This window comes from Entelurus aequoreus, linkage group LG22 (genome assembly GCF_033978785.1).
Source record: "Entelurus aequoreus isolate RoL-2023_Sb linkage group LG22, RoL_Eaeq_v1.1, whole genome shotgun sequence".
In the NCBI taxonomy this organism is placed as follows: domain Eukaryota; kingdom Metazoa; phylum Chordata; class Actinopteri; order Syngnathiformes; family Syngnathidae; genus Entelurus; species Entelurus aequoreus.
In genome coordinates, this window is record NC_084752.1 from 20484750 (window position 1) to 20556838 (window position 72089).

The 72089-nt window shown below is 39.8% G+C and overlaps 1 protein-coding gene across 1 annotated transcript; it reads right to left on the reverse strand.

Annotated features, from left to right (window-relative positions):
• Positions 1-3445: 3445 nt before the first annotated feature.
• LOC133639892 (somatostatin receptor type 5) lies at positions 3446-58715 on the reverse strand. The gene is made up of 5 exons (XM_062033577.1): positions 58209-58715; positions 14953-15093; positions 14610-14882; positions 14374-14520; positions 3446-6000 (listed from the first exon to the last, which is right to left on the reverse strand). The coding sequence occupies exons 1-5, from the start codon at positions 58713-58715 to the stop codon at positions 5818-5820; spliced, it is 1251 nt and encodes a 416-aa protein (XP_061889561.1). The 3' UTR covers positions 3446-5817.
• Between the last annotated feature and the right edge of the window lie 13374 nt (positions 58716-72089).

Genomic DNA, 72089 nt, shown 5'->3' on the forward strand with positions numbered 1-72089 from the left:
TGTTATAAATCCATTACAAGACGACAGCCTGCCGTTTCCTTTAACTTGGACACAGACATCTATACCTTTGGCCATTCTAAGCCAGTCAATTCCAGGAGTTATCTCACCCTCCGTTTTACTAATGTTTTGTAATGTTGTAAAAATATGTAGAATAAAATATTACATTTCAGTCAAGGAAGATTTGCGTCAGCCTGCGAAACATAGTCATTTTGATAGTAGGCTAATATAGATAATATAGACATTTACATCATGTTGTCTTCATTATAAGACTTTTCATTTTTTGCTGCTCCAGACAGATTTATTTATTTATTTTTTGGTCCAATATAGCTTTTTCAACATTTTGGGTTTCCGACCACCCCACTGGACACTTAACGTGCTCACAGAGAAGTGAGAACCCATCGTTCATTCTCTCCGCATTCACACGTTGGTGATGATAAGCTACATTTGTAGCCACAGCTGCTCTGGGGTAGATTGGCTGCCAATTTGCGCCGACAGCCCCTTGGATCACCACCAAACATTCGTAGACATCATACACCAATGTGAGCGGCACTGGGAGTAAAAGGGTGAGGGGACTTTGATATCAGACGCGGGGATCGAACAGCATGGAACATCTAAGTTGCTGGCACGGCCGCTCTATCCACCGTGCCACATAAAAAAAAGTTTTTAAAAAATTAGATTTTTGTACAAACAAAATATTGAACCATTTATTTCCCATGAAATCCTTTTAATCCAAAACATGCATCAAATTAAATTCACGTTGGCAAATTCCAATCCAAGTAGTATAAAAATGGTTTCACACAAATAATAAAGTGTAAAAAGTGTGGTGTGAAAGGGGTGTTGGCGGGCCTCCAAATAAAATGTTGCTTAGGGCCCCAATTTAGGCCCTTTTTTTATCTATATTATTTGAACTAGCTTCACAGTGTATTGGCTGAATGAGCAGGTATCGGACGCCCCGGTCTCCTTGGACGTATCCTCGCTCATCCATGTGGACTGGATACTGGCCGAGAGTTAGTTGTAGGCCGAGGGTGGAGTCGGCTCTCTTGGTTGCTTTGTTGGGTCTGCTCCTGTCTCTGGCCATGCTCCCCCCACCCCAGCAGACGATGGCGTGGAACACCGCAGAGGCCACCACAGTGTATACGTTTTTGTTTTGTTTGTTGTTGTTTTACTTTAGTAGCTGTATGTAGAAGTGGCTGGTTGCATCAGCTCTGCTCTTTTAATGTATTTTATGTCCTTCGTGATATTTGATGTTTCCCTCTTACACAGCTGCTTATGTGTGCTATGGCTATGAGTTTTTTCCCCCAGTTTTTTTCTCCTTGTCCTCAGTCTGGACCCCCTCTCCAGGGGCCCAGGTTTAGACTGAATATTGTTTTTTCTCACCCCCCACCCCCTCCCCAGCGTTTACCTGTTTCTCACCTTTTCTGAAAGTTGGCAGACTCGTCAGCGATCCTGTTCTGTCTCCCTGTAATGTTTGTCTGCTCTTGAATGGGATTGTGCTGAAACTCTTAATTTCCCCTCTGAGATTATTAAAGTATTTCTGATTCTGATTCTGATTCTGATTCTGATGAACAAACAGCACAGCCCTCACTGCTTTTTCCACACAGTGCCTGCCACTTGATAAATGCCAGATAACTCGTACAAAACACGCATTTCAAAACTGAAGGCCGACTGTTAGAAATATGGGGTGGCACACTCGATGACAGGGGGTGCCGCCCCGTGCTCCCACAGAAGTTCCGCCACTGCTGAGAATACATGAAACTGATAAATGAGAATATTTCTAAGAAGGGGTTTTTTTACAGTTTATTTGTAGCTGTTTTAATGTGCTCACCGTCTTAGATACGACAGCTCGGGTAAGAGGGATCGAGAGTACGTATCCCCTTTAGGAGGAGACATGCCTAGACAAAGGCTTCTTCCAGGCGATCTTCCCACGGGACTGTCAGCTCCAGAAGCACAGCTTGTTTGGTGGACTCAGACACAAGGACAATGTCTGGTCGCAGGGTGGTGACTGCGATATGGCTGGGGAACTTCAGCTGGTTTTCAAGGTCCACCAACAACTGCCAGTCTTTTGCAGACGTCAGGATGCCTGCTGACGTTCTTCTAACAGGAGTTGGCGTGTCCCCAGCTCTGACAAAGGCGATGGTTTTCTTGAAGGGGTGGAACTGTTTTGCCCATGCCTGTCCTGCCCTAATGGCTTCCCATGCAGTTCCCCTTTACGATACAAAAAAGTTAGACCTCTACCAGCAAAACAGCAGTTGTTATGGTGGAATCACTATTTTTGGCATTCCATTCTCTTTTTTTTTTAAAGGTCAAGGAAGCATTAATTACTGGATGAGAGATGAATTGTTTTCAAAAACAATCTGAACTGTCCATTTGAAATTGATTTGCAATGACTTGATGAATGAGAATATCTCTAGAATTGTTTGTAGAGCTTATTTGTAGCTTTTTTTTATGTGCTCACAGTCTTAGATGGGACAGTTTGAGTGTGAGACCCGAAAGTATTTATACTCTATAAGAGGCAGTGGCGGGCCGTGCGTTTCTCACCTAGGCCTTCGGTGATGTCCTACTTAGTCCGACTCCACCTCTCAAAGTACTGTAATTTACTCACTTGGTACTCCCAAGTGGGTATCCAATCACAGGACGCGTAAATGTCAGGGCCAGCTAGAAGGCCCTACTGACAACAACTTGTGATCTGATTGGTTATGGCAATTGTCTATCAACTGTATGTGTCCGTTCACTTACAGTGCACAGACGCCTGCATTGTTGATTCTGAAGGCCCCAGGCAGATTTGGTACAGCATGGCAACATAAGCTAGCTGAATTCTGATTGGATACAAACTAAAACTAAAAACAACAGCACTGGAAGGAGCATAATATGACATGAAGAGAATATGAATACTTTTAGATATTTAGGGAAAGTAAATTAAAAAAAACTTTTATCTTTAATTATGATCATGATTTCTGGTTATGTTAGGCCAACAGAGAAGGCCTTGCTGGCCCTGACGGCACACCACTGATAAGAGGGGACATGCTCAGACGCAGAAGTTTTTGCACCATCGTGGTGCAAATTGTCCCTTCTTAAGATACAAAAAGGTGACTCCTCTGCCAACACATCAACAAGTGTTAGGGTGGAATCACCCTTGTTAGTGTTCCACCTTGTTTTATCAAAGGTCAAAGAAGCATGAACTAATGAATGAAAAGCAAAATGTCTTCTAGGATAATCTGAACTGTCCAGTTGAGTTCGATTATACAACCTGATGTATGAGAATATTTATTTGATTGTTTTTTTAGAGCTCATTTGTAGCTTTTTGAATGTTTCCTGTATGTGTGACAACATCAAACTGAAGCCTTTGCCTTATGATTGCAGCCATTTATTTCAAAGAAACGGCACTGAACAATACAAACATATATATTTTGTACTTCGAACTGTGCAAACATACTACAATCAAGTTAACTAATGAATTTCACAGGCACTGGTTACAACCGTTTGAAATAACATCTGTATAGAAAACATACATTAGGTGAAATATTACTTATTTGAACAATAACCTTGTGCTATATTAATAAGCCACGGTGCTTCACAGTAGACAAACATCCCACATTTCACATATACACTGGCAAATTGACACTTCAGTCTTCTGAAGAGCAGAGCATTACACGCTAATTAGGGGAGTTGTTGAAGACTTATCAAACCTTCATGTTTCGTACAAATGAGCAGAAAGCAAGATAATGAAAAGAGGTTCCACAAAGATAATTAGCCTTCAAAATTTAACAGAAACTAGTAAATTTGCAAGAAGCAAAGTATGCATGTTCCTTTTGTCTATGTAGGATCAGAGTGGCTAAAAGGCACTTATGTCAGTGGAATGTATTGAGGAAAATCCATGCAGGTTCATACTGTATGTAGGCTGACCATACGTCCTCTTTTCCCCGGACATGTCCTCTTTTGCGGGGGTGTCCGGGGTGTCCGGGCGGGGTTTCTTAAATGCCTCAAATGTCCGGCATTTTGAATTAGGGTTGCGTGTATTTTCAATGTACGTCCAGGGTTAAGTTAAGAAAGGGTTGAAAAAAAAAAACCTGAAGGTGCGCGCATGTAGCAACATTCGTGAGGGAGGGGCAGAGACACAGAGCGAAAGAGCTAGTGAGTGGAGACAGACATGAGAACAAGAAATGCTGAAACGTAAATGCAACTTCACGGATGATTAGCGGGAAAAGTATTCATGTTTTCGTCCTGGCCGTGACACATGGGAAGCAGAATGCACTGTGTGCAAAGCAGGAACGTATGTATCTGTGGCAAATAAAGGGGCCAACGATCTACAAGCCCATATGGACACTACAAAGCACAAAACAGCTGTGCAGGGCGAGAGCTCGTCTGCTGTTTTTTGTTTAAATTTAATTAACTTGTTTTGAGGCATTATTTATGTTTACATTATATACAAGAGGTTATTTTGAATATTTCTACCTCTGCACTTTTTTTTCCAAAAGTGTGAATGTTACAGAATATAAGTGTGACTTATTTTGTTATACTGTCAAGCAGTGTTGGCGTTAACGCACTTTTTGTGTCTTTTTAACGCATTGAAATCAGAAAGGACGCAGATTATTAATTTTTTTTAAAACATTTTTACCATTTGTGGCCCACAGCTAATGTTTTAAAGGCCCACGGCGCATTCTAAAAATACTATTAAAATAAACAAAAACATAACTAAAGTGAAATAAAAAAGCTTAAAGGTGAAATGTAATTTAGAAAAAGTTGCAATGTTGACTAATAAAACAAAGCTGTTTTTTTTTTTCTTTCAAACGGTCATTGCTCAAAACATAATATTGAATCAAAATCAATGTTATTATGAATTATTGACCTATCAAAAGTTCCGATTACTTCACATCAAATATTCCACTTTAAAAAATATTTTTGGTGGAAGATTTTGCATATTTTGTGTGTTTGCCATAAAAAATATAGTTTTGTTTGACAAAAAAGGGTGGAAAACAAACAAACAAAAAAAACAACATAAAAAAAACTAAAACATTTTGAAATGAGGAATAGAACTGAAGTTGATGTAGACTCCGGAGATTTAAGCGTTAAATATAAAATGTATGTATGCCCTGGCACACTATTATCATCATTTCATGACCCAAGTAAAACACTTTTTACACTTTTATACTGAAATAAATACACCTACAACTTATTAAATAAAAACATAGAAAAAACTACCAGCAGCGGTAAAGTTTAGATCCATGAAGGAAGAAGAAAGTGAATGAATGTTTATAACTGAATACATTTATATATGTATACACATTTGTTTTCTTTTGTATTATCTTTTTTAATGAATTAAGTAACGTTTATGACAACCTTTTTCCAAAACACAATATAGAATGTGAGATACAACAGAACAATGCATACGTTTATCATTTGTTTTCAAAACGCTTACAAAAAAGTGGGACCCCAAAAATTTACTGTGGGACCCCATTTTTATGACTTGATGGGTTCCCTGGGACCTCATTTTGAAAATTCCTACCGCCAACACTGCTGTCAACAGAGGAGAAAAAATGCTTTATTTAAATAAATATATCATTTATAAAGCAAGTTAGAGTATCATTGGCAAATTTTCACCTAGTCCCGGCCTTGGCGTGCTGCCCGCCTCTTTTTGGGATTTCAGAATATGGTCAGCCTACTGTATGTGTAACAGATGGAACTATGCATGAGGTTGTTTGATTCCAAACACATTTGCATTACTTGTGCTCCATACGTGAGTGTAACTTATTTGTGTTTCATACAACACATGCTTTCATCCTCCACAGAAAATGGTGGCAACTCCGCATGAAGGATTATTTAAGAAGCAGCAGGAGATTGAGTTTGGGTGATGATGGCGGGGACTTCAGCCTGGGTTGTCAGATGGGTTTCAGTAACTGTTGTGGTTGCCCTCGGGGGTCCCAGGAAAACAGAGGAAGACTGGCAACAGTTCAAGTCAGGGGCTGTGGGACGAGCTGGAGGGTCTGGAGGCTGAGGAGAGATCTTTAACAAGGAGAAAGGCATCCTGTGATTGCCATTTTGATGATGATGATGATGATTATGATATTTTTCACTTCTAAAGTACCAGTAAAGTGGAAAAACAAGTTGCCTCTATATTGACGCTATTATCATTTATCAGTCGCGGTCAAAAGTTTACATAAACTTGTAAAGAACATAATGTCATGGCTGTCTGACATCACATGGACAAAGATAAGACCTTCTGGAGGAAAGTTCTGTGGTCAGATGAAATAAAAAATTGAGCTGTTTAGCCACAATACCCAGCAATACGTTTGGAGGAGAAAAGGTGAGGCCTTTAATCCCAGGAACACCATCCCTACTGTCAAGCATGGTGGTGGTAGTATTATGCTCTGGGCCTGTTTTGCTGCCAATGGAACTGGTGCTTTACAGAGAGTAAATGGGACAATGAAAAAGGAGGATTACCTCCAAATTCTTCAGGACAACCTAAAATCATCAGCCCGGAGGTTGGGTCTTGGGCGCAGTTGGGTGTTCCAACAGGACAATGACCCCAAACACACGTCAAAAGTGGTAAATCAGGCTAGAATTAAGGTTTTACAACGGCCTTCCCAAAGTCCTGACTTAAACGTGTGGACAATGCTGAAGAAACAAGTCCATGTCAGAAAACCAACACATTTAGCTGAACTGCACCAATTTTGTCAAGAGGAGTGGTCAAAAATTCAACCAGAAGCTTGTGGATTGCTACCAAAAGCGCCTTATTGCAGTGAAACTTGCCAAGGGACATGTAACCAAATATTAACATTGCTGTATGTATACTTTTCAGCCAGCAGATTTGTGTCTCGTCTCCCCGGATTCCCCCCTTTCTTCTTGCTGCCTTCCTGGATCTCGACCTCCCGCCTGGACATGGACTCTGACGCCCCGCTCCTGCCCTAGACCTCTTGCTTGCCCACGGATCTACGAACCTGCTTTGCTCCTTCTGGACCTCCGCACCTTCCTCAACACGCACCTTCAACAACTCTTGGTAACATTCAGCTAAACCCAACACATAGTCACACCATACGTATTTGGATTACTTGCACACGTCATTCTATTATATTAATAAACATGCCTAAGGCTAAGCGGTGTCCCTGTCTCAGTGTCGTCTCCTTCTCCACCGCATGTAATAATTTAATTTAGTAATATCAAGGATCACACTGCAAAAAGTCAGTGTTCAAAAACGAGAAAAAAAAATACAAAAATTAGGGGTATTTTATTTGAACTAAGCAAAATTATCTGCCAATAGAACAAGAAAATTTGGCTTGTCAAGACTTTCCAAAACAAGTAAAATTAGCTAACCTCAATGAACCCAAAAATACCTTAAAGTAAGTATATTCTCACTAATACCAAGTGCACTTTTCTTGGTAGAAAAAAAAGAGACCTTTTTGCTCAATAAGTTAAAAAATATTCTTAAATGAAGTAAATGCTAGTGCCATTATCTTGACATAATGATATGCGCTTGGCATCACATTTCTTGAAACCAGCAAACTTATGCTAAAAACTAATTCATTGTTCTTAACGGAAAGGCAACAAGGCAAGCGCTTGTTACTCTCGGGGTCTTCTAGCCGCTCAGGCAAATCATATGGTCTAAAAATGAATTTCTCCATCGATAACATGACATCATCGCGCCAAGTGCGTGCTCTTTCAGTCAATTAGTGCGCATATATACAGCCCGGTCCCCGGCCAAAAATGTTTTAATTATAATTTTGAGGAATTTATCTGAATGTGCATCAAATCAAATCAAAACAAATCAACTTTATGCATAAAGCACATTTAAAATTTACCACAGGGGTAGCCAAAGTGCTGTACAATGGGCAGGTTAAAAGATAATACGAAAACCGAGCAAACACAACACAACACAAACAGAACACGATAAAAAATAAATAAATAAAATAAATAAAACATAAAAACATAAAAACAGGTTCACAGCAGGTGTATTATGGGGCGCCATTGCAGGATGGATATCACTCAGTGTTAAAAGCCATGGAATAAAAGTATGTTTTTAAGAGAGATTTAAAAACAGGAAGAGAGGAGGTTTGTCTAACACTAAGAGGTAGGTCGTTCCAGAGCTTGGGAGCAGCAGCGGCGAAAGCTCTGTCACCTCTAAGCTTCAGCCTTGTGTCAGGGACCGTCATGAACTATTTCTGTTCAAAATTGTTTGAAATGTCTCATGTTAAATGTTTAAATATTAACTGTCAGTTTACTCTACTGTGCCAACTGTACTACTATATGAGTACATATTTTCTATTGTTTCATTGAAAATAAAACAGCAAAGTCCATTTGGTTGTCATCTGTTTTAATTATGAGACACAATTGTGTCAAAATCATGATTTTTTTTTTCATGCTTGAAATAAGAAATTATTACTTTAAAAAAGTAGTTTTATACTTGTGAGTGTTGATGACACAGCTTTGCAACAGTTGCTATTCTAGTTACAAGCATGTTTTACTCAATCATCATCATCATCAGCCGTTGTCAGTCCACTGCTGGACGAAAGCCTCAGCATGTTTCTGCCATAGTGAACGATCTCTAGCTGCTCCCTGCCACTGCACTGTTCCCCAATATTTGTCTATTTCATCTCGCCATCTCACTCTTTGTCTTCCTCTATTTCTGCTCCCATCCATGGGTCTCCATGATGTCATTAGGGAAGTCCATCTATTATCTGTTCTCCTACTGATATGTCCAGCCCACTTCCACTTACTTAATTTGATAGTTCTCATAATGTCTTGGACTTGCGTTTGTTTTCTCACCCATTCATTTGTTTTTCTGTCTTTATATGTGATTCCGAGCATAATTCTTTCCATGTTGTGTTGTGCTGCTGCTATTTTCTTTTCCATTTTATTTGACAATGCCCAGGTTTCAGCTCCATATGTCATGGTTGGTAACACGCATTGATTAAAGACCTTTCTTTTCAGGCTTAACGGTATTTCTCCTCTCATGATGTTGCTCAGTTTTCCATATTGGCACCAGCCCAATCTGATTCTCCTCCCTATCTCCTATTCTTGACTCTTTTCTTTCAGGCTAAATCTCTGCCCCAGATAGATATATTCATTAACTTCATCAATTTATTTTCCATTTACAGTCACAGGTCCATGAGGTACCATGGAATTTGCCATAACTTTTGTTTTCTTCATATTCATTTTCAATCCACAACATTTGCTGGCATTTGCAAGGTCTTTAAGCATATCTTCCACTTCACTGATTTGCTCTCCCAAGACAACAATGTCATCTGCAAACCTCAGATGACTAAATTTGTCTCCGTTGATATCAACTCTTTTATCCTCCCACTCTAGAGAGCGAAATATGCCTTCCAAACAAGCTGTAAACAGTTTAGGCGAAATTGTATCGCCTTGTCGGACACCCTTCTTTATGTGGATTTTCTCGCTTGGTTTGTGCATCGTAACTGTGGTAGTGCAGTTTGTGTAGATGTACTTGAGTAAGTTGATGTAATTATGATGAATTCCTTGATCTTGCAGAGCTTTTAGAACCGACTGTGTCTCCATCGAAACAAATGCCTTTTCATCGTCTATGAAGGCCATACAAAGTGGTTTGTTGTATTTTTGGCATTTTTCTTTGATCTGATTCAATGTATGAATATGGTCCATTATAGAAAAAACACTCATAAACCCTGCTTGTTCTCTGGGTTGGTGGCTATTAAGTGTATTTTCCATTCGATTTGCCAGGATTCTTGTAAACAACTTGTATATGTTTGAAAGAAGGCTAATAGGTCTGTAGTTCTTGAGGTCCCTCTTGTCCCCTTTCTGTTTTACTCAATATAGGTCATCAAATCTCAGCAACAAGCTGTAATATCTTACTGAGATCATTTAGGACCAAAACACTTAAGACAAGTAAAAGACTCTAACAAACAATCTGCTTAGTGAGAAGAATTATCTTATCAGACAGAAAATAAGCAAATATCACCCTTATTTGAGGTATTTAATCTTACTTAGATTTCAGTTTTTGCAGTGCATCCATCGGTGGAGTTCCCACACATATCGATCAAACTCGCTTATGCTCCTGACGTCATTCTACATGACAAAACAAATGAAAACTTGGAAAAGCACTTAGGTCTACAACTTCTTTGTGTGTCGTTGGGTCAAGGAAATTTGTATCAAGACTCTCCCGGATAAATATGCATCCTTTTTGCTCGGGTAAGGTTGCATTTCGGGATTTAACTTTGCGTCTTGCGAGGACGCGTCATCGTAAACAAACTACGATGATATAGCACCCGACAGCTCGACGCCGTTGACTGCATAACCATTTAACAATCTAACAATAACTGAATCATCACCATGTTTGATTTTTGTCTCATTATCATATGTACTCTGACACATTTGTGTACAAAATAAGAAGTACCTTTGCTGACAGAGTATCATTGACTCTGACTTTCTGGTTTCTGTTTGTTAGAAATTAAAATACAAATAATATCATGGTAATACTTTAAGGGGAAATACTAAACGAGTAAAGTACATAAAAAATATACCAAACAAACCTTTAACAAAGTGGTCACTGCAAACTTGTGCGTTCTTCGACTCTGCTCCCTTGTACTGTAGTGCGTCTTTTTTGTCATCGTCTTTAGTAAAATCTTGCACTCTTCCGCCCTTTTTGATTGCCTCTCAAGGAACTCTGAAGAAATGTTTATCCCTTACGCCAGGGGTGTCAAACGAACAGGTTTTATCCGCCCCGCGGGATGAGTTTGCTAAGTATAAAAATGAGAAGACATTTTTGAATTAAAGAAACTGCTGTTCTAAATGTGTCCACTGGATATCGCAATAGCAATTCTTTGTATCTGTGTAGATCGGGGGTCGGCAACCCGCGGCTCTAGAGCCGCATGCGGCTCTTTAGCGCCGCCCTAGTGGCTCTCTGGAGATTTTTCAAAAATGTATGAAGAATGGAAAAAGATGAGGGGGAAAAAAAATCAATTTTTTTGTTTCAGAATGTTTTCTGTGGGAGGACAAACATGACATAAACCTCGCTAATTGTTATAAATCACACTGTTTATATTAAACATGCTTCACTGATTCGAGTATTTGGCGAGCGCCGTTTTGTCCTACTAATTTTGGCGGTCCTTGAACTCGCCGTATAGTTTGTTTCCATGTATAACTTTCTCCGACTTTCTAGGACGTGTTTTATGCCACTTTTTCTATCTCATTTTGTCCACCACACTTTTAACGTTGGGCATGAGTGCACAAAGGTGAGTTCTGTTGATGTTATTGACTTGTGTGGAGTGCTAATCAGACATATTTGGTCACTGCGTGACTGCAAGCTAATCGATGCTAACATGCTATTTAGGCTAGCTATATGTACATATTGCATATGCCTCATTTGTAGCTATATTTGAGCTCATTTAGTTTCCTTTAAGCCCTCTTAATTACATTTATATCTCATGACACATGTAATATGGCTTTTAATTTTTTGCGGCTCCAGACAGATTTGTTTTTGTATTTTTGGTCCAATATGGCTCTTTCAACATTTTGGGTTGCCGACCCCTGGTGTAGATGATGCTACATATGTAAATAAATAAATAAACCGCATGATGTTAGTGCACCAGTCGAGGAAAATGAGCAAACCACATAAATAACATGCTGTAATTTGATTTTGATATAATTTTTTTATCTTGATAGATTGAAAATGAACACCATTGAGTTGACTGATGAACATTATCACATAATTTATTTAGAAAGTATAAATAACGACAAATAAAGATAGAATACTATTAACCGCAACATGTAAGTGTTAAAAAAAAACAACAACATTATGATTTGTACATTTTCAGAATATGCTTGTTCTATTTTTAAACAAAGAAAACAATCTGTAGTTGTCTTTATTTTTAAGTTATCGTGTCGTGATTTTACCAGTGCGGCCCACTTGGGAGTCGATTTTTCTCCATGTGTCCCCCGATCTTAAATGAGTTTGACACTCCTGCCTTACACGATTTGAATGGTTTGTACAGCAGAAAACAACGCAAGCGTAGGTCATTTTTTTCCGAGAAAGGCTAAATGGGCATAGTACCTATTGAGAAGAGACACTGCTTGACCACTACGCATATTTAATGAGCCGGACTTGAGCCGAACGCGACGTCATTAAAATCCAAGCAATAGGGGCGTTCTTTGCATATACACGAAGACAGACACGCTAAATGGATTGCACTCTAATTTGCTCATTAAATGGACGCAATCCTCTGCGCACGACCTTAGTAGATCAGCTTTTAAGTTTGCACGTGTTCTAATACATGCAATCAGGCCCTACAGTAGGAAAGAAAATTATATGACCGCATTCGTCGCGGTTTACCTGACACATTAAAAGTGACAAATTTGAGGCGGGCACTATCCACTTTAGCCACCAGATAGCAGTCGAGTGTTAAATACCTTTAAATATGTTTTGTGGCAATTTCAACTTTCACTGCAGGCGAAGTGGCGCTTTCCATCATTTTCAGCAGACTGCATTGCAAAACAATTGACCCTGTAAAATGTGAGTACTGTACACATTTATTTTATTACGTTTTGTATTTCGAGTTTTTATAGGTTGCTATATAAGTTTTATGAATATTTTTTCACAATGGGTAGCTCTTTTTTCTGGGTTGAGCACCAGGCCCCCAAAAATGTCTGCGCACCTGCCTGTTGGTGGTATTTCGTGAAATTTTTGTATTGTAAAATATTTGGTAACACTTTAGTATGGGGAACATTCATCCATCCCTTTTGGGGTTGCGGGGGGTGCTGGAGCCTATCTCAGCTGCATTCGGGCGGAAGGCGGGGTATATCCTGGACAAGTCGCCACTTCATCGCAGGGCCAACACAGATAGACAGACAACATTCACACTCACATTCACACACTAGGGCCAATTTAGTGTTGCCAATCAACCTATCCACAGGTGCATGTTTTTGGAGGTGGGAGGAAGCCGGAGTACTCGGAGGGAACCCACGCAGTCACGGGGAGAACATGCAAACTCCACACAGAAAGATCCCGAGCCCGGGATTGAACTCAGGACTACTCAGGACCTTCGTGAGGCACATGCACTAACCCCTGGTCCACCGTGCTGGGGAACATATGAACCATTAATTAGTTGCTTATTAACATAGGGTTAGGGTTAGGGCAGTGGTTCTTAACCTGGGTTCGATCGAACCCTAGGGGTTCGGTGAGTCGGGCTCAGGGGTTCGGCGGAGGTCAAAACACACCCGACTCATCGTGTAAATACAAACTTCTCCTTATCGGCGTATTACGGATACGACAACAGCAGAAGTCACACTGATTTGCAGGTGTGTAATTTGTTGTGAGTTTATGCACTGTGTTGGTTTTGTTGTTTGAACAAGGTGATGTTCATGCACGGTTCATTTTGTGCACCAGTAAAAAAAACATGGTAACACTTTAGTATGGGGAACATATTCACCATTAATTAGTTGCTTATTAACATGCAAATTAGTAACATATTGGCTCTTAACGAGTCATTATTAAGTACTTATTAATGCCTTATTCGGCATGGCCTTATAATAACCCTAACCCTCTAACCCTGGCCCTAACCCCTTAACCGTAACCAAATAACTCTAATTTAAGTCTTTGTTACTTAGAATATGTTCCCCATACTAAAGTGTTACCAAAAACATATAACTTTGTCTTGAATTTGACATTTTTTTATTTTTCACTAAAGAAGGGTTCGGTGAATGCGCATAGGAAACTGGTAGGGTTCGGTACCTCCAACCAGGTTAAGAACCACTGGGTTAGGGTTAGTTTTAGGGTCAGGCTCAGGGTCAGGGTTAGGGTTGGGATTAGGGTTAGGGTTGAGGTTGGGGTTAGGGAAGACTCTTAGTTAATGGCTTACTGTTTGTATAATAAGGCCATGCAGAATAAGGAATTAATAAGTGCTTAATAATGACTAATTAACAGCCAATATGTTACTAATTTGCATGTTAACAAGCAACTAATTACTGGTTCATATGTTCCCCACACTAAAGTGTTACCAAATATTTGAAGGGGCAGCAAGGTGGAACAGGGGTTGGTGCGTGTGCCTCGCAGTACGAAGGTCCTGGGTTCGATCCTAGGATCGGGATCTTTCTGTGTGGAGTTTGCATGTTCTCCCCGTGACTCCGTGGGTTCCCTCCGGGTACTCCGGCTTTCTCCCACCTCCAAAAACATGCACCTGGGGATAGGTTGATTGGCAACACTAAATTGGCCCTAGTGTGTGAATGTTGTCTGTCTATCTGTGTTGGCCCTGCGATGAGGTGGCGACTTGTCCAGGGTGTACCCCGCCTTCCGCCCGAATGCAGCTGAGACTGTGACTCTGAACGGGACAAGCGGTAGGAAATGGATGGATGGATGGAAAATATTTGCACCTGGCTCAATAAAGTTTGGGAAACACTGCACTAAAGTACCTGGCTGCTCTGAGGACGTTGGGACACCCGAGTATGAGGAGAGTGAGGGGCGCAGTCAGTTGGCTTTGACCTCGCAACGCGGCGAGCACTTGGGTCACCGTCCTCCACATCGTTGGCTTTGCGCCTCCCCTTCTTCACGCACAGCACCTCCACAGTCACAGAAGACGAGTGTTAATACCACGACTGTTTATCTACCTGATCAGATCGGATTCTTCACGCAAACTGCCTTCCATTACTCTTCTGAAGCTCTGCTTGAAGTTGTCCGACAGGAAGCCGTAGAGCAGCGGGTTGGCGCAGGAGTTGGCGTAGGACAGGATGACCGCAAAGAAGTAAATCCCCGCCGTGGCGCTGGACTCTGGGATGATGACCACCAGGTTGACGATGTTGATGATGAAGAAGGGCAGCCAGCACAGCACAAACACCACCACGATGACCACCACCATCCGAGTGACCTTGCGCTCGGAGCGCCGCCGCGAGGTAAAGCCCGCCCGCACTCCTGACGACTTCACCTGGGGGGGAAAAAGAAATAGCGACGATGGGGATTACGAAACAGAAGCAGTCGTACACTCACTCGCAAACCTTGACGACGATCAACAGGTAGCAGAGGCAGATGATGAGCAGAGGTCCGAAGAAGCCGATGGTGGTGGTGTAGAGGATGAAGGCTGTTGACCACACGTCTGCCGGCTCCGGCCAGATCATGTTGCACGAGTTAAATGTGTCCTAAAGGAACATATATTTGTAGGAACCAATTAAGTCAAAGAGTCACAGGTAAGAGGTGTTATCCTACAAGGCAGTGGTTGTCAAACTTCCCCCCCCCCCCAGTACCACGTCCAAAAATCTCGGCTCTCAAGTACCACCATAATGACCAACATTAAAAGACAGTAGCGTAGTAGGCCTAGGTATTCATTAAAAACAAGTCAGAGGTTTTATTTAATAAGTATATTTAATATTTTTTGGCCAATGTAACATTTTAAACAGTTTGAACAGTAACACTGTGTTTGAATATATGAAAATAAAACACTGTACTTTTAATCAAGTGATTCTTTGGCGTACCACTAGGTCGGGGGTCAGCAACCCGCAGCTCTCGATCCGCATGCGGCTATTTAATCCTGCCCTAGTGGCTCCCTGGTGCATTTTAAAAAAGGATTGGAAATGGAAAAAGATGGGCGGAATTTTTTTTGTTTTGTTTTAGTAATGTTTTTTGTTTGAGGACAAACATGACACAAGCCTTCCCAATTGTTAGAAAGCCCACTGTTTAATATGTGTGTGTGTATGCTTCACTGATGAGACTATTTGGTGAACATCGTTTTGTCCTACTAATTTTGGCGGTTCTTGAACTCACCATAGTGTGGACTGTGACGCAACAGTTTGTGTACATGTAGACTAGACTTAGAGACTTAGACTAGACAGACTTCCTATTATTATCCATCAAATTTGATATTTACAGTTTAGATAAGAACAACATGTTGTTGCATTAGCTCGTTGTAGTGCAGGATAAAAGTAAAATGTAAAATCTTGCACTCCTTCTTTGTCTCATTTTGTCCACCAAATGTTTTATGCTGTGCGTGAATGCACAAAGGTGAGCTTTGTTGATGTTATTGACTTGTTGGAGCGCTAATCAGGCTTGCCAAAGATTGTAATAAATCTATTAAAAGAAGACAGCCTGCCATTTCCTTTACCTTGGACACACACATTTATACCTTTGGCCATTAAAAGCCAGTAATTTCCAGGAGTTATCTCACCTTCTGAGTAGCCTCTGATTTACTAATGGTTTCTAATGTTGTAAAAATCTGTAGAATAAATATTAAATTTCAAGATTTCTGTCAACAAAGATTCGCTTCAGCCTGCGACACATAGTAATTTTGATAGTAGGCTAATATAGCTAATATAGACACTTAAGTGTGTTGCCTTAATTATAAGACTTATATAGGACTTTTCATTTTTTGCGGCTCCAGACAGATTTGTTTTTAGTATTTTTGGTCCAATATGGCTCTTTCAACGTTTTGGGTTGCCGACCCCTGCACTAGAGGGAGCCCACATACCACTAATGGTACACGTACCACAGTTTAAGAATCACTGCTACAGGGGAAAATAATAAAAGGTTAATTTAGTATTATTTATCTTGAAAGTTTTTTTCCTTGCACTAAAACCAAGACTTTAAGTACATGGCTAAATTGAGACCCTTAGCAGAATTTTATATGGCGGTGCCCCCCCCCCCCCCCGACCATTGCAAAATTCCTTTACACATGTGTAATAAAGGGGAACTGTACATTTTATTGGAATTTTGCCTATAATTCACAAAGTGGGACAAGAACACTTATGTCATAGTTTCTTTTCGTGCATTCTAAACATTAAAAAAAACGTTTGCAAGATGCGGCTAACATTGTAGCTAATGGGAGTTAACTAGATTGGCTATAAAGCACTCGATTCGTTGGATCTATGTTATGCGCATGCGCAGAGGCTACTTTTTTTTTTTTTGTTGTTGTTATTTTTTATTCATTTTTATAAACCTTTATTTATAAACTGCATCATTTACAAACAGCTGAGAAACAATAATCAAAATAAGTATGGTGCCAGTATGCTGTTTTTTTTCCTAATAAAATACTGGAAAGGATAGAAATGTAGTTTGTCTCTTTTATCCGATTATCAATCGATTAATCGAAGTAATAATCAATAGATTAATGATTAATCGATTATCAAATTAGTTGTTAATTGCAGCCCTAATATACTTACACACATAAACACACACAAACTTATTTTGACCTATAAAATGACATAACTATTTACAGCAATACACATATAAGGGGTCTCTGGAATTTTGAGCCGATTCAAAATGCATTTCGCATGCTTGGCAAACAAACGGCTCGTCTTCTTTTTTTCTCTTTTGGGAAGAGGTCTCTGGACACAGTTTCTGTGATACCATGTCAGACTGGTACCACAGCCAATCTGAAAAACACAAAAGTCAGCAAAAATAATGAAATTAATTATTTTCATGTAGCACTTTTTCTCTAGTGTCTCAAAACGTGTTACATTGAGAAACTTATTGTGCATTCCCTATGGTGGTTAGCTACATTTACATTGTATCAGACTCAGTAGGACATGTAACATCCAAGTAATTACCAATGACAGAGGTTGGTCAAGTCATCTACAAATGCATGCAATAATAACAGTTTGTTTTAAATGACTGTCATGTATTGTTTATGTAATTGTAAATAGTAATTCAGTGAATATATGATTCATTCGGTGTGTTCTTAAACCATGTACTGCAAAATGTGTTTTTCAGTCCCTCAAAAACCATTGCACGTGCATAGTATGATATTAGGAACTGGAAGAGATACCTGTATTTGTTGTCGTGTAGTGTTAAATTTCCCAAAAGACACACGACAATTTGTTATCTTCTGGTGTTAACCGCCAGTTCAGAACCATCGAATGTCATTAGCGCATCAGCCCGCATGTACTCGGCAAACTGTAAATAAAAAGTAAGGGAGAAAAAGTGTATTATGAAACTGTCATGTGTGATTACAACACTTAAAACCTCGAAGAACTGCAACAATATTTATTTTAATCCAAAGAAGGAAAACAGAGTGTTTGTGCAGAGGCTAACACTTTATCTTGCTTACATAAATGTATTTTATATTTTAGACAGTGTTGTGTAGTTTTCAAACAACCTTGGTTTAATGTCTTTCTGCTGACGATAAACTGGTTACAAGAGCTCACTTCGTCCTAGGCTGCCCACTAGACAGCATTGAGGAGGTGGCCAAAAAAAAGATGTTGACCAAGTTGTCATCCATACTGTGCAATCCCTCTCACCCCATGCACGACTCTTACTTTTGTTACCGTACAGTCTGTAGAAATCTCACCCTCTGAGAAGCCTCCGTTTTACCAATATTTTCCAATGTTGTAAAAAATGTGTAGAATAAATATTAAATTCCAACACCATTTCAACACCTTCATTATAAGGCTTTTCATTTTTTGCGGCTCCAGACAGATTTTTTTTGCATTTTTTTGTCCAACGTGGCTTTTTCAACATTTTTGGTTGCCTAGGTATTCATTAAAAACAAGTCAGATGTTTTATTTAATAAGTATATTTAGTATTTTTGGCTAATGTAACATTTTACAAAGTTTGAACAATAACGCTGTGTTTGAATGTAGGTACATAAAACACTGTACTTTTAATCAAGTGATTCCACTAGATGGCGCCCGCATACCACTAGTGGCACACGTACCACAGTTTAAGAATCAATGCTACAGGGGAAAATAATAAAAGGTTCATTTAGTTTTATTTATATTAAATGTTTTTTATTTACACTAAAACCAAGACTTTAAGTACTTGGCTAAATTGAGGCCCTTAGCAGAATTGTATATGGAGGTGCCCCCCCCCCCATTGCAAAATTCCTTTACACATCTGTATTAAAGGGGAACTGTACATTTTATTGGAATTTTGCCTATAATTCACAATGTGGGATAAGAACACATATGTCATCGTTTCTTTTCGTGCATTCTAAACATTAAAAAAACGTTCGCAAGATGCGGCTAACATTGTAGCTAATGGGAGTCAACTAGATTGGCTATAAAGCACTCGAATATGACCTTCAAAAACCTCCATCAAGGTTTCATAGACATGCTGTTATGTATGTAATGTAGTAATATGCACATTCACGATAGCGTGTAATATTTACCGTGTTTTTCTCCTTTTATTCATTACCGGAACCTCTTTCCTGGGCGCATTGTTTTCACACTTGTACTTGAACTTGATGACCAAGTTCAATCAATCAATCAATCAATGTTTATTTATATAGCCCAAAATCACAAGTGTCTCAAAGGGCTGCATGGCGATGTCAATTTGACATCCATAATGTGCAATCCCTCTCCCCCATGCACCACTCTTACTTTTGATACTGTACAGTCTGCACTGCAACCACACCATTTCCCCATTGAGCCATAAAGTCTAATCTTTCCTATCCTATTCACAATTGTCTTTTGTCTATACCTCTAAAAGCGAGTTCTTAGTTTAAGTAAATTGAAAGTTTCTTCATATCAAAAAACCCTTCCAAACATTTGCAAAATATACTGTACCTTTAACACAAAAACACCACAGGAAGTAGTATTCTGTTGCAGAGGGTGTGACAATGTGCTGCAAGCCCATCGTGAGACATTCAGGCCTCTCTGTCTCATGAGGGACCTGAATTCAATGACATCGTCATATTTTATATGCAGTTTCTTTTTGATTCCCTCCCATTTATTCAGTAACTGAAATCTTTTTTTTAATTAACACATACCCACTTTGTAATTATTGGGCATTTCAGCAGTGCATGCATTAATTATGCATGTATATCACTTGAAGGTCTTTGTCTCATTGTTATGTTATGTTATAAAAATGATACCCTTGAAATGTCCTTGCAGTGCTGGACCATCGTTTGTCTTTCCCCAAGTGGGTTGAACAAAAGGCTCCTGCTCTCTCCTGGTAGGATTATCTGAATAAATTTACACATCCAAAACAATGATTTTAGTGATGTTATTCATGGCCAGTCGCGATCAAAAGTTCACATACACTTGTAAAGAACATAATGTCATGGCTGTCTTGAGTTTCCAATAATTTTTACAATTCTTATTTTTTTGCGATAGAGTGATTGGAGCACATACTTGTTGCTCACAAAAAACATTCATGAAGTTTGGTTCTTTTATGAATTTATTATGGGTCTACTGAAAATGTGACCAAATCTGCTGGGTCAAAAGTATACATACAGCAATGTTAATATTTGGTTACATGTCCCTTGGCAAGTTTCACTGCAATAAGGCGCTTTTGGTAGCCATCCACAAGCTTCTGGCAAGCTTCTGGTTGAATTTTTGACCACTCCTCTTGACAAAATTGGTCCAGTTCAGATAAATGTGTTGGTTTTCTGACATGGACTTGTTTCTTCAGCATTGTCCACATGTTTAAGTCAGGACTTTGGGAAGACCATTCTAAAACCTTAATTCTAGCCTGATTTAGCCATTCCTTTACCACTTTTGACGTGTGTTTGGGGTCATTGTCCTGTTGGAACACCCAACTGCGCCCAAGACCCAACCTCCAGGCTGATGATTTTGTCCTGAAGAATTTGGAGGTAATCCTCCTTTTTCATTGTCCCATTTACTCTCCGTAAATGGGACAAAACAGGCCCAGAGCATAATACTACCACCAACATGCTTGGGTTCCTGGGATTAAAGGCCTCGCCTTTTCTCCTCCAAACATATTGCTGGGCATTTCTTTCTTTTCTTTCTTTCTTTAGTTTATTTCGAACATGAACACACTTACAGTATAATACATCACACAATTTCATATCATTTCATTTTACATCATGCCCGAAAAGGAGTAGGAAGAAGCAAAGCTCATTTAACCCTACCCCTTTCCCACTTCAAAGCGTTTACAATTATATAGAATCATTTACTGACCTTTTTATATAATAAAATAATATCTATGAATTAGTATATATAACAGTTTTATAATATGTAATTAATTAATTCAGTCATAACATACTGAGACGAAGAATATCTTATTTTCAATAAGGTTGGAAGTATTTCTCATAATTCTTCTTCTTTGTACTTTGTAAGCACTATTATTTTGAACAACCTCTTAAACTGGATCATATCAGTACAATTTAACTTCTTTACTTAATCCATTCCATAATTTGATTCCACATACTGATATGCTAAAAGTTTTAAGTGTTGTACGTGCATATAAATGTTTTAAATTATTTTTTCCTCTAAGGTTATATTTCTCCTCTTTAGTTGAGAAGAATTGTTGTACATTCTTTGGTAGCAGGTTATAGATTGCTTTGTACATCATTTTAGCTGTTTGCAATTTTACCAAATCACCGAACTTTAATATGTTTGACTTAATAAATAAAGGGTTTGTATGTTCTCTATATCCAACATTATGTATTATTCTAACTGATCTTTTTTGTAACACGGTTAGCGAATGTAGCGCACATTTGTAGATATTTCCCCATATTTCTGCACAGTAACTCAGATATGGTAACACTATTGAACAGTAGAGAATATGAAGTGATTTTTGGCCCAGGACGTGTTTTGTTTTATTCATTATTGAAATGTTTTTTGCCACCTTATGTTGTATGTTTTGTATATGAGATTTCCAGTTCATTTGATCATCTATTAATACTCCCAAAAATCTGGTTCTTTTTACCTTTTCGATGTCTACTCCGTCTATTTGTATTCGTGTATGATGCTCTTTTCTACTAATACCAAAAAGTATTATTTTAGTTTTACTGAGATTCAAAGATAGTCTGTTTTTGTCAAACCATCTTTTTAATGTGTTCATTTTTTCTGTTATTGTGGTCAAACAGCTCATTTTTTGTTCATAAAGAACCAAACTTCATGAATGTTTTTTGTGTGCAACAGGTATGTGCTTCAATCACTCTATCACAAAAAAATAAGAGTTGTAGAAATGATTGGAAACTCAAGACAGCCATGACATTATGTTCTTTACAAGTGTATGTAAACTTTTGATCACGACTGTATGTGGCCTTCCGCAAAATGCTTTGTTGATAACTCCCTAAATCATTTTGCGGGTACAAACATTCTACATATTTGGCATAATTAGTGAGAGCATTTTAGGGAATCCTACAGTGAATATCATAGTATTTTGTAGAGGGATCAAAAAAAAGGTATTACCGCAAGAATCCATTGGCGTCCTCAATTTTTCATGGGTTGAGCTGAAACATAACAATAAAACAGATTAAACAAGCTCACTGATATATTTTGAACAAATGATAATAGTATGAGAGAAAATGTTTTACCTTTGTTTTTGGCTTATGGTTTTCCCAAATTGATGTCATTTCAAAAGTGTCGACCATTAATGCCTTCTCACTGTTTGTTAATTTTTTTTTTTACTAGGACAGTCAAATATGCATTAATAACCTGCCACAAAGAGAACACTGGGTTAAAAATTGTTTAGCAATGTGTAATATTGAGGACGTCTATCTCATGTACAATAAAAAACATCAATCAATATGAGTGATATTTGCAACAAATATAATGTTTAAGTCTCACCTCACTTTCCAGCTCCCACTGTGGAGCAAGATTGTGTATGTCTTTACAGAAGATCTTGTACTTTCCAATTTTTACTGAAAGCACATAAACCGTCTTCCCACACCATGCATATGTCACCTCTATGAACGAAAAAACAATTTCGGAGACAATATTCCTTATTTGTCTGTGTGGCCTTCAATATGTTAAACATTTTTCTGTTCCTGTTTTTGACTAATTGTTTGTTGTTGTGCTAAATGAGTATTTTCAACCTTAAGATTTTACAGGATATGTAAGAGGATTCTATTTAACTAACATGATATAATGACACCACCTTCAGCCCAATTAAAACCAATTTTAGCCCACCTTACGGAGTCACTTCTTTTAATCAGTCAAGTCTTCAGGATTTAAAATTCAAAAGTTATAAAGTTTGACTGAACTACTCTCTTTACATTTGGAGCTCATATGGCATTATAAATAACAGTGAGACTTAATTCCTTTATAATTAAATATGTCAATAATGTTTTAATTGGTCATACATACTCTTCAATTTACAAAACCCAAAACCAGTGAAGTTGGCACGTTGTGTAAATCGTAAATAAAAACAGAATACAATGCTTTGCAAATCCTTTTCAACCTATATTCAATTGAATAGACTGCAAAGACAAGATACTTAACGTTCAAACTGGAAATCCTTGTTATTTTTTGCAAATATTAGCTCATTTGGAATTTGATGCCTGCAACATGTTTAAAAAAAGCTGGCACAAGTGGCAAAAAGAGACTGAGAAAGTTGAGGAATGCTCATCAAACACTTATTTGGAACATGCCACAGGTGAACAGGCTAATTGGGAACAGGTGGGTGCCATGATTGGGTATAAAAACAGCTTCCATGAAATGCTCAGTCATTCACAAACAAGGATAGGGCGAGGGTCATCACTTTGTCAACAAATGCATTAGCAAATTGTCAAACAGTTTAAGAACAACATTTCTCAACCAGCTATTGCAAGGAATTTAGGGATTTAACCATCTAGGGTCTCTAATATCATCAAAAGGTTCAGAGAATCTGGAGAAATCACTGCACTTAAGCGATGATATTACGGTCCTTTGATCCCATAGGCAGCACTGCATCAAAAAGCAACATCAGTGTGTAAAGGATATCACCCGGGCTCAGGAACACTTCAGAAAACCACTGTTAGTAACTACAGTTTGTTGCTACATCTGTAAGTGCAAGTTAAAACTGTACTATGCAAAGTGAAAGCTATTTATCAATAACACCCAGAAACGCCGCCGGCTTCGCTGGGCCCAAGCTCATCTAAAATGGACTGATGCAAAGTGTAAAAGTGTTCTGTGGTCTGACGAGTCCACATTTCAAATTGTTTTTGGAAACTGTGGATGTCGTGTGCTCCGGGCCAAAGAAGAAAATAACCATCCGGATTGTTATAGGCAGAAAGTTGAAAAGCCAGCATCTGTGATGGTATGGGGGTGTATTAGTGCCCAAGGCATGGGTAACTTACACATCTGTGAAGGCGCCATTAATGCTGAAAGGTACATACAGGTTTTGGAGCAACATGAAGTATGTTGTCATCCAAGCAACGTTTTCATGGATGCCCCTGCTTATTTCAGCAAGACAATGCCAAGCCACGTGTTACAACAGCGTGGCTTAATAGTAGCCTGTAGTCCAGACCTGTCTCCCATTGAAAATGTGTGGCACAATATGAAGCCTAAAATACCACAACCTGTTGAACAACTTAAGCTGTACATCAAGCAAGGATGGGAAAGAATTCCACCTGAAAAGCTTCAAAAATGTATATCCTCAGTTCCCAAACATTTACTGAGTGTTGTTAAAAGGAAAGGCCATGTAACACACTGGTAAAAATGCCAATGTGCCAATTTGTTTGCAATGTGTTGCTGCCATAAAATTATAAGTTAATGATTATTTTCCAAAAAAAAAGTTTCTCAGTTTGAACATCAAACATCTTGTCTTTGCAGTATATTAAATTGAATATAAGTATAACATCCTATAATTCAAATGTAATATGGTTCAGCGACAGAGATGGCTGTTTTAGTGCCTTTAGAGTTTAACACTACAGAGTGTGTGCGCTAACTCTTGCTGTGTGGGTCAGTGTACAGATATAATTCTGTGCTGTAGAGAATTACTCTTCTATCTCTTATCTCACACAAGATCAACAATTGACAACAATTCTTCTCAACAGAAGAGGAGGAATATAACCTTAGAGGAAAATCTCATTTAAAACATGTGTATGTTCGTGCGACACTTAAAACCTTTAGCATATCTTTATGTGGAATTAAATTATGGAATGGATTAACCAAAGAAATCAAACAAAGCACCAATGTGATTCACTTTAAGAGACTGTTCAAACTACAAGTGTTCACAAAGTACACAGAACAAGAATTATGATGAACATCTTTTTTTTTTTTTCTTCAGGCAAATCCAATCCAATCCACTTTGTTTATGTAGCACCATTAAACAACACAAATGTTTCCAAAGTGCTGCACAAAAATATTAAAAACACGATTCAAATACTATCCTTAGCTCCACCAATAACTGAATAAAAACAAAATAAATGAATATAAAACCAATATAAAAATAAATATGATTAAAAACGATTTTAAAGGGTAAAACCAATTAAAACAATGAATAGAAATAAAAATGTAAAAACACAGAGGACCACACAACTCACATAGTGTTAAAAGCCAGAGAATAAAAGTGGTTATTTCAAAGATTATTTATGCATTTAATATATGTTTGCTTACTATGGTATATCATTTATTTATTATTTATTTGTTCACTGTTCACTGTTCTGTTACAGAGAACAAGGAAATTGGATAAAATTGCTATGACATGAAAAGGGGTGGAATTAATTAAGCTCTGCTTCTTCCTACTCCTTTTCAGACATGCTGTGATGAAACAACTGGAAATGAATTACATTGCATCGTATTGAATATTGAATTTAGAGAATAATAATTGTATTTTTATTATGGATTATAGGAAATATATCATGTGTGTTAAAGAGAAGAAACCTGGGACGCTTTAAAAATAGTTTGTGTCTTCACTCTCCTTAAACATTGCCTTTGTTTTCCAGGGGTCAGACAATGAACACAACCTTTGTGTCTACTGAACGCACACGCCTGTGAGACCTGTAACAAAGGCGAAGTTGGCTGGATGGATGCAGAGGTGGTATTAAGTCTGCGTGGGATTCGGGATTCTTGTTCTTTGCATGTAATAAGATGATCTTTATTCATTTTTGGAATTACAGCTCCCTGACTTTCCACCAGGTTTACACTTTTCCCCTCAATTGTCCCAATTGTGTAGGGTCCAAGATAATTAGGGTCCAGCTTGCCACCTTTTCTCTGCTGGCTCGGCCTACTCAGTCTCCACACTTTCATAGCAACAATGAATGTGGGTGTAGGTCGACTGACTGCCCTGGACTTTTTGTTTGTGGATTATGTGCTGGAGAACCTGGTCAAACTTCAGCACCGATTCTGTCACCTCCTCGATAGACAGGTTGTCTTCCAGCTATAAAATAAATGTGACATCCAATTACAAGTAAATCCAATTTTAATGTTGCGTCTTGATAAATCTATGTTCTTACGATTTACAGTGATTGATATTTGTGCAATTCACTGTGTACTCAGCAGGTACATCAGATGGATACCTTGCCTCTCTGCCAAACATGAGAAAAGAGGGGGAATGTTTGGTAGTAATCTGCCGTTTGGTTCGCAGGCCAAACATGAGAGCGTCCAAATGTTTGTCGCACTCTTCTGGCCTCTGCTGGACCAGCTTTGGCAGTGAGTGCTCTTTAAAGAAGACGCAGAAATATTACTGGAAATGTCATTGAATACTGCCTTCGTATATTTTTGACACTGCGCGTCTACAAACTGCAAACAAATTACACCTTTATATCGTCCCGTTCATCTTTTATACCAAGCCATTGGGTTGCGGATGATAAGGAGCACAAAGACTTCTCTACATATTAAAGGCCTACTGAAACCCACTACTACCGACCACACAGTCTGATAGTTTATATATCAATGATGAAATCTTAACATTTCAACACATGCCAATACGGCCGGGTTAACTTATAAAGCACAATTTTAAATTTCCCGCTAAACTTCCGGTTGAAAACGTCTATGTATGATGACGTCAATCGTTGAAACGGAAGTATTCGGACACATTGTATCCAATACAAAAAGCTCGGTTTTCATCGCAAAATTCCACAGTATTCTGGACATCTGTGTTGGTGAATCTTTTGCAATTTGTTTAATGAACAATGAAGACTGCAAAGAAGAAAGTTGTAGGTGGGATCGGTGTATTAGCGGCTGGCTGCAGCAACACAACCAGGAGGACTTTGACTTGGATAGCAGACGCGCGATCCGACGCTAGCCGCCGACCGCACGGATGATCGGGTGAAGTCCTTCGTCGCACCGTCGATCGCTGGAACGCAGGTGAGCACGGTTGTTGATGAGCAGATGAGGGCTGGCTGGCGTAGGTGGAGCGCTTATGTTTTTATCATAGCTCTGTGAGGTCCTGTTGCTAAGTTAGCTTCAATGGCATCGTTAGCAACAGCATTGTTAAGCTTTGCCAGGCTGAGAATTATTAACCGTGTAGTTACATGTACGTGGTTTAATAGTATTGTTGATCTTCTGTGTATCCTTCCAGTCAGGGATTTATTTATTTTGTTTCTATCCGCATTTGAGCCAGATGCTATCACGTTAGCTCAGTAGCTAAAGAGCTTCACCGATGTATTGTCGTGGAGATAAAAGTCACAGTGAATGTCCATTTCGCATTCTGGACTCTCATTTTCAAGAGGATATAGTATCCGAGGTGGTTTAAAATACAAATCCGTGATCCACAATAGAAAAAGGAGAAAGTGTGGAATCCAATGAACCCTTGTACCTAAGTTACGGTCAGAGCGAAAAAAGATACGTCCTGCACTGCCTCTCTAGTCCGTCACTCTCACTTTCCTCATCCACGAATCTTTCATCCTCGCTCAAATTAATGGGGTAATCGTCGCTTTCTCGGTCCGAATCTCTCTCGCTCCATTGAAAACAATGGTAGAATATGAGGAGTCCTTCCTCTGGTGACGTCACGCTACTTCCGGTACAGGCAAGGCTTTTTTTTATCAGCGACCAAAAGTTGCGACCTTTATTGTCGTTTTTCTCTACTAAATCCTTTCATCAAAAATATGGCAATATCGCAAAATGATCAAGTATGACACATAGAATGGATCTGCTATCCCCTTTTAAATAAAAAAAAATAATTTCAGTAGGCCTTTAATTAGAATACATTTTTGCCAGCAGCAAAGTGGTCGTTTGGGTAGATTTTAACTTTGTAAGAGTATTTCAACAAGTAAACAGTACAGTAGGTACTTGATTTTGATATATGTGATACTCATAAGAGCATTCTAGTACATTATGCAGAGATGAGATGTGCCAATATCAAAATATTACGTTGAATCACTTTTTGTCAGGCAATATGACGTCTAATGAAAATGTAAATTCAATGAATACATCCAAACACTTTATAAATATTTATAATGTGGACAAAGACACAACAGTTACAATCGCATGTAGCATCTAAACAAGAAAGAGGCTTTAGCACATCACGTAGGACTAACAACAGTCCTTTAAATCTTATAATACCACAAAAAAGAACAAGGCAAAGGCTTAAATAATGTCAAACACATAGCGTTACAATAACCACTAAGATAACGAGTTTGTCTCACACGTTGTAATCAACTGTGGACAGACGAGGCCCACAATGCAAGTTAGCGAGCGATGTGCGCTTCTGCGAAGGTAATCAGCTTTTGGCAGGGAATCAAATTTTGGCACAACACCTGTTTTTAATTAGGTCGGTTTATGAGGACCGTGAAGATTCCGGACTAATGATGCGGTTATTGCTATTTTTTGTTCCAGCTGAACGACGTAATTATGACACGCTGTCACATTCAGTTCAGCTGCCACTGCTACACATTAAAATCAGCCTTGAAATAATGACAAATAAGAAGCAACGCCACACAAAAGTTTGTAACACAACAAATGTGTCCTCAAAGTTACGCACGTTGTGTCAGTTTGAAGTGAACGCACTTTACTCACGGCCTGTCACAACCGCGTTTTATCAACTGTCCTCTAGCGATCCATTAATCCACAGGCCAATATCAATTCACTCAAAAAAAAAACCCATTTAGGTACAAACCCCAAAACCAGTGAAGTTGGCACGTTGTGTAAACCGTTAATAAAAACAAAATACAATGATTTGCACATCCTTTTCAACATATATTCAATTGAATAGACTGCAAAGACAAGATATTTAACGTTCGAACTGGAAAACTTTGTTATTTTTTGCAAATATTAGCTCATTTGGAATTTGATACCTGCAACATGTTTCAAAAATGCTAGCACAAGTATCAAAAAAGACTAAGAAAGTTGAGGAATGCTCATCAAACACTTATTTGGAACATGCCACAGGTGAACAGGCTAATTGGGAACAGGTGGGTGCCATGATTGGGTATAAAAGCAGCTTTCATGATGGGGCGAGGGTCACCACTTTGTGAACAAATGCACGAGCAAATTGTCCAACAGTTTAAGAACAACATTTCTCAACGAGCTATTGCAAGGAATTTAGGGATTTCACCATCTACGGTCCGTAATATCATCAAAAGGTTCAGAGAATCTGGAGAAATCGTAAGCGATGATATTACGGACCTTCGACCCCTCAGGCGGCACTGCATCAAAAAGCGACATCAGTGACTGTAAAGTATATCAGGAACACTTCAGAAAACCACTGTCAGTAACTACAACTACAGCTATGCAGGGCGTAAGCCATTTATCAACAACACCCAGAAACGCCGCCGGCTTCGCTGGGCCCGAGCTCATCTAAGATGGACTGATGCAAAGTGGAAAAGTGTTCTGTGGTCTGACGAGTCCACATTTCAAATTGTTTTTGGAAACTGTGGACGTCGTGTCAGCTTTGTGTAATTGTAATGAATAGAAACACAGTGATGGATCTGTGTGGTCTTTACAGGAAGACGACATAACTGCTTTTCACCTTGCACTGCACACGTTGTTGACTTTTTTAAGATTTAAAACAAACAGGTGTTGATAAAAGACTTCCCTGCTCTCAGATGTTACTGTACATCATGTTGAAGGTGTTCAACCTCTTGTGCTAATATAAATGCCAATTAAAATGCATTTTTTCACATCTTTATTTCCACAAATTGCATAAAGCACCGATAATGGTACCGATAAATACCGGTATCGATAAGGAATATCGATAAGGGTATGGTACTTATAACGATATACAGTACATTCTAGTCATGACGCAAATGGGAAAAAAGCTGGTAAGAGGGAATGGCAAACCTTTGCCATCGTGTGTTGTCAGCAGGGCCTTGTGAGGGTTCCAGGTTCCTTTCCCCCTTCCGCCATCCTAGTGTTCGCCGTTGTGTCATTGAGCAAAACACTTTACCCACCTGCTCTCAGTGCCATCCACACTGGTTTAAATGTAGCTTAAAGATGTAAATAATGGTTTTCACTATGTCAAGCACTTTGAGTCTCTAGAGCAGGAGTGTCAGACACGCGTTATTTTGCGGCCCGCACCTTAATATGAAAATTTTATGTTAGTACGGCCCGCAGGTTTTATATGAATGGCGCTTGACATCGTCATACTTGCCATCCCTCCCGATTTTTCCGGGAGACTCCCGAATTTCAGGGCAACCATTCTCTCGAATGTCTTCACCCAAACAACAATATTAAGGGCGTGCCGTGATGGCACTGCCTTTAGCGCCCTCTACAACCTGTACAAACAGAGTGCCAGCCCAGTCACATGTTGTATGAGGCTTCTGCAGACACACGTAAGTGACTGCAAGACATACTTGATCAACAGCCATACAGGTCACACTGAGGGTGGCCGTATAAACAACTTTATCACTGTTACAAATATGCGCCACGCTGTGAACCCACCCCAAACAAGAATGACAAACACATTTCGGGAGAACATCCGCACCGTAGGCCCTGCGATGAGGTGGCGACTTGTCCAGGGTGTACCCCGCCTTCCGCCCGATTGTAGCTGAGATAGGCTCCAGCGCCCCCCGCGACCCCGAAGGGAATAAACGGTAGAAAATGGATGGATGGATGGATGGATCCGCACCGTAACACAACATAAACACAACAGAACAAATACCCAGAATCCCATGCAGCCCTAACTCTTCCGGGCTGCAATATACACTCCCCCCCCCCGCTACCACCAAACCCACCCCAACCATGCCCCCCCACACATCACCCCCGTGCGTCGGTTGAGGTGGGCGGGTTTGGGGGGGGCCAGGTTTGGTGGTAGCGGGGGGGTGTATATTGCAGCCCAGAAGAGTTAGGGCTGCAAGGTGTTCTGGGTATTTGTTCTGTTGTGTTTATGTTGTGTTACAGTGCGGATGTTCTCCCGAAATGTGTTTGTCATTCTTGTTTGGTGTGGGTTCACAGTGTGGCGCATACTTGTAACAGTGTTAAAGTTGTTTATACGGCCACCTTCAGTGTGACCTGTATGGTTGTTGATCAAGTATGTCTTGCAGTCACTTACGTGTGTCTGCAGAAGCCTCATACAACATGTGACTGTGCCGGCACGCTGTTTGTATGGTGAAAAAGCGGATGCGACGACAGGTTGTAGAGGACGTTAAAGGCAGTGCTTTCACGGCACGCCCTTAATAATGTTGTCCGGGTGAAAATCGGGAGAATGGTTGCCCCGGGAGATTGTCGGGAGGGGCACTGAAATTCGGGAGACTCCCGGAAAAATCAGGAGGGTTGGCAAGTATGTTTCTAGGGCGGGATAGCCATTCAAAGAAGGTGAATTCATTAAAAAGTGCATATTATTATAATATTTTCTTGCGGCCCAGCCTCACCCAGTTTCTGCAACCAGTGGCCCCCAGGTAAATTGAGTTTGAGACCCCTGCTCTAGAGAAAAGAGCGCTATATTATACAAAACACTGCAATAATTCACATTCACTTCACCATATGAATAACATTACCTTTACCTTGAGAAACACAATGAATGAACAATCCACTTTCTTTTATTAATATGCTGAAGTTTAGCATGTTCAACAGTGTTAACATCATTAAAAAGTTTAAAAACTTGACTTCATATTCAACTCCGACATGGATGTGAACCCCAGACCTTCAGGTTTTACATGGCAAGTACGAGTGACTCATGCCAACCGAAGTCTAAGGGGGGAGTGTGTCCCCATATTCTTATCAGTGACAGAAGAGAGCGTGGCCAGGAATACGTTTGGGGTAACATTTCATCTGAATAATTTACATTTAACATGCGCTTCTTCACGCTAAACGGGGCCCCCACGGATCGCGGAGCCCGACACGCAGCGCGTGTTTTGCATTTAGAGCGGTGCGTGCTTGATCTCTGTCAGAACTTGACTGACACGACAACGGTATTATGCCGACATCACTTTCATTCAGGTGAAACCAACATTAACTTACGTCGGTATTCATCCATCCATCCATTTCCTACCGCGTGTCCCTTTCGGGTTCGCTGGAGCCTATCTCAGCTGCATTCGGGCGGAAGGCGGGGTACACCCTGGACAAGTCGCCACCTCATCGCAAGGCTACGTCGGTATCATTTAATGTAATTTCGGATCGGATAATGTTCAAAGTAAAAGTGGACTTCATTGTGTTACATTGTTGGAGCGGGCTTGTGCATGTGCATGACCAAAGATCATATACTGAGAAGATGATCTATCTGGAGATGTACAGCACACACGATGTCCTACACAAAGTATATTTGCAATCAGTCCTACCATTTTTTTTTTCTCGCTTAAAAAATATTCAGGGCATGACCTCGCTGTCCTCGATGGTAGTTACGGCCATGGTTGTCAGTGCCATTGGTCAAAGATGCAGCAAGGTAGGGTTGTGCGGTATACCGGTATTAGCATAGTACCGCGATACTAATAAATCATATTTGGTACAATAACGCCTTTGAAAAGTACCAGTAAATTTTTTGTGGTCCCCTTTATTTAGAAAAGTACCGAAACTGGACTTTCACTATTATGTTAGATCCACTATGGACTGGACTTTCACAATATTATGCTAGACCCACTCGACATCCCCTAGAGGGGGGCGGGTGGGGGTCACCCACATCTGCGGTCCTCTCCAAGGTTTCTCATAGTCATTCACATTGACATCCCACTGGGTTGTGAGTTTTTCCTTGCCCTTATGTGGGATCTGAACCGAAGATGTCGTTGTGGCTCGTGCAGCCCTTTGAGACACTTGTGATTTAGGGCTATATAAATAAACATTGATTGATTGAAAAGGATTGAAAAGTATCGAAAAAAATTTTGTACCGGTACCAAAATATTGGTATCGGGACAACACTACGTGGGGACGACGTGGCGCAGTTGGGAGAGTGCCCGTGCCAGCAACCTGAGGGTTCCTGGTTCGATCCCCACCTTCTACCAACCTAGTCACGTCCGTTGTGTCCTTGAGCAAGACACTTCACCCTTGCTCCTGATGGCTCGTGGTTAGAGCCTTGCATGGCAGCTCCCGCCATCAGTGTGTGAATGTGTGTGTGAATGGGTGAATGTGGAAATAGTGTGAAAGCGCTTTGAGTACCTTGAAGGTAGAAAAGCGCTATACAAGTATAACCCATTTACCACTTACTACAGCAAGGACACAATTAATCTTTTGTACACCAGACTTGACTGAAGTTCTATTGTAATCAAGGACGAGCTGCACAACTTTCAGCCAAAGAACAAATGCATAATGTATCCTGGCTAATATTTGTAATAAAGAAAGGAACGTCTTTTTCATTAGCCCAATAAAGCATTGATTTTTTTTGAACATATGTGTTATTGCATGATACCTGGTTACAGTAAGAGCACATTTGATGATAAACCTTGCTGCAAAATTACTATGGCGAATAAGTCCACCAATAGCATCCAAAGTTATTATTAAAATATTTTTGTGAACATACCTCAGTTAGGATAGTGATTATTTTATGACTAAACACCACTGCAGAACCTAATAGACACAGTGACAACAAACTGAAGCAATCTTCACACACTCCAAAAAGTAATTGGCTTGAGAATGATGTACATGAGGCCAGCCTGTTATTTGGGAGAAGGATGTACCGTAATTTCCGGACTATAAGCCGCACCTGACTATAAGCCGCACCAGCTAAATTTAGGGGAACATACAGATTGCTCCATATATAAGCCGCACCCGACTATAAGCCGCAGGGTTTTGATGTGTAATTACCGTAGTATATAGGGGTTCCTGCTACCACGGAGGGGATTGTCGGGACAGAGATGACTGTTTGGGAACGCAAAGCGTCCCATTTATTAACAATAAATCTTTCAATCATTCAATCAAACTTTCACATCTTTGACATGGCGAACAGCATTCGTGCAGAGTACAAATAATACAACGGTGCAAAGTAATACAAAGTGCTCACCTGTACGTTATCAAAATAACCAGCCTACCGGTATATGAAAAGTCAGTCTTTAATCATTGTGTCATCGTCTTCCTCCTGTGTACTAAAACCACCGAAATCCTCTTCGTCGGTGTCGGAGAAGAACAGGCCGTAAATAAGCCGCACCCTTGTATAAGCCGCAGGGACCAGAACGAGGGGAAAAAGTAGCGGCTTATAGTCCGGAAATTACGGTAGTGTGTATGCTATAATGGGTCACACAGTTATTGTAATACCTAAAAATGAATGGAGTCCACATTTGTAGTAGGCAGTTTTCAATGACATCATTTTACATATTCGACTCAACCGTTACTCTCATTAGCCTTTTGACCTTGACGACTGTACTTTTAGAGCAGCCTCTTTGCTGGGATTTGAGGTGCTGATGCTGCCAGGCAGAAAAGGGACTTCACCACGAGATGAGTGGTGTTTGTGTTTGATTGTGGGATCCAAACATCTGAGTTTCATCTCCTCCATCAGTTCAGCTCTAAATATTTTAGTTAAGATAAACTGGTGTGGCGATCTGGTGCCATGCTTTTATTCGACACCAACAACAACCGATTACTGACAATGGCTACTTTCGGAGTTCCTGTCACGTCATCGACCTGAATGGCAGCCTAGAGTAACAGCTTCCTCGTGAATTTTTTTTATTTTGTCCCGTTAGACCGTGAAACACCAGATTCTCAGATATTGCTTGAACAAACAAGAGGGGCAAGAATGGGGAAAACCAGAGGAAACACCGTTGCAGAGCCTGTAAATGAGGAAAACTCGGCGTCCGTGAACAGCTCCACCAGCAGAAATCACTAAAAAAACGAAACTCAGTTGACATTAAAAAGTTGGATATGACTTTAAACCATAACCAACCATGCATCAATATAGCTCTTGTCTCAAAGTAGGTGTACTGTCACATCACGCTGTGACTTATTTTGAGTTTTTTGCTGTTTTCCTGTGTGTAGTGTTTTATTTCTTGTCTTGCGCTCCTATTTTGGTGGCGTTTTCTCTTTTTTTTGGTATTTTCCTGTAGCAGTTTCATGTCTTCCTTTGAGCGCTATTTCCCGCATCTACTTTGTTTTAGCAATCAAGAATATTTCAGTTGTTTTTATCCTTCTTTGTGGGGACATTGTTGATTGTCATGTCATGTTCGGATGTACTTTTTGGACGCCGTCTTTTACTCCACAGTAAGTCTTTGCTGTCGTCCAGCATTCTGTTTTTGTTGACTTTGTAGCCAGTTCAGTTTTAGTTTCGTTCTGCATAGCCATCCATAAGCTTTAATGCCTTTTCTTAGGGGCACTCACATTTTGTTTATTTTTGGTTCAAGCATTAGACACCTTTTTACCTGCACGCTGCCTCCCGCTGTTTCCGACATCTACAAAGCAATTAGCTACCGGCTGCCACCTACTGATATGGAAGAGTATTACACGGTTACTCTGCCGAACTCTAGACAGCACCGACACTCAACAACAACACATAATTTGCAGACAATAATTACTGGTTTGCAAAAAATATTTTTAACCCAATTAGGTGAAATTAGATAATCTCCCACGGCACACCAGACTGTATCTCACGGCACACTAGTGTGTCGTGGCACAGTGGTTGAAAAACACTGCCCTATTGAATGTCTATGCACCCCCTGGGGGTGATATTAGTTTCTTCCAAAAAATATCACCAATATTATGGGAACGGTAAGAGAAGGTCTTTTGATTTGTGGTTGCGATTTCAATATATTTGTATAGCCAAAGTTGGACTCATATAGTGTAAAAACTCATAACACTAAGTCCCTATATAAGAAAGTAAACACACTTTTTGAAAAAGTAGGCCTAATTGATAAATGGCGAGACCTTTTCCCTGACAGAAGGGATTTTACTTATTTCTCTGCTCCGCACTGTCTTTATACAAGCATAGATTATTTTCTAACATTTGAGAAGAATAAAGACAAAATATATATTTGTGAAATTGGGACAATAGATCTAAGTGACCGTGCACCAATATACTAATCTGTTTATTTTAATCTGAGAGGCAAAAAATAATACATGAAAACTAAATTCAAGTTTGCTGAATGACCTATCCTTTAAGACACAAATTAAATCTGAAATTAGTCTCTTCCTAAAGTTCAATGACACTGGAGAGGTCTCACCTCCCATGTTATGGATGCCTTGAAGGCTGTTTTAAGAGGGAAAATTTTAGCAATATCTTCATATAAGATTACAAAAGCAGATGACTTATAAAAAATGAATTAGTTTAGGATTGAAATTAACAGTTTGGCCACAAAATAAATAAAAAAAAGTCTAATGTTTCTGAAACAAAGACACTATGAAAGTGGCTCTAAGTCTACGAAAATATTGGCCAGGAAACTGAATAAAAAATATCGAAAAGCACAATTCATACAATTAGGGATCCAAGAACAAAAGTGATAAAAACTAAACTGAACGAAATTCAGGAGGCTTTTGAAATTTTTAATAAAACCTTATACTCAGAGGTCTCTAGTAAGAGTGTACACCAAATTGATAGCTTCCTGAAAACCCTGGATTTATTCACTCTAGATGAAGTACAACATCTAATAATGTCTGCAGATATAACTGAAGATTAATTAAAAAGTTGCAATTAGTAGGCTTAAATTAAGTAAGTCGCCAGCTACTCGGCAGAGTGGTATCAGGAATTTAAAAAATAATGAATACCTGTTTACTCCCCACACTTAATTGGGCTTTTAAAAAAAAAGGCACAAAAGCCACCTAGCTGGAAGGAGGCAATTATTTCAGCTACACCAGAAGAAGGCACAGATAGAATTGATTGTGGATCTTACAGGCCAATATCTGTTCTTAATGTAGATTATAAACTATTTACCTCCATCATGGCCAAACGACTAGAAGAGTTCTTACCTATTTTGATACATAATGATCAAACAGGTTTTATACATCAATGCCAAACACAAGACTATATAAAAACTACATATTACGGATCATATACAAAGAAAAAACATTGAAGCAATTGTTTTTAGTGTAGATGCTGAAAAGGCGTTTGAGTCAGTCAATTGGAATTTTCTTTTCAGAGTTCTACATAGATTTGGCCCCCAGGATACAATTATTAAAACCATACAAGCCCTATACAACAATCATGCTGCAAGGATTAAAGTCAATGGATATCTATCAAATAGTTTTACCTTAGGAAGGGGTTCTACACAGGGCTGTGCATGGTCACCAATACTTGTTGCATTATATCTGGAGCCTCTAGTTCAGTCCATTAGACAAAATGAAAACATCAAGGGTGTCATGATCTGTGGTCTGGAATAGATCATGTTTTGTTTAGTTATGTTGTGTTCGGTTTAAGACTGCATAGTTCCTGTTTGCGCTCCCTTGTTTGGTCACCATGGCAACTCATTGTTTTCACCTGATTCATTTGACACACGCACCTGGCTCTAATCATAACATTATTATTTAAGCCTGTCTTTTTTAGTTAGTCGTCCTGGCGACATTGACATCGATGTTCTTTTCTTGCTCTGTGTCATGTCTGTGTGATCATGTTTTGTTTGGCAATGTGCTTTTTTGGATTTTTTCACTCCCTGTTTTGTTTCCATGACAACCCATTAGTTTTCACCTGTCCTCATGTCGCACACCTGATTCATTTGCACTCACGCACCTGTTGTTAATCATGTCTGTGTTATTTAAGCTTTTCATTTTCTGTTGGTCGGGCTGGCGACATCACATTCATGCTCTGCACTCTTGACACGCTGCTTACTCTTTCCAGGTCATAGTTCATGCTGCTCTTTTCTTGCCACGTACATTTTTTGTTTATTCAAGCCACTGTTTTGTACCTCCGCTGTGAGCGCCTTTTGTTTGTTCCTTTTTTTCCATAGTTCTGCCTTTGTGCTAGTTTTGTTTTAGCACCAAATCTAGCACCTACGCCACGGCTAGCTCCACGCCCTGCCCCAAGGATAGCAACATACCTAGCCGCACTACGCCAAGTTCCTCCAGTAGCAGCTCCACGCCAAGTGCCACCAGTAGCAGCTCCACGACGCCAAGTGCCGCCAGTCGCAGCTCCATGACGCCAAGTGCCGCCAGTCGCAGCTCCACGACGTCAAGTGCCGCCAGTCGCAGCTCCACGACGCCAAGTGCCGCCAGTCACAGCTCCACGACGCCAAGTGCCGCCAGTCGCAGCTCCACGACGCCAAGACCCAAGCCAATACCCAAGCCAAGACCCATGCCACGACCCGCCATGCCACGACCCGCCATGCCACGCTTCGCCACGCCAAGCTTCGCCACGCCAAGCTTCGCCACTTGCCACCATGACAACGCATACACTTCCTCGTCGGCCACGGATGTGGCCATTCCATGGGCATCCGCCACGCCAAGTACGCCGACCTCCTCGTCGGCCACGGATGTGGCCATTCCCAGGTCGCCCACCTCGTCAGGTGAAGCGGCGTTCTACGCGTCGTCGCCACCTAACTCTGCCCCGGTGGATTCGGAGACACATGATCTGGCAACCCACCGCCATGTCCCCCTCCCGCACTCCCATGACTCTTGATCCTGCTTTGTTTTTTTGGTTTCTTGGACATCTGGGATCTGTCTTTGAGGGGGGGATTCTGTCATGTCTTTGTGATCATGTTTTGTTTGGCCATGTGCTTTTTTGGATTTTGTCAGTACCTGTTTTTTTCACTCCCTGTTGTGTTTCCATGACAACCCATTAGTTTTCACCTGTCCTTATGTCACACACCTGATTCATTTGCACTCACACACCTGTTGTTAATCATGTCTGTGTTATTTAAGCTTTTCATTTTCTGTTGGTCGGGCTGGCGACATCACATTCATGCTCTGCACTCTTGACACGCTTCTTACTCTTTCCAGGTCATAGTTCACGCTGCTCTTTTCTTGCCACGTACGTTTTTTATTTATTCAAGCCACTGTTTTGTACCTCCGCTGTGAGCGCCTTTTGTTTGTTCCTTTTTTTCCATAGTTCTGCCTTTGTGCTAGTTTTGTTTTATTAGCCAAGTTTGTTCCCCGCCTTGTGCGCGCCTTTTGTTTATACTTTTTATAGTCTATTATTAAATCATGTATTTAACTTCACGCCATGTCCGGTCCAATTCTTATGCATCTCGGGAAAACAAACCACACCATAGTCCACGCCCTGACACTCTGCCCATGTTGGTACTCGGTGTTTGCTCTGTCCATGCCATAGTTCCTGTTCATAGTTTCATGCTGATGTTAATGTCATGCTCTGCTCATGCCACAGTAAGTGTTGTTTGTTTTATGTTCTTAGTTTACGTTTAAGTGTTAGTTTTGTTCCCTACGCCAAGTTTTGTGCCTCCGCCTTGTGAGCGCCTTTTGTTTGTACTTTTTATAGTCAAGATTAAATCATGTTCCTACCTTCTAACGATGTCTGGTCTAGTCCGTTTGCATCCCGGGAAAACAATCCTCACAGTAAGCTGCGTAATAATCCACGTCTTGACAATGGGAATTATTATTAAAGGAAGAGAGTATAAATTGGCCTTTTAGGCGGATGACATTTTGGTCAACAAACTCGCTTCCTAAATTAATGCAATCATTGAAGAGTATGGTCAATTATCAGGATATAGAATCAATATAGGTAAAAACCAGCTACTCTCATATAATTATTGCCCACCAGGAGAAATCAGAAGCAGTTACTCTGGCAAAAAGAGTCTTTTAAATACCTAGGCATCAATTTATCAAAAGATCTTACAAAATTATCAGAACACAACTATTTACCCATACATTAAAAAAATAAAGGATGGCATAGCACAATGGAACTTAATTCCTTTCTTTAGCCTTAGTTCTAGAATTGTTTCCATTAAAATGAATGTACTGCCAAGACTTTATTTCAAACCCTGCCAATAGAGATGAACCAAAACCAATTCAATGAATGGAACAAAATGCTATATAGGTATATATGGCAAAGTAAAAGGCCAAGGGTTTGTCTCAAAACTTTACAGCTACCCAAACAAAAGGGAGGATGGGGTTTACCTTACCTCAGACATTTTTAGTTTGCAGCGCAGATGAGAGCAGTGATATGCTGGTGCAACCCGTCATATGTTGCTCAATGGAAAAATATTGAATAAAAAATGCCCTCCAAACTCAAATAAATAACATTGATAACCCATGGGTAAAATGGACCCTTAAATCATAAAGGAATACAAATTTGAGAATGATATTACAGTTCTAATGGTGTGCCTATGATTCAGAGTTTACACCTAATAAATTGGACTCAAGATTCAAGAACTGGATATCTAAAGATATAACAGCTTCATGTAGTGTAATAAAGGATTAAAAAAAAGGTCAGTTTTGAAACTATTAAAATGCCGCATTTATTAGAAAATTTGCAGTTGTGGCATTTTGTTAATTTGAAATTGAAAAATGTAACAAAGACAAGCATATGTTTAATTGAACTGTTTACAAAAGCCTTTAATTTACAAATTATTGATATAATTGTTTCATGCTCGTATACGGGTCTGTCGAATCTGAAATCCTATTCAACTCCATATAAAAATGTACCAATGATTGTCACACACAGACTAGGTGTTGTGATATTACCCTCTGCATTTGACCCATCACCCTCACCCCCTGGGAGGTGAGGGGAGCAGTGAGCAGCAGCAGTGGCTGCGCCCAGGAATCATTTTTGGTGATTTAACCCCCAATTACAACCCTTGATGCTGAGTGCCAAGCAGGGAGGTAATGGGTCCCATTTTTATAGTCTTTGGTATGACTTGGCCGAGGTTTGAACTCACGACCTACCGATCTCAGGGCGGACACTCTAACCACTACATTAAAAGAAAATGGGAGAAAGAAGGAGGGATATCTCTAAGGAAGAATGGACAATAATATGGAGATATAAATGGACTTGTACCAGCTGACGGAAGTGGAGGGAGTTTGGCTGGAAAGGTTTGATCAGATTTTTTACTACATCTTCTCAGAAGTTTCATAATTATAACTCCCCTGCCTGCTGGAGAAATTGTGGGAATCAAAATGCAAACCACTACCACTGTAAAGACATGGTCGCATGGTGATGCACGGATCACTCTACCAGGATGCAGACAGAACTCCGGAGGCAAGGCGCAGGTAAGGAAATTATTTATTGTCCATAAATCATGCAGGAAATGCAGATAAACAAAACAAGCGTGCCGATAGCACGGGAGGCAAAGCTAAGGAAAAGGCTAGCACGATAGCTTAGCATACAAACAGTCATAGGAATCGAAAAGTAGACGTCGTAACTGTTGCGTAGTGCAAACAAGAAAACCGGACAGTGTGGGGCGAAAAACAGGAATAAGTAGCTCTCTGATTAGTGCCCGGGAGCAGGTGAGCGTCCCGAACACTAATCAGAGGCAGGTGAAACTAATTTGCACCCATGGCAACTAAAACAAACCCACAAAACAGGAACTGAGGGAGTCACGGGGTAATGGAAACACAGCTATTGACTACTAAGACGGACAAGCTCTGGGAGAACCAAAAGACCTGTATCGAATACCGGGACGCTAACCTGATTTTATTAACGGAAACATGGTGCCACCATGGAATCCCAAATGCTCTGCTGCATCTGGATGGTTTTTCGCTGGTTTCAGTGACCGCTCTGACACGTCTGGCAAAAAGAAGGTTTGTGCATGCATGTGAGTGACAAATGGTGTAAACAAAAAAAAAAATAGAGGGACAATTTGCACTCAGACATAGAATTGTTGGCATATTGATGAGACCCCATTACCCAGGTTTTGAACAATATGTAAACTGTCATAGCAGACACAAGAGAATATTTGATGCTGTATATGTAATGCTATAGTATTATCGAGGGTGCATATTCTGCCGGGCCAAACACCCCTCTTTCTAACTCGGATCATAACACAAGACATCTGATTCTCTCACATAAATCCCTTTTCAAATCATGCACATAGGTCTGTTAATGTATGGATGATTCAACTGGCACTTAAAGAGTGTTTCCTGTTTACAGACTAGGGTTGTACGGTATACCGGTACAAGTGTAGTACCCAGATACTAATGAATCATATTCGGTACTATACCGCCTCTAAAAAGTACAGATCCCTCACCCCTCTTTTTTCGTTTGTTTTTAATTTATGTTGTGTTTATAAACTCAGGTAATATATCCCTGGACACATGAGGACTTTGAATATGACCAATATATGACCCTGTAACTATTTGGTATCGGATTGATACCCAAATGTGTGGCATCATCCAAAACTAATGTAAAGTATCCAAACAACAGAAAAATAAATGATGATTACATTTTAACAGAAGTGTAGAACATGTTAAAAGAGAAAGTAAGCAGATATTAACAGTAAATGAACAAGTAGATGAATAATTCATTTTCTACCACTTGTCCTTAATAATGTTGACAAAATAATGGAATGGAAAATGACACAATATGTTACTGCATATGTCAGCAGACTAATTAGGAGCTTTTGTTAGTTTACTTACTAATAAAAGACAAGTTGTCTTGTATGTTCACTGTTTTATTTAAGAACAAACTTGCAATCTAATATGAATCCTGCAAGAAAACACATTATCACACTGGATGAACAGCAAGAAACAAATAAGCTAAACGATTTCTATTTGAGATTTGACTAAGGGATTTTTTTTTAACGACTGTGACAGAGTGAGACAGTACTGGAAACCGATACCACCTGCTGGCTGGAGGCGTATCCACACAGCGTCCTGCCCTCGTTTTGTACTGTGCGAACCCAAAAATGTACTGGGCCAGAAGGACTGCTGGCTTTTCTGATCTGCGCAGAGGAACTGACACTTATATGGTGTCCTATATTCCAGCGGTCATTAGTGACACCGTACCATCTCTGTGGAAAAGGTCAATAATAACACCTGTACCAAAAAAGCTTTGTTCGAAAAACAACAATTGCTATTATTACCCTGTAGCTCTGACCTTGATAATTGTGAAATGTCTTGAACTCCTCGAAACAGAAGTACAGTCCATGTTGGATGCATGTCAGTTTGCCTACAAAGTAACAGTACTGAGGATGCAATTTTATGCATGGTGCACTTGTTTTCTAAGCATCTAAAGAGATTAGCTTATGCTCAAATTGTAGTCATTGGTTTTAGTTCAGCATTTAACAATATGCAACCTTACCTGCTTTTGTAAAAATTGAAAGACATGAATATCAACACAACACTGATTAAATGGTTTTATTCTTTCTGAACTGAACTAACCAGTAACCACACACAGCAAGTGATGATTAATCAAAGACTGTTAGACATTATAAAAACCTGTTTTAAAGCGGTTCCACAAGGCTGAGTGCTTTCAATTTTTGTTTGTACACGTTACGCTAATGACTGCAGGACTCTACATTGTAATTGCATTTTCACCTTTGCAGACGACAGTAATTGTGAGTTTCCATTTTTTCTCCAATGAGGTCGACACCATCATTGTCGTGGTGTGATTAAAAAAAAATCTTCTGGCAAAAACACAAAAGATTTTTAACCCAAGGCAAGTGACTACACACAAGACTGTGGTCAATAAACACCAACAAAATTAATCAGGTGACAGTATCTAAATACAGTATCTAGGAGTCATGCATAGTGATAATCTGCTCAGCTGGAAATTGCACATTGATAACAAACTGCAACAGAGGCTTGTTCACACTGCAGGGTAGGATGTCAATTCTGATTATTTTGTAAAATCCCTTCTCTGTATGTGGTCGTTCACATTACAAAAAAAAAATGCTATGTCTAATGTGAACGCAATCTGACCCGCATGCAGACATGACGGCACACATGCTGCAGTGTTTATGGAAAAAAAATTTTTTTTTTTTATTTGAAAAAATTGAACATACAGACAATACAAATATACAATGTACAAACAAATTTAGGCACTTCCTTTTTCTTTTTTTTTAATAATGTCCTGCCCAGCTTCTCAGGCAAATCATATAGCAGATGTAGATGCCCATATCGGCTGTTCAGATTTACTTTACAAAAGAGAAGTGTAGGATACTTCTCTTGTTGCCTTATTTGTATTTGACTTTATTAAATGTATTTATATTATCATTTGGTGCAGCCGGGCCGGAGCAGGAGGGGATAGAAAGAGAAAAAAAAGGAAGACAGAGGGGGGAATTGTGGGGGACAAGAGGGGGATTAGACAGAGAGACAAAAACAACAACAGCAAACACAACAACAACAACAACAACAACAACAACAGAGCAACATCAGCAAATACGACATGTACAAATATGATGGTAAAAGTAATAGCAAATAAGCAGTTAGCGAAAATAAAAAATAATACAGAAATGACAATGAGCATTATTACACTAAAAATGGAGCAATATGAATACCAATAGAAATAGTGCTATTGATAATAAACAATACCAATACTTTACCTTTATTATCAACAATACAATTGTTCAAATGCAACAATACATATACGTAATGATAACTTGAGATACGAAAGAATGCAGAAAAATGGAGGGGAAGAAAGAGAAGCAACCTACAAATTTAGGCACTTCCAATACATTCAAATATCCACCAGGTTGAGCAATCATCCTTATACAAACAAAATATGTTAAAGAAAGTAAGTTCAAAAAGATTAAGGAATAAAAACAATAACAATATATATATATTTTTATATATATATATATATATATATATATATATATATATATATATATATATATATATATATATATATATATATATATATATATGTCTAATGCAGCTGAGATAGGCTCCAGCACCCCCCGCGACACCGAAAGGGACAAACGGTAGAAAATTAATGAATGAATATATATATATATATATACATATATATATATATATATATATATATATATATATATATATATATATATATATATATATATATATATATATATATATATATATATATATATACATACAGAAAATTGGGCTTACAGTGCATCTGGAATGTATTCAGCTCGCTTCACTTTTTTCACATTCTATTACGTTAAAGCCTTATTCCATTTTTGTCCTCAAAATTCTTCACACAATACCCCATAATGACAATGTGAAAATGTTTTTTTAATAAAAATTTTGCAAATGAATTAAAGATAAAAAAATCAAATGTACATAAATAGCGTTTGCTCAATACTTTGTTGATGCACCTTTGGCAGCCATTGCAGCCTCAAGTCTTTTTGAATATGATGCCACAAGCTTGGCACACCTATCTTTGGGCAGTTTCGCATAGATGATTAAGAAGGAAGAAGGCATGAATTTTGGTTTTCGCAGTTTTGGGACATTTTTTCTGACGTCTGCTCTGAAGAGCGTGTGGACGAGCAGTTAGTGCCAGGAGTGGTGGAACATTAACATGAGAACCTAAAACATTCTTTTTGCCCTCATTTTTCATATATTTATTTTGCAATCGTCTATTTTGCAATCGACCCCTTTTCGATTTTTGAAGACGTTCATTCGCCAGTCAGATCCGAAAAAGGCCTGGGTCGGATTTGAAAAATTCGGAATGGCACTGGTCTTACTGACATGAAAACATCAGATAGAGGTCACATATGTGAAGAAAAATCGGAATTGACCTGCAGTGTGAACAAAGACTCCATACTATGTGACGAGTGAGGCTGTATGGTGTTAGCAATCGGATCATGCTGATTTTCTACAAAGCTTTCCAAGAGGGCTTAATCAGATATGGAATCACAGAGTGGTTCGGTAACCTAGCCGTACAACTGAAAAACAGATGCACAAAACAGCAATTGAAATAATTGGTATGAAACATTAAGAGTCCATAGGTCAATTAAGTAACCAGTCAGTTATGACATAAGGAACAAAAATCTCTTGAGACTCAACTCAGCGACTGTTCTCAGAATATAAACCTCTCCCATCAGGGAGTAGAGTCCGTATACCAAAGTCCAAAACAAACCGTGTTCCAGCTTCAATCAAACTGTTGAAAAAGCACTTTAGCACTTAACGCATTCCTGCCCCCTGTGTTGCCTTTTTAATGTACTGTTGTGGAGGGGGGCGTGGCCTGCAGGCCTGCCGCGGAACGGGGTGTGTCAGGACCGGCCTCGAAGACAGCGACAGGTGTGTAGATGGCCCAGGTGGGCCTTGTTATCTAATCACCTGTCGGCTTTATTAGCAGCAGCCGTGAGGAAACGAGTAGTTGGAGTTGGAGGTGCTGCTGAGAGACACGGACGCAGAAAAGACACTGTGCTGAAGAGCAAAAGACTTTGCACCATTGAAGGAAAATAAAACAGTGTTATATCTTAAATTCCTGGCAGTCTGTGGTGGTCTGAAGAACCCACTAGAGGGCAACCTCTACAACTGCATTTCCTATTTTTAGTCTTGCTTTGTAATGTCCGTGTTTTTATGTGATTATCTTTTTTTGCCCTGTGAAGCAATAATGTAAGAAATTCCGGGACAACATTTACCCTGACCAATACCAATATCGATCACATGTATTCATTGTACAATTTTCACTTTATTTATGGTGTATGCTATTAACAGCTTAGCAATATCAATTAGGGGTGTCCGATAATGGCTTTTTGCCGATATCCGATATGCCGATATTGTCCAACTCTTTAATTACCGATACCGATATCAACCGATACCGATATCAACCGATATATACAGTCGTGGAATTAACACATTATTATGCCTAATTTGGACAACCAGGTATGGTGAAGATAAGGTACTTTTTAAAAAAATTAATCAAATAAAATAAGATAAATAAATTAAAAACATTTTCTTAAATAAAAAAGAAAGTAAAACAATAAAAAAACAGTTACATAGAAACAAGTAATTAATGAAAATTTGTAAAATTAACTGTTAAAGGTTAGTATTATTAGTGGACCAGCAGCACGCACAATCATGTGTGCTTACGGACTGTATCCCTTGCAGACTGTATTGATATATATTGATATATAATGTAGGAACCAGAATATTAATAACAGAAAGAAACAACCCTTTTGTGTGAATGAGTGTGAATGGGGGAGGGAGGTTTTTTTGGGTTGGTGCACTAATTGTAAGTGTATCTTGTGTTTTTTATGTGGATTTAATTTAAAAAAAAAAAAAAAAAAAAAAAAAAAACGATACTGATAATAAAAAAAACAATACCGATAATTTCTGATATTACATTTTAACGCATTTATCGGCCGATGATATCGGCAGACCGATATTATCGGACATCTCTAATATCAATCAATCGATCAATTTGGTTTGGAACGTGTTAAAACTTCTCAAGCACATATTTTTGCTCAAATGATTAACCGTCCAAAAGAATTGGGCAGAACCAGAGCACACTCCTGTGCCAGAAGCAGCGTAATCAACACAATATTTAAACTAGTTCCTTAAACTCTCTTATTACATACAATTTTTTGAGCAAAACAAACTCAATAGCACACAACAAGTAAACAAAATTAAAAACTATCTATTACTCCTTGAAATCATTTTTTCTTCTGTTGTTTCTAGCTGGCTTAGCTATTAGCATGTATGCTCCTGCTTGCTCTGGGTGTGTAACATTTTTCATTCATTTCATTTTTTTTCTTTTCTTTATCAACATGCACTATGGATCCTTGGTTGAATGATCACATTGTTCTTAGCTTTGTTTGGTTTGAATGATACCTTGTTATGATAGCCTTGTTCTATTCAGTTTTGTTTGGTTTGAATGATTACCTTATTCTTTTTCAGTTTGTTTGGTTTGGATGATTGCCTTGTTCTTTTTCAGTTTGTTTGGTTTGAGTGATTGCCTTATTTTTTCAGTTTTTGTTTTGTTTGTTTATTTTTTGTTCAACTTATCTTGCTTGTTTATTCTTTTCATTGATTGTTTGTTCTATTAATTTCTATGAGTGTGTGCACTGGGTAGGGGTACAAACTTGTAGTTTTTAGGCAACAATAACTTTTCTTGTCAACTGGGTCATACATGTCCTGTAGCCTTTTTTACTACTCTAGAGTCTACGCCCCTGGTGGGTGGGTGCGTGTGGGTGTGGGTGCCTGTGTGTGCATATGTGATATATTGTTTTGTATTGATTTGTTGCATTGGATGTTCTAATGCACTACCGGCAAAGAGATACCAAGAAAATGTTTCTTTTGTGCGAAGGGGCAGGAAATATAAGATTTTCTTCATCCTGTTCCTTTTCGACATGGCTGTGTATTGAATGCAGTAAGGTATGTGAGATTGTTGAAATGTTGTTGAAATGTACACATCCAAGTACGAAATAAATAAATAATTGAATTGAATTAATTGAAAAAATAACATGTGTAACCTCGTCCTCCAGTGATAATGTAACTTGATGATGATACAAAACCCAAAACCAGTGAAGTTGGCACGTTGTGTAAATCGTAATTAAAAACAGAATACAATGATTTGCAAATTATTTTCAACCTATATTCAATTGAATAGACTGCAAAGACAAGATATTTAACGTTTGAACTGGAAAATGTGTTATTTTTTGCAAATATTACCTCATTTGGAATTTGATGCCTGCAACATGTTTAAAAAAAAAACTGGCACAAGTGGCAAAAAAGACTGAGAAAGTTGAGAAAGGTGAACAGGCTAATTGGGAACAGGTGGGTGCCATGATTGGGTATAAAAGAAGCTTCCATGAAATGCTCAGTCATTCACAAACAAGGATGGGGCGTGGGTCACCACTTTGTGAACAAATGCGTGAGCAAATCGCTTAAGAACAACATTTCTCAAGCAGCTATTGCAAGGAATTTAGGGAATTCACCATTTACGGTCCGTAATATCATCAAACGGTTCAGAGAATCTGGAGAAATCACTGCACGTAAGCAGCAAGGCTGAAAACCAACATTGAATGCTCGTGACCTTCGATCGCTGCATCAAAAACCGACATCAGTGTGTAAAGGATATCACCACATGGGCTCAGGAACACTTCAGAAAACCACTGTCAGTAACTACAGTCTGTCGCTACATCTGTAAGTGCAAGTTAAAACTCTACCATGCAAAGCGAAAGCCACTAACAACACCCAGAAACGTCGCCGGCTTCGCATGGCCCGAGCTCATCCAAGATGCTAAGTGTAAAAGTGTTCTGTGGTCTGAAGAGTCCACATTTCAAATTGTTTTTGGAAACTGTGGATGTCGTGTCCTCCGGACCAAAGAGGAAAAGAACCATCCGGATTGTTATAGGCGCAAAGTTGAAAAGCCAGCATCTGTGATGGTATGGGGGTGTATTAGTGCCCAAGACATGGGTAACTTACACATCTGTGAAGGCACCATTAATGCTGAAAGGTACATACAGGTTTTGGAGCAACATACAGTATGTTGTCATCCAAGCAACATTATCATGGACGCCCCTGCTTATTTCAGCAAGACAATGCCAAGCCACGTGTTTCAACAGCGTGGCTTCGTAGTAAAAAAGTGCGGGTACTAGACTGGCCTGCCTGTAGTCCAGACTTGTCTCCCATTGAAAATGTGTGGCGCAATATGAAGCCTAAAATACCACAAGGGAGAAACTGGACTGTTGAACAACTTAAGCTGTACATCAAGCAAGAATGGGAAAGAATTCCACCTGAAAAGCTTCAAAATGTGTCTCCTCAGTTCCCAAACGTTTACTGAGAGTTGTTAAAAGGAAAGGCCATGTAACACAGTGGTAAAAATGCCCCTGTGCCAACTTTTTTGCAATGTGTTGCTTCCATTAAATTCAAATGTATTGATTATTTGCAAAAAAAATTAAGTTTGTCAGCTCGAACATTAAATATATTGTCAGTTTATTCAATCGAATATAAGTTGAAAAGGATTTGCAAATCATTGTATTCTGTTTTTATGTACGAATACATTTATTTATTTTGAATTACAAAACGTGCCAAATTCACTGGTTTGGGGTTTTGTACTTAGATACTAAGAAAATACTTAAAAATGCAGTTTATCATAATGGAGGTGATTATTATTAAAGGAGCCATATGTATGAATCTGGCCAGAAATGGTACTGCAATCACGGTCAAAATTCTGTATATCCCTCCCCCTCTCCCTGACTAAGGTTACCAGATACGCAGCCGAATCCAGCTCGATCGACTGGGCTACTCCAAGGAACTTTAAACGTCCACTGCCTCTAGGGGTTGAGGTGCTGGGACCATCCATCCATCCATCCATCCATTTTCTACCGCTTATCCCTTTTGGGGTCGCGGGGGGTGCTGGAGCCTATCTCAGCTGCAATCGGGCGGAAGGCAGGGTACACCATGGACAAGTCGCCACCTCATCACAGGGCCAACACAGATAGACAGACAACATTCACACTCACATTCACACACTAGGGCCAATTTAGTGTTGCTAATCAACCAATCCCCAGGTGCATGTCTTCGGGGGTGGGAGGAAGCCGGAGTACGCGGAGGGAACCCACGCAGTCACGAGCATAATAGCTGAATAGACAAGCGTTTTGTCATAACAAATCTCTAATCAACACATTTTACACAGAATTAGGCTATTTTCAGGAAGAAGTACGTCTTGCCTGTGCACAATATCACAACAAATGGCAATCATATGGTTATTGTCAGTACTATCAGAAAACAAACACTAAAACGAACTACAACCAATGCTAGCAATGGTTTTACTGGTGAAAATGAGTATAGAGCATGCTTAGCAGCCAAAAGTAAAGAGGAGATATTTTACCAAGGTATGCCTATAGGCTACACCAGGGGTCGGCAACCCAAAATGTTGAAAGAGCCATATTGGACGAAAAAAACAAATTTGTCTAGCGCTGTGTTGTCCAACGTACGGCCCGCAAACAGGTTTTATCCGGCCCGCGGGATGAGTTTACCAAGTATAAAATTGAAACTGCTGTTCAAAATGTGTCCACTAGATGTCGCTATAGCAATTATTTGTATCTTTGTAGATGATGCTACATATGTAAAAAAAAATAAACCACATGATGTTACTGCACCAGTCGAGGAAAATGAGCAAACTACATAAATAACATCCTGAGAGTTGATTTTGTTATTATTTTTTTTATCTTGATAGATTGAAAATGAACACCAATGAGTTGACTGATGAACATTATCACATCATTTATTCAGAAAGTATAAACAACGACAAATAAAGATAGAATACTATTACCCGCAACATGTAAGTGTAAAAAAAACCTCAACAACATTATGATTTGTACATTTTCAGAATGTGCTTGTTCTATTTTCAAACAAAGAAAACAATCTGAAGTTGTCTTTATTTTTAAGTTATCGTGCCGTGATTTTACCAGTCCGGCCCACTTGGGAGTAGATTTTTCTCCATGTGGCCCCCGATCTAAAATGAGTTTGACACCCCTGGTCTAGAGCCACAAAAAAATAAAAGCCTAATATAAGCCTTATAATGAAGGCTACACAGCCTTTAAGTGTCTATATTAGCTATATTAGCCTACTATCAAAATGACTAAGTAGGCTACAAATACATATTGAGCATTCGCGATTGAATGTTTATTTTCCCTGCAGCGCATCCTGGAGAGAATGACGCACCACGTGACTACTCTGCTGTATGATTGTGCTTTAAGTTCAACTTCCATTACAATATTGATCTATTATGTTCCGTTGCATTGATGAAATTCTACAAATACAATAAAGAAATCAGATTTCTGATGTCATTTTTTTTCTGAGGATTCGAAAAAACTAAATGGAACGTGCATAATAGGATTCACATGGCTGCATGACAGCGCTGTCTGTTCAATATCGATTCCATCATGACTCATCACAGGCAATTGAGAATGCTGGAGCTGCACTCGATTTTCTGATTGGTGATGTTGCTGCCATTTAATGGCCCTGTCTTTCACAGTCTTTGCAGAGAGAGCCATGTCTTTAATGTTCTGTATTATCTCGGTTTTGTTTTTGAAGTCCGAAAATAGGTGCTCTGATACACTATGTTGCCAAAAGTATTCGGCCACCCATCCAAATGATCAGAATCAGGTGTCCTAATCACTTGGCCCGGCCACAGGTGTATAAAATCAAGCACTGAGGAATGGAGACTGTTTCTACAAACATTTGTGAAAGAATGGGCCGCTCTCAGGAGCTCAGTGATTTCCAGCATGGAACTGTTTTAGTGTGCAACAAATCCAGTCGTGGAATTTCCTCACTTTCCAAAAGCAACTGTCGGCTTTATTATAAAAAAAAATGGACGAGTTTGGGAACAACAGCAACTCAGCCACGAAGTGGTAGGCCACGTAAACTGACAGAGAGGGGTCAGCGGATGCTGAAGCGCATAGTGCAAAGACTTTCTGCACAGTCAGTTGCTACAGAGCTCCAAACTTCATGTGACCTTCCAATTAGCCCACATACAGTACGCAGAGAGCTTCATGGAATGGGTTTCAATGGCCGAGCAGCTGCATCTAAGCCATACATCACCAAGTCCAATACAAAGCGTCGGATGCTGTGGTGTAAAGCACATTGCCACCGGACTCTAGAGAAGTGGAGACGCCTTCTCTGGAGTGATGAATCACACGTTTCCATCTGGCAATCTGATGAACGAGTCTGGGTTTGGAGGTTGCCAGGAGAACGCTACATTTGCAGAGTGGGAAATTTGGTGGAGGAGGAATTATGGTGTGGGGTTGTTTTTCAGGACAGTATTTTTCAACCACTGTGAGATACAGTCTGGTGTGCCGTGGGAGATTATCTAATTTCACCTATTTGAGTTAAAAATATTTTTTGCAAACCAGTAATTATAGTTTGCAAATGATGTGTTGTTGTTGAGTGTCGGTGCTGTCTAGAGCTCGGCAGAGTAACCATGTAATACTCTTCCATATCAGTAGGTGGCAGGCGGTAGCTAATTGCTTTGTAGATGTCGGAAACAGCGGGAGGCAGTGTGCAGGTAAAAAGGTGTCTAATGCTTAAACCAAAAATAAACAAAAGGTGAGTTTTCCTAAGAAAAGGCATTGAAGCTTAGGGAAGGCCATGCAGAACGAGACTAAAACTGAACTGGCTACAAAGTAAACAAAAACAGAATGCTGGACGACAGCAAAGACTTACTGTGGAGCAAAGATGGCGTCCACAATGTACACCCGAACACGACATGACAATCAACAATGTCCCCACAAAGAAGGATAAAAACAACTGAAATATTCTTGATTGCTAAAACAAAGTAGATGCGGGAAATATCGCTCAAAGGAAGACATGAAACTGCTACAGGAAAATAGCAAAAAAAGAGAAAAAGCCATCAAAATAGGAGTGCAAGACAAGAATTAAAACACTACACACAGGAAAACAGCAAACATCTCCAAATGAGTCACAGCGTGATGTGACAGGTTGTGACAGTACACCTACTTTGAGACAAGAGCTATATTGATGCATGGTTGGTTATGGTTTAAAGTCATATCCAACAACGACATTTTACTGTCAACTGAGTTTCGTTTTTTAATGATTTCTGCTGGTGGTGTGCCTCCGTATTTTTTCAACGCAAAAAATGTGCCTTGGCTCAAAAAAGGTTGAAAAACACTGCTCCAGGATACCAAAACATTTTGGACAATTCCATGCTCCCAACCTTGTGGGAACAGTTTGGAGCGGGCCCCTCCCTCTTCTAACATGACTGTGCACCAGTGCACAAAGCAAGGTCCATAAATACATGGATGACAGAGTCTGGTGTGGATGAACTTGACTGGCCTGCACAGAGTCCTGACCTGAACCCGATAGAACACCTTTGGGATGACTTAGAACAGAAACTGAGAGCCAGGCCTTCTCGACCAACATCAGTGTGTGACCTCACCAATGCGCTTTTAGAAGAATGGTTGAAAATTCCTATAAACACACTCCGCAACCTTGTGGACAGCCTCCCCAGAAGAGTTGAAGTTGAATAGCTGCAAAAGGTGGACCAACATCATATTGAACCCTATGGGTTAGGAATGGGATGGCACTTCAAGTTCATATGTGAGTCAAGGCAGGTGGCCAAATACTGTTGGCAATATAGTGTATTTTAATGAATGAATCCTTCATGTAGTCACCATCTGTGAACGGTTTTCCACACTTTATTATCTCTCAAGTTGCAACAAAACTAGCAGCAGTAGTGGAGTTTGGAGATGCAATCCACTTCTTAAATCTATCTTTGCGCTCCTCTAATTTCGACAGAAGTAAGGCATTCACACTTTTTCTCTCACTCCCAACTGGGTAGTCAGCTGCAAATGTAGCATGCCTAGTGAGGTTTAGGGTGGGGTGTCTAATAATTAAATTGTATAATAGTAACAATAACTAGATGAGGCACTTCCTGAAGGAATTCCGTGTGAATGCTCCAATGCTGAAGTTGAACTGAAATCCTGGAATTTTTTTAGAATTGTTGAGGTAGAGCACACAATCCCCAAACAGGCTGAATATTTTGAAGTTGGAACATTTGAATCAGATGAAAAATGTGGGAGTTGTGGAACTTTGAAGAATGTCCCATTGATTTCAGTGGAAATTTCCCAAAAATTTGGGGATTTCGGGAAAGACGGGAATTTTTTTGAAAATGGTATAAAAAACTTGAATGGTCTGAATGAGTTGAAATGGTTAGCGTTGGAGTTTTTCAAATCACTCGAGAAATGTTGAAGTAGTAACATCTTGAATTGAGAAATGGTATTACGGAATTCATGGAATTTCGGGAAAACCAGGAATTTTTCCAGTTCAAAAAACACCTTTGATTTTTGTCCTGATTAAGAGGAATGTTTTGACGGTGCAACGGTTGAAATTTGTCGAAAAATGTGAAAGGAGTGGTGGAACTTAAGGGTGGAAATAGGTTACCAAAAAAACGGGAATTCCTAGAAATATGTTGAATGTGGACAAATGGTAGTTTGAATGTCCAAAATGAGTTGAAGGTAGAATGGTTTTAATCAGTTGAAGAATGTGGGAATAGTGGAAGTTTGAAAAATGGCCAATTCATTTTGAATGGGGAAATGCATAAACAAAAGGAATTATGGGAAATCCGGGATTTTTGGGGGGGGAATTGTTGAAGTAGAGCACACAATTCCTGAACAGGCTGAATATTTTGAAGTTGGAACAGTTTGAATCAGATGAAAAATGTGGGAATTGTGGAACTTTGAAGAATGTCTCATTGATTTCAATCGGAATTTCCAAACATTTTGGAAATGTCGGGAAAAGCGGACATTTTTTTGAAAATGGTGTAAAAAACTTGAATGGTCTGAATGAGTTGAAATGGTTGGTGTTGAAATTTTTCAAATCGGTCGAGAAATGTTGAAGTAGTAACATGTTGAATTGAAAAATGGTACAACGGAATTCCTAGAATTTCAGGAAAACCGGGAATTTTTCCAGTTCAAAAAACAACTTCATTTTTTGTCCTAATTAAAAGGAATGTTTTGACGGTGGAACGGCTGAAATGCGTTGAAAAATGTGGAAGGAGTAGTCGCCAGAAAAAAGGGTGGCTTTGGAAAACCCGGAATTCTGGAAAATCCTGGAATTTTTTTTAACTTGGAAAAAACATAGTTTGAATTTCAAAAACAGATTTCCTAAACAGGCTGAATATTTTGAAGTTGGAACAGTTTTAATCAGAAAAAAATGTGGGGATTGTGAAACTTTGAAGAATGTCACATTGATTTAAATGGAAATTTCCCAAAAATGTGGGAATTTCGGGAAAAACTGGAATTTTTTTGGAAAATAGTAAAAAAACTTGAATGGTCTGAATGAGTTGAAATGATAGAATTTTTCAAATCGGTCGAGAAATGTTGAAGTAGTAACATCTTGAATTGAGAAATGGTATTACGGGAAAACCAGGAATTTTTCCAGTTCAAAAAACACCTTTGATTTTTGTCCTGATTAAGAGGAATGTTTTGACGGTGCAACGGTTGAAATGTGTCGAAAAATGTGAAAGGAGTGGTGGAACTTAAGGGTGGAAATAGGTTACCAAAAAAACGGGAATTCCTAGAAATATGTTGAATGTGGACAAATGGTAGTTTGAATGTCCAAAATGAGTTGAAGGTAGAATGGTTTTAATCAGTTGAAGAATGTGGGAATAGTGGAAGTTTGAAAAATGGCCAATTCATTTTGAATGGGGAAATGCATAAACAAAAGGAATTATGGGAAATCCGGGATTTTTGGGGGGGGATTGTTGAAGTAGAGCACACAATTCCTGAACAGGCTGAATATTTTTAAGTTGGAACAGTTTGAATCAGATGAAAAATGTGGGAATTGTGGAACTTTGAAGAATGTCTCATTGATTTCAATCGGAATTTCCAAACATTTTGGACGTGTCGGGAAAAGCGGCCATTTTTTTGAAAATGGTGTAAAAAACTTGAATGGTCTGAATGAGTTGAAATGGTTGGTGTTGAATTTTTTCAAATCGGTCGAGAAATGTTGAAGTAGTAACATGTTGAATTGAAAAATGGTACAACGGAATTCCTAGAATTTCAGGAAAACCGGGAATTTTTCCAGTTCAAAAAACAACTTCATTTTTTGTCCTAATTAAAAGGAATGTTTTGACGGTGGAACGGCTGAAATGCGTTGAAAAATGTGGAAGGAGTAGTCGCCAGAAAAAAGGGTGGCTTTGGAAAACCCGGAATTCTGGAAAATCCTGGAATTTTTTTTTAACTTGGAAAAAAGATAGTTTGAATTTCAAAAACAGATTTCCTAAACAGGCTGAATATTTTGAAGTTGGAACAGTTTTAATCAGGAAAAAATGTGGGGATTGTGAAACTTTGAAGAATGTCACATTGATTTAAATGGAAATTTCCCAAAAATTTGGGAATTTCGGGAAAAACTGGAATTTTTTTTGAAAATAGTAAAAAAAACTTGTATGGTCTGAATGAGTTGAAATGATAGAATTTTTCAAATCGGTCGAGAAATGTTGAAGTAGTAACATCTTGAATTGAGAAATGGTATTACGGGAAAACCAGGAATTTTTCCAGTTCAAAAAACACCTTTGATTTTTGTCCTGATTAAGAGGAATGTTTTGACGGTGCAACGGTTGAAATGTGTCGAAAAATGTGAAAGGAGTGGTGGAACTTAAGGGTGGAAATAGGTTACCAAAAAAACGGGAATTCCTAGAAATATGTTGAATGTGGACAAATGGTAGTTTGAATGTCCAAAATGAGTTGAAGGTAGAATGGTTTTAATCAGTTGAAGAATGTGGGAATAGTGGAAGTTTGAAAAATGGCCAATTCATTTTGAATGGGGAAATGCATAAACAAAAGGAATTATGGGAAATCCGGGATTTTTGGGGGGGAATTGTTGAAGTAGAGCACACAATTCCTGAACAGGCTGAATATTTTGAAGTTGGAACAGTTTGAATCAGATGAAAAATGTGGGAATTGTGGAACTTTGAAGAATGTCTCATTGATTTCAATCGGAATTTCCAAACATTTTGGAAATGTCGGGAAAAGCGGCCATTTTTTTGAAAATGGTGTAAAAAACTTGAATGGTCTGAATGAGTTGAAATGGTTGGTGTTGAATTTTTTCAAATCGGTCGAGAAATGTTGAAGTAGTAACATGTTGAATTGAAAAATGGTACAACGGAATTCCTAGAATTTCAGGAAAACCGGGAATTTTTCCAGTTCAAAAAACAACTTCATTTTTTTGTCCTAATTAAAAGGAATGTTTTGACGGTGGAACGGCTGAAATGCGTTGAAAAATGTGGAAGGAGTAGTCGCCAGAAAAAAAGGTGGCTTTGGAAAACCCGGAATTCTGGAAAATCCTGGAATTTTTTTTAACTTGGAAAAAAGATAGTTTGAATTTCAAAAACAGATTTCCTAAACAGGCTGAATATTTTGAAGTTGGAACAGTTTTAATCAGAAAATAATGTGGGGATTGTGAAACTTTGAAGAATGTCACATTGATTTAAATGGAAATTTCCCCAAAATTTGGGAATTTCGGGAAAAACTGGAATTTTTTTTTTAAATAGTAAAAAACTTGAATGGTCTGAATGAGTTGAAATGATTGAATTTTTCAAATCGGTCGAGAAATGTTGAAGTAGTAACATCTTGAATTGAGAAATGGTATTACTGAATTCCGTGAATTTCCGGAAAACCGGAAAAAACAACTTTGTTTTTTGTCCTAATTAAGAGGAATGTTTTGAGGTGGAACAGCTGAAATGCGTAGAAACATGTGAAAGGAGTAGTCGCCAGAAAGTTGTCCGTCTGCATCCTGGGAGAACGACCTCCGTAGTAAAATGCGACCCAGTCGTTACAGATATGTTTAATGTACTGTAAGATTTTTTGTTAAAATAAAGCCAATAATGCAATTTTTTGTGGTCCCCTTTATTTAGAAAGGTAATGAAAAGTATTGAAAGAATTTGGTACCGTTACCGGTACCACAATATTGGTATTGGGACAACACTAATGGGCCACAAAGCACATAGCCTGTCTATATTGTATGTTTTAGCATTTTTGCAAAATGTTAAACATTTCTTGGGCCCCCCCTCCCCTTTCAAAATAGTCTGGATCCGCCCCTGCTGGGAGGAAAAAGTTTGAGCATACTTATTTTCCCAAACTGGGAAAGGTGCTTACCTGCACATCAGAGAAGATGACCACCGGCAGGACCACCACGAAAGAAACTGCCCACACCGCCGCGCTCACCGCCTTTGCCACCCGCGGGTGCCTCCAATTGGAGCTCCGGATCGGGTGCACCACGGCCAGGTAGCGGTCTATGGACATGACGGTGAGGCAGAAAATGGACGTGAACTGGTTCATGGAGTCGGCGGTCATGACCAGCCGGCACAGGAAGGACCCGAACGGCCAGTAGGAGAGAACGTTCTGCGTGGTGAGAAACGGCAGCCCCACGATGTACAGCTCGTCGGCCACGGCCAGGTTGAGGATGTAAATGTTGGTCACCGTCTTCATTTTGGCGCAGCACAGCAGCACGTAGATGGCCAGGCTGTTTCCCGCCAGACCCACCGCGAACACGGCGATGGAGATCACCGCCGTCAGCAGGGTGCTGCTCCCGTGGAACGGGACGCTGTGCGTGGACACGTTGGCCGACGCGTTGTTGACGGCGCAAGTGTCCGCACCTTCCATTCTTGGTATGAAAATGAGGAAACAAAGTGACTTGAAAGTGTCTGTCCACGACGTGATTGAAATGGGCATGCGCAGTAAGAAAGGTGGAATATCCACCAGCAGCCAGTTTGCCTCCCAGTCAGCCGTGCGTCAACCTCGCCTTTTACGCGCGGCCAATCCGGTGGAATCCTCCCCCGGAACGCGCACTGTCCTTCCCTGTCCGTGGTGCTTAAAGCATTTACTGTACCTTGCCTCTCCTCCACTGTGGAACCATGAGCTCACGGGGAGTGTCGTCATGCCATGTGCAATGTTGTGTGGGTTAGTGCACAGATCAAATCCTCAAATCTAAACTCCAAACATCTCAGAACAAGCTAGTCGGGTTACTTCTAGACCTCCACCCCAGATCCCACCTCACTCCTACCCACTTCTCTAAAGTGGGCTGGCTCAAGGTGGAGGACAGAGTTAAACAACTTGCACTGAGCCTAGTCTATAAAATCCGCTACACCTCCCTGATACCGAAGTACATGTCAAACTACTTCCTTAACGTAAATGACCGCCATAACCACAACACCAGGGGGTGCTCCACTAACCACGTTAAACCCAGATTCCGAACTAACAAAGGTCTTAACTCATTCTCTTTCTATGCCACATCAATGTGGAATGCGCTCCCAACAGGTATAAAAGAAAGGGCATCTCTATCCTCCTTCAAAACAGCAATAAAAGTTCACCTCCAGGCAGCTACAACCCTAAACTAACACCCTCCCCGGATTGCTAATAATCAAATGTAAACAATCAAATGCAGATACTTTTTCTTTTTCTTATGCCTTCTGATCTCTCTCTCTCTCTCTCTCTCTCTCTCTCTCTCTCTCTCTCTCTCTCTCTCTCTCTCTCTCTCTCTCTCTCTCTCTCTCTCTCTCTCTATGTCCACTACTTGATGTCCATACCCCCCCCCCTCCACACCCCTGATTGTAAATAATGTAAATAATTCAATGTGATTATCTTGTGTGATGACTGTATTATGATGATAGTATATATGATAGTATATATCTGTATCATGAATCAATTTAAGTGGACCCCGACTTAAACAAGTTGAAAAACGTATTCGGGTGTTACCATTTAGTGGTCAATTGTACGGAATATGTACTTCACTGTGCAACCTACTAATAAAAGTCTCAATCAATCAATCAATCAAAATCAGGGGTGTCGAACGTATGGCCCGAGGGCCGGATCAGACCCGCGAACAGGTTTTATCCGGCCCCCGGGACGAGTTTGCTTTGTATAAAAATGAACCTGAAATGACACATAGAAGTTAGCGCAGACCTGGGCATTCTGCGGCCCGCGGGCCACATCCGGCCCTTTGTGCGTCCCTGTCCGGCCCGCGTGAGGCCAATCATAAATTACAAAATACATTCTAAAAAGTATCTATGTCGAGTGTGCAATACAACGGTGCTGCTTTTGTTTTGAAAAGCATTATTTGTATTACTTCCGTGTGGACGTATGCGCGTGCGTGATTGTGAGTGAATGTGAACAGCTGCAATCACAAATTACAAAATAAAGTTGAAAAAACATCTATGTCGTGCGCGCAATACAACTGTGCTGCTTTTATTTTGAAAAGTGTTATTTATGTGTGTATGTCCGTGTGTAACCTATGAGTGAAGGTGCACAGCGACAAGTGATGCACGGTTTACACCCGAGACGCTAAAAAGAGAAAAGTTGATGACGAATGCCGTGTTTCCAACAAGACATGGACTGCCAAGCAACGTTCCCTCTAAGGTGCGCGCCTGCGCAATTGCGCACTGCTCAAGCCTCCTCTGCGCACAGCAAATATATGCCGCGCACCAAATCAAATCCCATCTGAATTCTAAACAAAATAAACACATTTATTCTGTGTGATTTTGCAATGCAACTCTGAGTGACAGTGACAACAAGCGGCCCTAACGGTGTTCGTCAACACCGTTCAATTGAACACCGTTCAATAATTGTAACGTCTATCGAGATGCTTTGAGGCCAGGAATTATATCGATCACTTTATTGAGCAAAACTGTTTATATTCGGCCATAACCACACCAAAAACATGAGTAAAACACTCCTATCTCGAAAAAATAGTCATTTTCTGCCGTACAAACCAGGCCAAAACCAACTTGTCATCTGTCACCAACACGCATACCACTAAACCACTGGTGCGTTTATGGCCACACAAAAAGTCGGACAACTCAAACACCACACAAAGTTACACTATGACTCCTCAGTCATATGTGTGCTTATTTTACTGTCATTTATTATTAATGTCAATTTATGGATATTAATCATGGAATGCTGTTACTAGAGAAAGTTACAGGAATGCACACTTCATCCTATGCCTACATTTCATTGTGCAACATGAGGATGTTTAAGGGGAACTAAATGTGACCATCTCAGTGGCCTAGTGGTTAGAGTGTCCGCCCTGAGATCGGTAGGTTGGAGTTCAAATCCCAGCCGAGTCATACCAAAGACTATAAAAATGGGACCCATAACCTCCCTGCTCAGCAACAAAGGGTTGGAGTTGGGGGTTAAATCACCAAAATGATTCCCGGGCGCCGCTGCTGCTCCCCAAGGGGATGGGACAAATGCAGAGGACAAATTTCACCACATCTAGTGTGAGTGTGCCAATCATTGGTACTTTAATCTTTAATCTTAATCTAATCTCTGAAAAGGGTACAAATGATTTCCAAAGCAGTGCTTTTGGTATAAAGTTAAGTTAGGTTAAATGAAAGTATTATTATTATTATTATTATTATTATTATTATTACTATTATTATTTATTTTACGGTATACATAAAAAATAATATTGAGCAAAATTTAATTGAAATATTGTCGATGTGGCACTCCAGCAGTGCTCGGGTTGCTCATGCGTCCCCCGGTAAAAATTAATTGCCCACCCCTGAGTTAGCGGGACGTCTATAAACAGAGTAGATGAACACAAGGTCTTGGGGGTTAAGATAGACGCTCTACTGACTTGGAAACCACGTGTGAAAGCAGTACAGTCTAAATTGGCTAAGGGTGTCTCCATTTTGTGGAAAATGCGGAAATTACTACCGTATTTTTCGGATTATAAATCACAGTTTTTTTCATAGTTTGGCCGGGGTGCGACTTATACTCAGGAGCGACTTATGTGTGAAATTATTAACACATTACCGTAAAATATCAAATAATATTATTTATCTCATTCACGTAAGAGACTAGGCGTATATCAGCAATCGTCACACACACACACGTCAACCAATAAAAATTCGGCGGGGGGCGGGTCTTGGCAGAAGTGCATTGTGAAAAAAAAGATGCTACCTGCTACTACTTCCGTACCTATGAAAATTGATCATTTCAACATTGGCGGTAACTTATAAAAACTGAGAAGGGCTGAACAAAAATCAAGATTCAAGATTCAAGATGCTTTATTATTGTCCATTCTTTAACATGTACAAGACACATAAGAACTGAAATTTCATTTTCGGCACAGTCCCACTAAGAGCAGACATACGTTACAGGGAGACAAGATGGGACCGCCAACGGATCAGCCACTTACGGCGCTCCTTAAAAAAGGTGGGAAAAAGGTGATATTGGAAAAAGGGCGAATAATAAAAAATATCAGTGTTAGGCTGGACCCTCAGCAGGGGGTCCAGACTGAGTCCAAGGGAAAAATCCTCATTTAGCATAGCACACATAAACATGTACATATAATCACAACGACTCGCAACAGGGCGGGGGGGGGATTTGGGGCCCTGGAGCCCGGCCTGCTGCTATAAAGCGCTACTAGCCATCCATAACCCCGAAGAGGAATTAAGCGGTGGTGGTGAGGGGCGTTGGATGGGGGTGGGGAGTGTGTTTGTATATATGCCCATTGTTTTTGTCTCTCAAAAATGGCACCGAAAAGGAAATGATATACTGCAGGTTACAAGCTGGAAGTAGTGAAATATGCAGCAGAAAACGGCAATCGAGCAGCAGAAAGAAAGTTAGGTAAACGTATGTTCTATATGTTATAGTTATTTCAATGACTCTTACCATAATATGTTACGTTAACATACCAGGCACGTTCTCAGTTGGTTATTTATGTGTCATATAAAGTACACTTATTCAGCCTGTTCACTTTTCATTTCATTTCATTTTATTTATCTCCTTCATTGATGTGCACCTTTGATAGACAATTATACCACAATTATTCAGTTATACAGTGACACACCAATGCCTGAGAAGGAGCAGGATGAAGAAAAATCTTATATTTTCCTGCCCCCTTCAACATAATACATAGTCTTACTTAATGATATATAAAGTTAAGTTTTAAGTTAAAGTACCAATGATTGTCACACACACTCTAGGTGTGGTGAAATTTGTCCTCTGCATTTGACCCATCCCCTTGATCACCCCCTGGGAGGTGAGGGGAGCAGTGGGCAGCAGCGGTGCCGCGCCCGGGAATCATTTTTGGTGATTTAACCCCCAATTCCAACCCTTGATGCTGAGTGCCAAGCAGGGAGGTAATGGGTCCCATTTTTAAAGTCTTTGGTATGACTCGGCCGTAGTTTGAACTCACAACCTACCGATCTCAGGGCGGACACTCTTAAACCAACAATTACATCCAAATATAACGAAAACAAACAAAAAAAACACACAAAAAAAACACAAGTGCAAAACTTCATGAAGTACAAACCGAACAAAAAAACAAAAGAAGTAATATACACCTCACGGGATGATACAAAACAAATACAAAACCAAGCAAAAATAAGTAAAATAATAAATATAAAGCAAAATGTAAACACTTATGGCTGTCCATATAATTTTATTGTTCTGTCTTTATATATTTTTTTCAATTGATATATATTTTTACAATCTTTTATCTCATTGTGAAGAGAATTCCATAGTTTAACCCCCACCACTGATATACACATTTGTTTTAAAGTTGTCCTTGAATACTGATGTTGGAAATGACCTTTTCTTCTATGCTCTTCATCTTCAGAAGTGATGACAAACATTTTTTGTAAATTTGCTGGTAATGTTTTACTTTTAGCCTTAAACATGACACATAATGTCTGTAACTTTACTACCTCCTGTAGTTTCACTATTTGTTATTTATTTTAAATTGCCTTTCCAATGTCTATTCTTGGTGTTGGATTTTATCAAATGAATTTCCCCCAAAAATGCGACTTACACTCTAGTGTGACTTATATATGTTTTTTTTCTTCTTTATTATGCATTTTCGTCCGGAGCGACTTATAATCCGAAAAATACGGTAAATCAAAATTCACTAAGAACAATTTACTTAGCTCTCTTATTGCCGCATTGTCAGTATTGCGCTTAAATTTGGGGGCACACCTACAGGGACACTATTGAACCGTTATTTAAGATCTATCCATCCATCCATTTTCTACCGCTTGTCCCTTTCGGGGTCGCGGGGGGTGCTGGAGCCTATTTCAGCTGCATGCGGTAGGCGGGGTACACCCTGGACAAGTCGCCACCTCATCACAGGGCCAACACAGATAGACAGACAACATTCACACTCACATTCACACACTAGGGCCACTTTAGTGTTGCCAATCAACCTATCCCCAGGTGCATGTCTTTGGAGCTCCAGAAAAAGGCAATTACAATTATACATTAAGCCCCATATAGAGCTCATACCAATGATCTCTTCATAATGAGTAATTTTCTTAAAATACATGATATAATCCAATACAGTAGCCTTCAAGTTATGTTTAAGGCCTCACAAAGGGCTCTACCTGCAAATATACAGAGTCTGTTTTCACTCAGAGATGGTCCACATGAACTCAGGGGTGACCTGAAATTCAAACATAACATGATAAATTCCACATTCAAGGCTCAAACGTTATCTATAGCAGGGTTGAAAATGTGGGACAATGTGAGCGGAGAAATTAAACTGTCTTCTAGCCTAAGAGTGTTCAACCTTGCAGTAAAACATATGTTGTTGGGAAACTATCAAAAACATGACTAGTTGTTTGGACTATCTCAACTGTGGAACACAGGTGCAAAATAACTCACTGTGGAATAAGGGACATAACACACCAGACAAGGCTTCAGAAGACGAAAGGTACGCAGGCAAGATGGAGCAAATCTTATGGTCACTCAATGCTAGTGACAAAGTGTTTTCCAGCAGGCGTGTGGGCCCGGGTGAGCCGACCTGTCATGATGGGACCTTTGGCCGGCTACACGATGGACGGCTGGAACAAGAAAAAACAAGAATTGGACATCATGTGGACTAAGAAACCAAAAAAAAAACAACAAAAAAACTTGTCATTATCATCCATTATCATATGTTATACTTGTTCTGAAATTGTCATGTATCCATCAAATCTGCTGTTGAAACTTGGACTATATAACCAACATATATAACCAGCATATAAATTGATTGTAAATTAGGGGCGGGACATGGACAAGAATTCTTGCTTTTTACCCGTATCTCTTTTCGGTGGGTGCCGTTGCATGTCTGTCAAATTACAAAGAGTGATGAAGTGTTGCTATATATGTCTGTCTACCGGAATAAATAAATTCATTCATTCATTAAATTTGAATGAAGATTAAAAAGATCCCTGGCATTCCAGGCTATAGCTCCCAGAATATGGAACAATTTGCACCAGTCCCTTGACTGTGTTGAAACTTTTAAGAAACATTTGAAAACTTCTCTTTTTAGTAAAGCTTTTAGTTAATGCACCTTTTAACTATCAATTTTAATCCACTTTGTATCCTTTTATCCTCTTGTCACCGATTCTGTTCATACCTTTTATGGACAGAATTTCTAGGCGCAGTCAGGGTGTAGAGGGGATCTGGTTTGGTGGCTGCAGGATTAGGTCTCTGCTTTTTGCAGATGATGTGGTCCTGATGGCTTCATCTGGCCAAGATTTTCAGCTCTCAATGGATCGGTTCGCCGCCGAGTGTGAAGCGACTGGGATGGGAATCAGCACCTCCAAGTCAGAGTCCATGGTTCTCGCCAGTAAAAGGGTGGAGTGCCATCTCCGGGTTAGGGAGGAGATCTTGCCCCAAGTGGAGGAGTTCAAGTACCTCGGAGTCTTGTTCACGAGTGAGGGAAGAGTGGATCGTGAGATCGACAGGCGGATCGGTGCAGCGTCTTCGGTAATGCAGCCGCTGTATCGATCCGTTGTGGTGAAGAAGGAGCTGAGCCGGAAGGCAAAGCTCTCAAATTACCGGTCGATCTACGTTCCCATCCTCACCTATGGTCATGAGCTTTGGGTTATGACCGAAAGGACAAGATCACGGGCACAAGCTGCCGAAATAAGTTTCCTCCGCCGGGTGGCGGGGCTCTCCCTTAGAGATAGGGTGAGGAGCTCTGTCATCCGGGAGGAACTCAGAGTAAAGCCGCTGCTCCTCCACATCGAGAGGAGCCAGATGAGGTGGTTCGGGCATCTGGTCAGGATGGCACCCGAACGCCTCCCTAGGGAGGCGTTTCGGGCACGTCCAACCGGTAGAAGTCCACGGAGAAGACCTACGAAACGTTGTGAAGACTATCTCTCCCGGCTGGCCTGGGAACGCCTCGGGATCCCCCGGGAGGAGCTGGACGAAGTGGCTGGGGAGAGGAAAGTCTGGGCTTCCCTGCTTAGGCTGCTGCCCCCGCGACCCGACCTTGGATAAGCGGAAAAAGATGGATGGATGGATGGATGGATGGATGGATCTTTTTTATGATGTTGTTTTAATTGAATTGTTGTTTTACTTCACCAATGTTTTGTACAGCGCTTTGTGATTTTATCTGTGAAAAGCGCTATAAATGAAATGTACTTACTTACTAGAGGCAGAGGAATAGGTCGCTTCACTAGACTGCTCAGCTTGAATACTTGGCTTGCATCCACCTGTGCTTCCCACAACATGGCTTTTATTGACAATGTTGATGCTTTTTGGGAGAGAAAACATATTTTTGACAATGATGGGCTTCACCTGTACACACAGGGAAGCCGCCTCTTATCTGCCAACCTGGCGTATGGCGTGCAGCTATCCTGATGTCCCTCTGGTCCTAGCCCCTATGGATTTATTTTTAACAGCAATATACACAATACTGGACTTGGACCTAATTTTTCCCCAACTAATTCAATACTTCCCACCATCATCACTAACAGAGAACGACACAGATCACATATTTTTCCAATATGGCGCCGTTGTAGTGGCTGCTGGTGGCAGGAGCTCTGTGCTCTTGTATCATCCTTTTGTGTTCCTGATGTTTCCCTCTTGTTTTCACGTGGGGTTTTTTGCCTTTTGGTTCGGGACCCTTTGGGACTGTGTGACAAGGGGTGGCACTTTCGTGACTTTTGCGGTGCTTTTTTGTGAACTTCTGGATCTGCCTCCCGGGAGCCTTTTGGCCATGGAGACCAGCTGCTGGGTCTCTGCCACACCAGTCTCTCCGTTTGGAGAGACTGGAGGAGATGCGGATGAAGAGACAGGGCTGTGGAACTAGCACTGAGCGCCGGGGCGGACAAGCTTCACAGTGTCTTGGCTGAATGAGCAGGTATCGGACACCTCGGTCTCCTTAGACCAGTGGTCCCCAACCACTGGGCCACGGCCCGGTACCGGTCCGCGGACCGATTGTTAATGAAAAAAAAATAAAAATAAATAAAATAATATTTTTTTTTATTTTTATTTTTTAATAAATCAACATAAAAAGCACAATATATACATTATATATCAATATAGATCAATACAGTCTGCAGGGATACAGTCCGTAAGCACACATGATTGTATTTCTTTATGAAAAAAATAAAAAATCCCCTCCCCCCTTGGTCCGTGGGACAAATTTTCTAGCGTTGACCGGTCCCCAGCTACAAAAAGGTTGGGGACCACTGCCTTAGACGCATCCTCGCTCATCCATGCGGACTGGACACTGGCCGAGAGTTGGTAGGCGGCCGAGGGTGGAGTCGGCTCTCTTAGTTGCTTTGTTGGGTCTGCTCCTGTCTCTGGCCATGCTCCCCCCACCCCAGCAGACTAATGGCATGGAACACCGCAGAGGCCACCACAGTGTATATGTGATCCTGTTCTGTCTCCTTGTAATGTTTGTCTGATCTTGAATGGAATTGTGCTGAAAATCTTCATTTCCCCTCTGGGATTATTAAAGTATTTATGATTCTGATTCAAACAACACTGTGAATATCCATAACCTTAAACAACTTTTAAAACATCCCTGTCACGGCCCAGACGCACACTAGTGCGCAATCATCTGGGAGCCGCGCTGAGCGCACGTCACTCAAGCTGCTGCAGGCAGCTGCATTCCATCTTCAATCAACACACCCTGATGAGGGACGGCTACTTAAACAACCGCCACCAGAGATCCTTTGCCAGAACGTAGCAATCTGTACATCGTACCGTAAGCTCGTCTCCAGCTTCCTAGTTGCCTTTTTGATCCTGATCTCTGTGTTTTTTTCCCTGCGCTAATTGTTGTGTCCTCCCTCACCCCGCAGCTCCCTGTGTGCGTCCCCGAGTCACGCTGTGTGTCGTGCGCTCCTGGATCTTCCCTGTCTTCCTCGTGCTTCCTGGTTCTCGACTCCTCGCTTGCCCCCGGACTACGACGACTCTCTCCTGCCTCCCGACCACGCTTCCGCCCCTGGACAAACCCTGCCTGCCTTGCCATTGTCTGACAGCACCGCTCCTCTCAACACGCACCTCCAACACTTACGGTAAAACCCTACAGTTAAATTCTACACATAGTCATAATATATATTTATTTATATAGAATTTTCCTTGTGAATAAATACGCCCCAGGCTAAACTCTCTCCCAGCCTCAGTGCCGTCTCCTTATACCCGGTACCATCACAATCCCTCCCCATTCGTTACAGTCACAAATACACCGATCACTATTAACATGGCACTTTTAAATATTCGCTCTCTGGTCAATAAGTCTTTTATTATTAAGGAATTGATTTTAGACCACAAACTAGAATGCTTACTTTGAACTGAGGTATGGCTGGGTACAGATGCACCAGTTCTCACTGAGTCCTCTCCGTCCAATTTTAACTTTGCTTTTTCAGTCAGAAGTGGTAGGAGGGGAGGTGGCATAGCATCAATAGCCACGCATTCCCTAACATCAAAAAAGATTTTACTTGATCACTGTACCACTTTTGAATATCATGCAATTGTTTTTAGCAGCTCCCCAGTTTTGTGTGTCACTATTTATAGACTGCTGCTTTTATGAATGATTTTTCTGAGTTTTATCAATCATTCATTCAACATATTATATGATCATTTTAGCCGGGGATTATAATCTACACACTGATAATGTTTTAGTCCCTGTTTCAAGGGAATTTTTAAATGTTAGATTTTATGGATTCAACCCAACATGTGACACAGCCAACTCATAACAGAGGACACACTCTGGATTTGGTCTTTACTTATGGTGTGTCCTCTGTTATCGACTTGGCTGTGTCTGACCACTACTGTGCCACCTGCTCAGTGGCCTTGTGGTTTGAGTGTCCGCCCTGAGATGGGTAGGTTGTGAGTTCAAAACCTGGCAGAGTCATACCAAAGTCTATAAAAATGGGACCCATTACCTCCCTGCTTGGCACTCAGCATCAAGGGTTGGAATTGGGAGTTAAATCAGCGACAATGATTCCTGAGCGCAACCACCGCTGCTGCTCACTGCTCCCCTCACCTCCCAGGAGGGGAATGGGTCAAATGCAGAGGATAAATTTCACCACACCTAGTGTGTGTGTGACAATCATTGGTACTTTAACTTTAACTTAACTTATTAATATCACAGCTTTTATCCAACTGTGATGAAGCACTACCTAACTTCTGAAGTGGCCGCAATTTTTTGAAATAATTGTCCTCCAATAGTTTTACCTGCACCCTGTGATTTTATTGTTGACAACTTTAATCAAAACCTCAAATCCAGCCTTGACGCTGTTGCTCCTCTAAAATCAATGAAAGGACATTTTAAAATCAGTACCTTCATGGAGAAATGAAGAGGAAATAAAAAAAACTACAAATAAATTGCAGGATAGCAGAAAGGAAATGGAGGAAAAATAAACTAATGATTAACCATCAAATATTACATGAACAGCAAAAAATATACAACACGGCGGTTGAGAACGCAAGAAACACTTTTTTCTCCACAGTAATTGCAAACTAAGAATAACCCCAGAGTGCTTTTTGCAAAAATTAACAATTTGTTTAACCTTGATTTTAATATTATACCTCACGCACGTATTGTACATGGTCTTTTTGTGAGCAGTTTGCAGACCACTTCAGAGATAAAATAAACACCATCCGATGTGACATTTTATCTTCTCACACTGCTTTTAATCCATCTGAGTGTCTGTTTTTACCAGAGGAAACGTTGGACAGTTTTTGTCCTGGTTAATACTGAGATGCTTGGAATTACATCTAAAACATGTGTTTTACATGTGTGAGCAACCAAATTGTTTTGAATATTTTATGGATTTTTTGAGAGGAGATTTTAAACATCTCAAATTGCTCACTTCAAACGGGAGTCTTTCCTGCTGCTTTAAAAAAAAAGCGGTTGTGAGAAAAGCAATTAAGATGCTGACAATTCTAATAATTACTCACCAGCTTCAAACTTACCATTTTTAAGTAAAATTTGAGAAATATTAGTTTTTAAACAATTATATGATTTTCTTTTATAATTGCCATATTTTAGAAAAGTTTCAATCTGGTTTTAGGGTGAACCACAGTACAGAGACGGCCCTTTTTAAAGATTGTGAACGATCTCAGGTTGAGTGCTGACTCTCAAAAACTGTCAGTCTTGGTTCTACTGGATCTTAGTACTGCTTTTGATACATTAGATCAGTGGTTCTCAACCTTTTTTCAGTGATGTACCCCTGTGAAAATTGTTTTAATTCAAGTACCCCCTAATCAGAGCAAAGAATTTTTGGTTGAAAAAAAGAGATAAATAAGAAAATTACAGCGCTATGTCATCAGTTTCTGATTTATTAAATTGTATAACAGTGCAAAATATTGCTCATTTGTAGTGGTCTTTCTTGAACTATTTGGGGAAAAAAAGATAGGTTTTATTTATATTTATAAAGGATTTTTGAATTGTTGCTATTTTTAGAATTAAAAAAAAAATCACGTACCCCTTGGCATACCTTCAAGTACCCCAGGGGTACGCATACCCCCATTTGAGAACCACTGCATTAAAATGTATGTTTTTATTGATTAAATTTATTTTGCACAAAAGCAAATACATTATTGAACAAATTCATCCCCGTGAATTTTTTTTGTACAAAACATACATCAATTTAAAATCCTAGTTTAATCAGAAAAGTATGAAAATAGTTTCACACAAAAAAATAAAAATACAGAAAGAAAAATATATAAAATTAATTTAATAATTGACATGGAGCTTTATATATAATGTTATCGCTAATGTATTCCCTGCCGCTTCCGGTTTTCTGTCACTGATAAGAATATGATGGAAGAATAACCCCCATTGTCCCAGTCGCTCTTGTGGTGCATTTCAGTCATGCTTATCTAATAAAGCAGGAGGCACTAGCTACCATTCTATGTTGTATAGTAGGGTTGTCCCGATACCAAAATTCTGGTACGGGTACCAAAATGTATTTCGATACTTTTTGATACTTTTCTAAATAAAGGGTACCACAAAAAATGGCATTATTGGCTTTATTAACAAAAAATCTTCCGGTACATCAAACATATGTTTCTTATTGCAATCGAAAAACAAGTTAGTCCTTAAATAAAATAGTGAACATACTAGACAACTTGTCTTTTAGTAGTAAGTAAGCAAACAAAGGCTCCTAATTTAGTCTGCTGACGCATGCAGTAACATATTGTGTCATTTCCCATTCTATTATTTTGTCAAGATTATAAAGGACAAGCTGTAAAAAAAAAAATAGTATTAATCCACTTGTTCATTTACTGTTAATATCTGGTTATTTTCCGTTTCAACAGGTTTTATCTACACTTCTGTTAAAATGTAATAATCACTTACCGTATTCTTCTGTTTGATACTTTACAGTAGTTTTGGATGATATCACAAATTTAGGTATCGATCCGATACCAAGTCGTTACAGGATCATACATTGGTCATATCCAAAGTCATCATGTGACCAGGGACATATTTCCTGAGTTTTTAAACACAATGATTTTTTTAAAAAGGAAAAAAAAAATTGTGACGATAAAAAATATCTATGTAATCATAGTAATATCGACTGGATACGCTCTTGTACTTGATATCATTACAGTGGATGTCAGGTGTAGATCCACCCATGGCATTTGTTTACATTCAGGAACGGCGTCATTAGTGGTGACGCCGGTGAGCTACGGTGTGTAGTGAAGCATGTTTAGCTATTCCCCGTCCTGCAGGGATGATACTTGTAAAAAACGTACTTTATTTGTCGACATGGAGGCGAGGATTAGTGATTTAGAAGTAGCTAAAAC

Excerpts from the sequence above, each read along its gene's own strand:
- LOC133639892 (XM_062033577.1), bottom strand. The coding sequence starts at position 58,715 with ATGGAAGGTGCGGACACTTGCGCCGTCAACAACGCGTCGGCCAACGTG. Across the intron at positions 14,883-14,952 it reads ACCTGTTGATCGTCGTCAAG|GTGAAGTCGTCAGGAGTGCG; the intron begins GTTTGCGAGTGA and ends TTTCCCCCCCAG. Across the intron at positions 6,001-14,373 it reads AACGTCCTCAGAGCAGCCAG|ATCTCTCCTCAGCCTCCAGA; the intron begins GTACTTTAGTGC and ends TCCTTGTTAAAG.